The sequence below is a fragment of the Notamacropus eugenii genome, chromosome 1, assembly GCF_028372415.1.
Source record: "Notamacropus eugenii isolate mMacEug1 chromosome 1, mMacEug1.pri_v2, whole genome shotgun sequence".
Classification (NCBI taxonomy): domain Eukaryota; kingdom Metazoa; phylum Chordata; class Mammalia; order Diprotodontia; family Macropodidae; genus Notamacropus; species Notamacropus eugenii.
In genome coordinates this window covers 339,774,575-339,846,663 of record NC_092872.1, presented here as the reverse complement: position 1 = coordinate 339,846,663, position 72,089 = coordinate 339,774,575, and the positions used below count along the sequence as shown (strand labels likewise).

General features: G+C 42.2%; 1 protein-coding gene across 2 annotated transcripts; it reads right to left on the bottom strand.

Annotated features, from left to right (window-relative positions):
* Positions 1-35,407: 35,407 nt before the first annotated feature.
* On the bottom strand, positions 35,408-56,406 carry PITX1 (paired like homeodomain 1). Of its 2 annotated transcripts, XM_072629900.1 has the most exons (4): positions 56,252-56,406; positions 43,884-44,223; positions 40,435-40,643; positions 35,408-36,617 (listed from the first exon to the last, which is right to left on the bottom strand). In XM_072629900.1, exons 2-4 carry the CDS (start codon positions 44,044-44,046, stop codon positions 36,069-36,071), a joined length of 921 nt encoding a protein of 306 aa, XP_072486001.1. In that variant the 5' UTR covers positions 44,047-44,223; positions 56,252-56,406; the 3' UTR covers positions 35,408-36,068. The 2 variants fall into 2 exon arrangements, with proteins under 2 accessions (XP_072486001.1, XP_072486000.1); XM_072629899.1 differs by lacking the exon at positions 56,252-56,406 and having other exon boundaries at positions 43,884-44,590.
* Positions 56,407-72,089: the final 15,683 nt, after the last annotated feature.

The following is a 72,089-nucleotide window of genomic DNA, read 5'->3' as shown; positions in this document are numbered from 1 at the left end:
CTTACTTTCTCTTCTGGTAGAAATTACAGTGTTCCTTGGAGAACGGCGGAGAAAGGTGTATCTATCTATATCTATATCTATATATCTATATCTATCTGTGTCTATATCTATCTATATATCTATATCTATCTATCTTTCATATATATATATATATATATATATATATATATCTTGGTCTCCCTGTGAGCCAAATGGAGACAGGCTTTAACACATATATTTGCAATACAGGGATTTGTTTTCTATTAGTTTGTGAAGGATGGCATTCACTTGATCATGCTTTTCTTTAGGTATTTATTTAGCTATATATTGCATGCTAAATTTATTAGATGCTAAATTTTTGCAATCTGCTGTGATATGTTGCACAGTTAAAACCATTTTCCTACCTAATCTACACTGATGAGTAAATTAAAGCTCCTTAGGGATAATTCATCTGTAATTACTTTAGGCAATGACCTCTTTTACTGCCACAAACTCCATCGTTTCTATAAACAGATCCACAAGTTAGCTTTTTGTTGCTTCTTTGTCAACATGTGGTTGGTTAAGCTCATGTGGGTATTGTAGCTGCTATCATAAGGATACTTTGGCACATGCCCAGGCCATCTAGGATGGCACCATCTCTGTGATCCACATGGAAGAACTCTAGGGAGCTACTTTTAGGAGACTAAAGACCTAGAGCATATGTAGACATTCTGCATTGGCCTAAGATGTGGTTGGGAACTACTGTCTAGAGTCTTAGGTGGTCTGGTCATGAACCAAACCCCCTTTATTATTATTCCACTAAAGCTCTCCTCTGATGCTTCATTGTGGCATGGAAGTGGCTTGAATACTATGCACACAAAGGAAAATCTCTAGAAAGTCCTATCCAACTAAAAAAGCTTTGGGTACAACCCCAGGGGCATTCTGGATGTCCATTTTCTGAGGACCAATTGAGCTAAGTTTAGAGAGGCTCACCAGATTGGCCACACGGCCAAGCTTTTTTGACCACAGCAATTCTCTTACTCCTGGTAAGTCTTAGAGAGGAGAGTGCAGTCTGTGTTGGCAGGGGATGATCTATACCCACAAAATTACAGATTCTTGAAATATTGCAATATTTATGCCATTATTATGGAAACTAACTGAGGGGAAAAAATATCCAGGAAAACTGCTTCCAAGCCATCAGGACTGTAAGCTGAGATTTTATAGAAGCTAGCGATGGTGCTTCTCTGGTGCTCCCAACCCAGTGACCCTATAACTACTTTCTTCTGGACTTTCAGGTTGCTTATTGTCTATAATAACAGAAAATAATTCTTCCATTTCTTAGCTAATAATACTCTTCAAAGTGTAGTGGCCTTTCACTACTCTCTGGGTTTGAGAGTTTTGACTAGCCCCTAACATTTTTCTGAGAATGTATAGGGGCTACAACATTACTTTTAACTGAGATGCAGTTAGACCCAGTGGTCGGAGTACTGGACTTGAAGTCTAGGAACTTGAATTCAAATCTTAATTCTAACACTTCTTCTTTATTTGATCTTGCGTGAGCCACTTAAATTCTCAGAACCTCAGTTTCTTCATCTATAAAATGGGACTAAGGCTACCAGTCACATTGGGCTCAAAGGTTTTGAATTGCCATTCATGACTTTCTGACAATAGTGTTAGTGGCTATAATATATCTAATCAAGGGGCAGAGCAGGACACTGGATAGACGACCAACCTTGGTGTCAGGAAGTTTTGAGTTCAAAACTTCCTTCTCACACATTCTAGCTGTATAACTATGGTCAAGTCACAACCTTTAGGTGCCAAGCCAACTTTCTAGGACTATAAGCAATAGGAAGATTCCTCATCCGAGTTCATGGATGGCAATTCTATGCCTCAAGATCACCTCACAGTCATGAAATCCCAGCTCCATCACAAATCCAGATGGAAAAAAAAAATTTGTACTGCCAAACCAAAAGAATTGTGAGGAAAGTACTTTGTAATCCTTACTTTAATAAACTATCGCTGTCTGTATCATCATTAACTTGATGTTTGAAACACTACAATCTGATTCCAATCTACCTCCTACCGTTGGAAGGCAGTGTGGCACAGTGGAAAGATCACTAATTTGGGAGAAAGAGGATGAGAGTACAAATCGTGCCTTTGATGATTTACTACCTGTGTGACCTTAGGCAAGTCACTTAACCTCCCTTGACTTCAGTTTCCTTATCTGTAAAATGGTGTAGGTGATCTTTGAAATCCCTTGTACCTCTAGATCTATCATCCTATATTCTATGGACACCTTTCTCTTCACTGGGTCACAGGCACTAGGCTCATTTCCATTCTCCACCTTTTGCACATGCCTAGGGTACTCTTCCTCATTCTCTACTCCTACCCAACCCTAGGAGGCCCAGTTTGAATCCAGTGCGTACTGGGAGGTTTTCCCTGGCCAACCCATTCAACAGTTAATCATCTTCCCTGAGCTTCTACCATACTCTTGTCTGTATTTCTCCATCAACAAGTAGTATACAGCTTTGTGATGTTGATTATCTTATCTAGGTAGGGTGTGGAATTTCTGCCACAGTGGAATCAGTGGAGTTCAGAGTTAGAGAATATAGTTCAAATCCTGGACCTTCTATTGATTACTGGTGTGACTGAAGGCAAAACAGTTTCCATCTGTGGAAATCAGTTTCTCCACCCATAAAACAAGAGTGTTGAACTAGGCGGTATCTAAGATTCTTTCAATTGCTGATTTTTGGTGATTCTATAATCTAGGATCCTAGGATTCAATGAGATTATAAGATTCTGAAGAGCTGGAATATGTATTAGACCACCTTGTATGTTTCTCTAGTGTCTAGTTCAATAAATATTTGTGGGTAAGACTGATTATCCCATGCCTTATTCTGAGCCTACTCCAAAACTGCGCACGCCTGGCACACTTGGTGGAAACTCATTAAGTGGTCTTGGAATGAAGGCACTGCCCCACGGGGGTGCTTAGTTGCTGCTGGAACAGTGTCTCTTGTCTCACTTTCTTGGTAGCCTGGGGAATATTGCAGAGAAAAAATGTAGAGCTGGCCCATGCTTACATAAGGGTTCATTGTATTCTTCTGAACTCCATTGGCTCATGATGCCATCAGAATATTTCAGAATCTAATCCCTTGGTTTCAGGAGCCATTTTATCCACTAAGAGATGGTGAGGAAACTCTTGAATATGCTAATTATATAATTAAATTTCCTATGACTTAAGAGGATCATTTTTAAAAATTTTGCAATGCAGCCCAATGGATAGACAGTAGCCTTAAAGTCAAGAGCATCAGAGTTCAAATCCTGCCATTCACACAAACTGGCTATGTGACCTGAAGTGGGAGGGGGGTGGTGGTGCCCAAATCAACCTCTCTGTGCTGTGGGCAACTGTCCAAGGCTTTAATTTCAGAGGAGATGCCCATCTACGTTAGCACAAGGAGGCTTTTTTTTTTCACTCAGGCTCCCTCTCCCCATGAAATCACAGGGGTTTTAGAAACCAAATCAAACCTGGGTCCTAGGGAACCTGAGAGAACAAAGGCATGGACACTTTGGACATGATGGAGGCTGGTTTATGTCCATTATCTGAGATCTAGGCTGGGGACAATTGGTTTACTGTGTTGGGCACCAAATTCCATATTTTTAATACCTTCTTGTTCTTGTTGAGGATACTTCTTCCTATTGAGAAAGTGCGCTTGGGGAGTGCTTGTAGGCCAGAGAAGAGTTCCAGACAGAAACCTCTATAAATGTGTTTCAGCTGGAGCCTAGAAAGTGGAAAAACAACAGTGACAGCAGTAACCCACAGCAACAGCTGACGTTTATATGGCACCATAAAGTTTGCAGAGCACTTTTATAAAAGGGAACATGTAGAAATTGAACTAGGTACTGCTCTTCATAGGATCCTAAATTTGGAACTGGAGGGGAACTCAGAGACCTCTTTGTCTAACTAACCCCTTTATTTTACAGATTGGGAAACTGAGTCACATAGGTAGGATCACAGGTAGGAATTGAACCTTACTCTTCAGAGTTAAACTAGAGATGGAGGGAAGAGACCATATTTTTGCCTTCCTTTAAGTGCTTAATGGGTGCTTATTGATTGATTGACTCACTCTGAAATCAACGTATGATTGTCATCTCCATTTTACAAATGAATAAACTGAGGCTCATGGAAGCTTAGTGACTTGCCCAGGGTGACATAGTTCAGTGTTGGTGGGAGAATTTGAATCCTAGCTCTAAGGGCAGCACTTTTTTCACTAAGTCACCCTGAATTTTCAGCCTGAAACACATTTGACCTTAGTTTCCCTGGGCTCTTCCTGATTCCTCAAATGCTGCCTTTTCCATGAAGCTTTTCTTCTTCTTCCAACTGGGTATAACCTCTCTGTTATCTAATCTCCCATAGTATTGTGTTTATGTCTCACTTATTACATGTCTCATAGGGTGCATTGTATATAGTGATTTGGTCTCTTCAAGCTTTAAATCAATGCTCCTCTAACACCCTATTACTCTAATTGCCTAGTTTTAACCTCAGGGTAAATATAATGGTCCCATATCTTGTTGTCTTAGGAAGTTTATTTTAAATGAAAAGTTATGAGTTTAGTCAAAATTGCTCTGAGCCCCTAGTTAGGAAAATTCCTAACATTTAGAAAAGATTGGGTGCTTTGACTCAATTTCTCTCTCTCTCTCTCTCTCTCTCTCTCTCTCTCTCTCTCTCTCTCTCTCTCTCTCTCCTCCCTCCCTCCTCCCTCCCTCCCTCTCTCTCTCTCTCTCTCTCTCTCTCTCTCTCTCTCTCTCTCTCTCTCTCTCTCTCTCTCTCTCTCTCTCTCTCCTCTCTCCCCCTCCCTCCTTCCCTTCCCCCCTCTCTCTGTCTCTCTCTCTCTGTCTTTAATCCCAGCACCTCTGTTTGTTGAGGTATAGTTCAGGCTGCTGGAAGTGTTCAGGTGATGAAACAAAAGTCTGTATTTTTTATTTTTTGAAGGCATTTTGATAGTATTTTATTTTTCCAATTACATGTAAAAACAAATTTTGACATTCATTTTTAATAAAATTTTGAGTTCCAAATTTTCTCCTTTCAACCCCTAACATGGTAAGCAATTTGATATACATTATACATGTGCAATCATGTGAAACATATTTCCATATTAGTCATTTTGTGAAAGAAGACACAGAACAAAAGGAAAAAATAAAGTGAAAGAAGTTATAATTACAGAAATCATAATTACAGTTGATAGAGAGGCACCAGAAGAGGAAGTTAGGGAAAGAGCAAACCTTTTCTTGTTGAGTAGGTATCATTGTCACTGGTGGCATCTCCTTGAAGCTTCTGTTCTGAGATGCCTATAGGTCTGCTGTCTCTCCTCTGTAGATGCTTTCTCTGTCATTGCTAAGTCCCTGTCTTCTTTTTTTCCTTTTGCTGTTTACCCCAGGAGTAAAGTTTCTTTCTAGTTTATATCTATGATTCCTCTCTGCTTCCAGATCCTCTATCTGGTTCTGAGATAGTTCTTTCCCTTTATACAAGTTCCTTAGGATGTGACCAGTATCTTAGAAAATGGCTTTGATTTATTCAAGGAGGTATACAGGCCCTGTACACACTCGATTTTTAATCTATTAAGTCAAGAAATATCTAACAAAAGTGCTTACTTTTAGGTGGAAGGGTGGGCCCACTTTTTTATTTCTATGCCCCTAAGTATCTATGCCTTATGTTACTTTCTCATACTATATGCTCTGTGAGAGTAAAAAGTAGATTTCATATTTAAAAGGGACTGATATGAATCAAAGCTAGAAGGGAACCAAAGCTAGAATGAAAGAATGAAGGGGATGATAATTTAATCCAGACCCCTTGTTCAAGATATAAGGCCCAGAGACATTGTATGTGTTTCCTGGGGTTAGATAGATAGTAAGCATCAGGGCTGAGACTTGATTCCAGTTCTCCTGACTGCCTTAAGGGGCAGTGTGATATTGTAGAAAGAACATTTGATTGGGAGTTAGAGGATGAGTTCTCATGTCTGCTCTGTTATCTGTGTGGTTTTGGGAAAATCCCTTCCTTTCCCTGGGTCTCATTTTTCCCATCTATAAAAAGAAGAACTTATACTAGATGGAATTGCCATTAAAGTCCCTAGTAGCTCTAAATCAGTGGCCCTATGATTTCAGATGCAGTATCTTTCTGGTCTGGAGATGACAGATATTCCTAGGTTTCAGGCTATCCTGATTCTCCGCATCATTGATGGCATTTTCATGGTGGTGAGGCTGGCCACAGATAGGCTATGTTGTTCCCAGTGGTAATAGGAGACAGGGAGGTTTTATAGAGAGAGACTGGATTGATTCATTCAGTCAGTATCTAATTATGAACTGTGTTCAGCGTCCTGTATCATACATCAGAATCACTGAAACTCAGGATTTGAAGAGCCCAGAAGTTTTTACACGAACTATCATCTAACCACAGTTTCCTATCCTTTGGTCTTCTTGGACGTTCCAAATTCCAATACTCACATCTGTTTTATGAGGAACAGAGTTAGGAAAAGCTGATCGGGTCCTTCAGAATTGCATGAGAACTTTTGGCCACATGACTGCTCCCTAAAAGCTTCTCTGTCTTTAATTTTGGGGAGCCCTGATTCTAACCTTTTCTTTGATCTTATCCTGAATACCCCATAAACCTAAACCCCTTATCATAACTCCTAATTTCTTAATTTCTGACACTCTAAGTCCCTAATTATCTCAAGAGGTGACCATAGCTTCTTGTCCTAAACCTGACGCCAGCTCTTTTCAATTTAACTTCTAACTCTAAGTCCTGGGTCCTGAATCCTCACCCTTAGTTCTGACTCCAATCTTTAATTAACCCTGACTCCAAATTCCCATTCTCAACTTTGAGCTAATTGGATAGCATCAAGTTTTCTTAAGGAAAGCAAAAATTGAACAAGGACTATGGCTTTGAGTCCAACTGTAGATATGCAGAGACAAACAACTGGCGTTTAGAATTAGAAAACCTAGGTTCGTGTTCTGCCTCCAATGCTTACTACCCATGAAACTTTGGGCAAATCATTTAATCTCTTGGTCCTCAGTCTCTTTATTACAAAGAAAGTAAAGTGAGAGGGTTGGATAAATTGGTCTTTGTTGTGACTTCCAACTCAAGATTTATGATCCTATAATTCTGTGAACTCAATCCACAGAAATTTGTGACCATTGAAGTTTATATATTTCTCAAAATGTCTGAAAAAATATAACTAGGGTGGTGTGATTGGGGCTTTTATCTCAAGGTGCTGAAATTTGGAGTGTGCTGACAGTACTTGTCCTTCTTCAACAGGTAGCAACAACTGAGCTTAATTATATAATAATAATTAGTTAACATAGGAAGGTACCATGTCTCCCTTTCTTCTCCAGGTGTTCTACCATATGTGAGCTCCATCCTTGCCTGGCCCTGGCCCACTTACATTACTGCTTGCCCCAGTGGTCAGAATCTTTAGTCATAGTTGGGAATGATGTCTTTGAAATGACCATTCACTGTAGGCTTTAGGAAGAGAGAGCTAGCTTCTAGGTAACTGAAAATGAAACGTGGCACTTGTCTCCTTTCAAAACGGTGATAGACTTAAAACGAAGAATGAGATATATGTTTTTGGACATGGCCTATGTGGGGATTTGTTTCTGCTGAACTGTGCATATTTGTTGTCAGGGTTTTAAAAAATTAAATGGCGGGGCAGGGAGAGGCAGAAATCATAAATGCTTCTATTATTCTATTTTTTTTTAAGAGAGAGAGATAGCCAAGTAGGCTTTATACTACCCATCTTCCTTCCTCTGCTAAAATGGTTGGGTTTCTCCAGAGGAGTGTCTGGGATCCTGGGAGTTCTCAGCCACTTGTTCTCATCAAAATAGATAAAAGTCAGTCTAGTAGAAGGGCTTTTCATACCTGGATCTTCTTCAGTGCTTTTTAACCTTTCTTAGGTGTTAGAGACTTACAGTCATATAAAATTTAATGAATCAGTCTATATTAGGTTTCCCTCCTAATGCATATGGGTTTAATCAACTTCTCTGTTTGCTTTTTTGAACATTTTCATTATATTGCTTTACCATACTTTCTTGGATGGTACAGTGGATAGAGTACCAGCCCTGAAATCAGGAGGACCTGAGCTCAAATGCAACCTCAGATACTTTCTAGCTGTGTGACCCTAGGCAAGTCATCTAACTCTTTTTGCCTCAGTTCCTCATCTGTAAAATGAACTGGAGAAGGCAATGGCAAACCACTCCAGTGTCTTTGCCAAGAAAATCCCAAATGGGGTCATGGAGAGTCAGACACAGAAATCACTCAACAAAAAAACATACTTTCCTATACTTGAACATCACTATGCTAAAGTCCTCTGATTCTACCAGCAAAATGGAGGTCTTTTTTGGTTCACAAACTTTTTATTTTCTAGCATAAAAATGCCTTTGCACCACTATTTCCTGGTTTACAATGCTTTATTGCACTTTTTTGGTCCCATTTTGAATCTAATTGTAAGTAGCTAGGCCTCTGTGGAACTCATCTTCCTGAGTTTAAATTTGGCCTCAGACACTTCCTAGCTGTGTGACCCTGGGCAAGTCACTTAACCCTCTTTACTTTAGTTTCCTCATCTGTAAAATGAGCTGCCATTTCTTTAAATGTCAGATCGCTCTAGTATCTTTGCCAAGAAACTCCCAAATGGAGTCATGAAGAAACGTGCACCTCTAAAACGACTGAGGAACAACAAAAATTTCCAAACATTTGGTTAACAAATTTGGAGATTTGTCCAAGTTATTTCCAACCTCAGAAGGTAAGCCTTCAGTTTGCTTTATTCATCAGCCAAGACCTCTTGGAATCAGGAAGCTTGAAGTCCATCCCTGACATAAAAGTATCCTAGAACTTTAGAATGCACATTGGAAGGACTCTTGCAGACCATCTAGTCCAATTCCCCCTTTTAAAAAACAGAAAATTGAGGCCCAAAGAAAGGAAGTGATTTGTCAAAGTTGCACAGGGAGTTACATCAAAAGATCTTGATGTAAATAGATGATACCTGATCTATGTATTTGATGTTCACAGATAATATCTGACTCTATGGCTCCACCTGAATAACATGTCCACTTCTCCTTGTATTAATTGTTCTCCATTGATTTTGAGATACTATTTGCACTCAATAAGTGTAAATTTCTCAAAGCATACCCAGGAACAGTAGGGAAGAAAAGCCATGATTCCCAAGGTGAAACTGAACCAAGGGGCAGTAGTGATGCTTGTAAATAACTCAAACTGCTTCAAGAAAGACTCATTGAGCATAAAGTAATTAAGGAGTTTGTCAAGACACTTACTGACCTTCTGAAATCAAAATTCAACGGGAAGAACATGTTTAAAGCAACTTATACCTATGAACTATCCACCTTAACATACACTTTTGGAATTATAGCATAAACCACAACTGATTTGGAAATTAAGCTAAGAAAAATGGTACAATATTAGTGAAAATCTGTGCTTATCACCTGAAAGCAACAATGTAGTAGCAGCTGCCCCTCTGAGGATCCAGCATGCCAGCACTAATTTTAGTTGAGTGAAAGAGCCTACAGTCACATTAAAAATCACATCTCAACATATATTGCTGTCTAAATACTCATAATCTTCAAGTGATGTGTAATAAAAAAAAACTTTGAAAAGAGGGAGACCTCGCAGAAAAAAAATCAAAATTATGTCAGAACAATAAGAGGCACATACCATATCTGTTGTTCTGTCTGCTACTGGAGTTGTCCCAAGGATGCTTTCGGTGAGCCGACAGAAAATGAACTTATATCCTAAACTTTTATTCAATTGCAAAAAGCAGTTATTTTATCTACTTGTTATTAATTCACAGAACATTTAATATAAAAGAAAATAGCAAGATATTGACCTCCCTCAGGTCTATTTCTATCTGAAAGCCATAAAAAAGAATGAATGAGTTTTAAAAAATTTATTAAATTCTGACTATATGTAAAGCACTGTGCTAAGTGCCAATACAAATAGGAACACAAAATAGTCATTGTTCTTAGGGAGTTCACATTCTAATAATGGAAAACAACACATACAGGAGGTTTTAGCTGAAAGCCAGATGGAAAGATCCTGTGGTTCTTACGATACAGCAACAAAGCAGTTTGTAATACATCTTATTTAGTGTTTTTCCATTAATCAAAACTGTAGCAATTTCTGATTTTTCACCACTTGACAATAACAATGACTTTGGTGTCAAGAACTTTTTTTGGGGGTCTTCAGTAATTATGTCTATTGAGGAGATAAGAATTATGGAATCTTCAGAGGAGGTTGCCAGATTTCTTCTCTGCAAGGGTTGCTTCCAAGAAGAGTGACTTCGGGGACCGGGATGGAAGTAGAGTTGATGATAGAGAGGGCACTACTATTACTAGGGCTCTGAAGTTCAGGGCCCTGGACTTTGAGGGAGCTAGTGTTTGAGGTGATTTGACCTTCCTGTCTCTTCTCTGTGCCTCTCTGTCTCTGTCGGTCTGTCCGTCCGTTTATCTCTCTCACCCCAGATGTCTTGCTGTTTCAGCTAGCCTTGCTTCTTCTGTGAGTAGCAGTTGGTGTTATTGTGGGTGTTCTCCTTCACAAGTGTTGCTCCCTTGATGATGGCTGTAAAGGCTGACTTGGAACAGGGCAAGTGATATGAGGCTGCTGCTTTTCCTAAGACTCTTGGACTCGCCTGCATATCCAGGACAGCTGGTCATTGGTTGGCACTGGTGATGATGGAGATGGTCATCCCCTTTTTAAAAATTAATTTTTTCAATTAGTAATCACTATTTTTTTCTTGTCCACCACTCACAGGGGGAATAGGGAAAGCCTTGTTAAAAAAGAAGCATAGTCAAGTAAAACAAATTTCACTGTTGTTCATGTCAAAAATGTGTCTTATGCATGTCAACATCCATTGCTTCTCCGTCAAGTTGTGGATATTATGTTCCATCACAGGTGTTCCTCGAGTCATGGTTGATCAGAATTGATCAGATTTCTTAGATCTTGATAAGAGTTCTTAAATCTTTCAAAATTGTTCATTTGTACATCTTGAAACTGTAGCAGACGTTGTTTTTCCGGCTCTGCTCATTAGACTCTACATCAGTTTATACAAGTCCTCCCAAATTTCTCTTTTTTTCTATACAACCTTTCGTTAGTTTCCAATTCTTTGCCATTACAAAAAAGTTGCTATATTTTTATGTATAGATGAATTTTTCCCCTCTCTTTCATCTCTTTAGAATATAAACATTTTAGTAGTGTCACCAGGTTAATGGATCTACATAGCTGAGTGACTTTTAAAAAACAATATTTTATATTCCCCAATTTGTACAAAGACAATTTTAACACAAATTTTCAATATTTTAAAAAGGTTTTGAGTTCTAAATTATATCCTTCCCTCCCTCCTTCCCTTTTCCCATCCTGAGACAGTAAGCAATCTGGTATAGCTTATACATGGGTAATCATCTAAAACATTTCCATATTAGTCATTTGGTGCAAGAAGACTCAAGCAAAAAAGAAGAGAAAGAAAGTGAAAAATAATATGCCTCAGTCTGTATTCAGATAACATCAGTTCTTAAGGATAGCACTTTTCATCATGAGTCCTATGCGATTGTCTTAGACATATTTTGCAGAGAATAGCCAAGTCATTCAAAATTCTTCATTGTGTAATATCGCTGCTACTGTGTATAATGTTCTCTGGCTTCTGTTCACTTCACTTTGCATTAGTAATGCAAATCTTTCCAGTTTAACATTCACTTAAAAAAATTTTGAGTTCTAAATTTTCTCTCTCCCTCCTTCATCTCCCCTCTCCCTCAGATAGTAAGCAGTTTGATAAAAGTTATACATGTAAAATGCCAAACATATTACCATATTAGTCATTTTATGAAAGAAGACAGACCCAAAGGGAAAAAAAATGAAAAATACAGAAAGTGAAAAATAAGATGCTTTGATTTACATTCAGACTCTATTAGTTCTTTCTCTAGAGGTGGATAGCATTTTTCATCATGTGTCCTTTGGAATTGTCTTGGATCATTGTATTGCGGAGAATAGCTAAGTCATTCACAATTCATCATTGTACAGTATTGTTACTGTGTGCAATGTTCTCCTCATTTCACTTTGCATCATATAAATAATTTTGTATAAATTTTTCTGAAATCAGCCTGCTCATCATTTTTATAGACAGTAGTGTTTCATGACAATCACATGCCACAACTTGTTCAGCCATTCCCCAATTGATGTGCATCCCCTTAATTTCCAATTCTTTGCCACCACAAAAAGAGCTATTAGAAATATTTTTGTACAAATATATCCTTTTCTCTTTTTTAAAAAATATCTTTGGGATAAAGACCTAGTAGTGATATTGCTGGATCAAAGGGTATGCATAGAGTTCCTTGGGTATAGTTCCAAATTATTCTCCAGAATGGTTGGATCAGTTCACAACAATTGAGTATTTAGTTCCAAATTGTTGAAAACAGCCGGACCAGATCACAGCTCCACCAATAGCATCAATATACCTGTTTTCCTACAACCTCCCCAACATTTATTTTCCTTTTTTGTTAACTTTGCCAATCTGATGAGTGGGAGATAGAACCTCAGAGTTGCTTAAGTTACATTTCTATAATTATTAATGATTTGGAGCATCTTTTCATATGGTGGCTATATATATATATATATATATGTATATATATATATATATATATTCATATGGCTTCTGTTTTTTTTTCTTTGAGAATGATCCATTATCAATTGGGCATTGATTCTTATTCTTATAAATTTGAATCACTTCCATTTACATCTGAGAATGAGACTTTTGTCAGAAAAATGTGCTGCAAAATTTTTTTCTCAGGTTAACTGTTTCATTTCTAATCTTAGCTGCAATTTTTATATAATAAAAACTCCATTTTATCCTTTGTGATCCTTTCTATCTCTTGCTTGCTTATGAAAATTTTTACTATACATCTAAAAATAATTTCTTCCTTCTTTGTTCCTCCAGATGAATTTTGTTATTTTTTTCTGGTTCTATAAAATAATTCTTTGATGGTTTGATTGGTATGGCATTGAGCAAGTAAATTAATTTAGGAAGTATTGTCATTAATATACTGGTTGTGCCTATCCATAAGAAATTAATATTTTCCCAATGATTTGGATCAGTTCTTATTTTCAAAAAAAGTGTTCTGTAGCCCTAGTTATATAGTTCCTTTGTGAATCTTGGTAGGTAGATAGCAAATATTTTATGCATTTTGTTGTTATTTTAAGCATGGGCCCCTTTTCCAATGAGAATTTCAAGTATGAGGGTACTAGCTTCTTTTGAGGAAGTAATTCTTTGACACCTACATTCAGGAGTTCTTAACTTGGGGGTGAGTGAATTCTTTTTGATAATTGTATTTCAACATTCTTGGTTTCTTTTGTAATTTTATTCTTTTTGGTACATTATTTTGAGAAGAGGTCCATAGGCTTCCCCAATTCAATTCAATTCAATTCAATTCAATAAACATTTATTAGCACCTACTACATGCCAGGCAGTGTGCTGGACCAGAGTGCCAAAAGGGTCTATGACATAAAAATATTTAAAATCCCTGGGAGAGAGAGCCTCAAAGTAATACTTATGGACAAGAACCTCATTAACCTGGTCTGGAACCATTCTTGTGTCATATTCCCTAGCAGAGTGACCTGATTTGGCCAGCTCTGACTTCCTTCCCTCTTCTCAGGGACCAAGACTAGTGGAGCTCCTAACCAAATTCGGGCATTATATGACGGGACAGGCTTCCTGGTCTGTAATTGACTAATCCAGAGAGAGATGCACATGTAATGTGATTTGTTAATAACTTTAGTAACAATTATTATTGTTAGTAGTGGTGTTAGCAGATTGTAGTCTCCTGAGTCATTTGCAAGGAGTCAGAACTTCATCAAAACTGTATGTCTATTTGGACAAGGGGGTGGTCACGGACTGCTTAAGGATTTCTCAGATATATGAGTTAGTCCCTGCCAAAGGCTCCTGCCTCTCCCCCACTCCCCCACCCAGCCTCCCCAAATCCTCCTCCCAAGAGTAGCTATAGTCCCAGATGGGGACATGAGAATAATTTTCTTAGAATGGTCTCCACTAGTGCTCAGATATAGTGTCCTATGAGCAACGTGGAATTAGTTGAAATCACAGACGGAGCTGGGCCTAATCCCAGCCAGCTGCTCTGCTTGGCCTTGTTTCCAATAAGCAGCCCCTTAAAGTCTTCTCCCTAATCCCTCAAACTGAAATTCAATCCGCTATTTGAAAAAAAAAATTTTTTTGAAAATTAAGTTTCAGGCCTGGACAGTGCAAAGGGACTACAAGCTATCTTCCACTCTGGTTCTCCCTAGAGTAAACAGTGCTTTGAATTCAAGGAAAGTGTTTAGAATACAATTCATTTATTACCTCCTACTCCTCCTTCCTCCCTTCAGCAGTTTAGGGCCTTCCAGCCCCTTCTATAGCATGAAGATAGCTCTGAGCTCTCTCTATTCTTAGGAAACCCTAGGACTGCCTCAACCCCAGCCCCAGCCTTTTTTTGTCCCTTTCTGGAGTGGGTCTTTATTATTGGAGGTGGTGCTGGTTGGGATTTGAGGCGGGGCATTCAGTGAACATAAAGACCAAGGCAAACACTTTTCCTATCTATTGTAAACTGGCAGAAATAGAAATGTCAGCTTCCTCATCTAGGTGAAAACCTGGAGGAATTCATAGTCTGAGACTAAGAGCTTCTGGTATGATCTTTTTCTGCCTCTGCTCTGCTCCCTTCCCTTTCCCCCTTCCTCCCCTCCTCCCTCTCACTGTATAGTGAGGCAAGAAAAATGTTCTTCCTTCTCTCTGCTCTTTACCCTCTTGAGGCACACGTGGATTGTCCTGAGTTCACATATGGACTGTCTACCTGTGTAATTGTTCAGTATCAGCTAATAGATCTTCCTTTCTCCTTTCCCAGGTTTCTCTGGAGTACTATCTCTCCTGCATATATAGTCACATACAAATGTATATAAGTACACATATCATATATGTATATAACTATGTGTGTATTATGTGCACATGTATACATGAATGTATAATACACATGTACATATAAATATATATATGTGATTCTATATTCTTCTTGTCACAGAAAAGTATGATCCTATAATTTTATTTTTAGACAACTTGTGATATACACCGGTATATATATATATGTACATAATATAGATACACACTGTAGTAGCTGATAGAATGCTGGTCATGACTTACTAGTAAGTATTCATTAGCTGTCATTACGTGACAATGAACAAGTTATTAGCCTCCGTAAGCCTCATCTGTTAAGTGGAGATAATGAAAATTGGCACATCTACTTTAGAGGGTTTTTGTAAGGTTCAAATAATATGTCCTATGTAAAGTATTTTGCACACCTTAAAAAGCTACACAAATACCAGGTGTTATTTGCAACAGGTACTATAGCTCTCTAGTTTTGGAGGTGGGAGGTTGGTTGTGAAGTGACGATAGGAGAATTCGCACTTTGGAAAATGCCTATTAAATGGTGAAATGGCTCCTTCACATTGTACATGGATATTTTCAGGAATTATAATATCTAGTATTTATGTAGCACTTTAAAATTTTCAAAGTGCTTTTCAAATTTTATCTCATTTGATCCTTGCAACAACGCTGGCAGAGAGGTGCTACTATTATCCCCATTTTGCAGATAAAAGGAACTTAGTGCCTTGATCAGAGTCACAGGACTGTTAAGTGTCTGAGGTCAGATTTGAGCTCAGGACTTCCTTATTCCAACTCTAAAGTGCTATCACATTGTGCCATCTAGCTGCCTAGGAAGATTGTATGGGCTTGTAACTGGGAAAACAGTATGGCATAATAGAAAAAATACAAGATTTGGAGTCATAAGACATGGGTTCAAATCCTGCCTCAGCCTCTTACTCTGAGTGAGATGTTGGGCAAATTAATTCACCTTTCTGGATTTCAGTTTCCTAGTTTCCAATAAGGAGGTTGGGCTAGATCTTTCAGGTCTGGTTTTAAATCTATGACCCTGTGACTTGGATTTGTAGTCAGGATATCTTCATCTAGTTCTCTCTGACTAGGTATGTGGTTTTGTGTCCTCTTCATACTTCTGTTTCTGTCTGTAAAATGAGAATTACAACATGTAATCCATCCAACCATAAATGCAATAAGGTGTGATCTCTAAAGAATCTAAGTAGAGGCTAAACATTCATTTGACTGGTCAAGGGGATTCAGATTTGTTAAAGGGGAGAGGACTAGATTCTTTCTGGGGTCCCTTTAAACTCTAAACTTATACGAACAATATAAATATGGGTTAGTAAATCATCAAAAAATTCTTCTAAACTCCCCTGCTGATGCTTCCATATGGTATGGAGGTAAATCTGCAGACTACAAAACTGTGCCTATGAAACCCAGATCTGGCAAGTCCTACCAAACTTTCCAGTTCTGGTTATCAATCCAGTGATATGGTGTAGATATGATGCCAGAGGATCAATCGTGCTGCGAGGTTGTCCCAGGGCATTGATACTACTGTTGTGGCAACTCCTAGACCACTGGAGGTAGAAAGCATTGTGCTGATGAAGTTAGTAGACTTGGACTCAATCAAGCCTCTGACATATTACCTGTGTGACCTTGGGAAACTAAATTAATCTTCTGTGGGCCTCAGTTTCCTGAATGGTAACAGAAAGTAGACAACCTTTGAGGGCCATTCAAACTCTTATTCTATGAAAATGACTTTGAAGTGCTTCACAATTTTTCAATATTCTTTAATTTATGAATAAGAGCTCTTAATTCACTCTTTAAAATTAGCCAGGTCTCAAGCTTGAAAGAGGATGTGTTTGAGAGATAACTAAAAGTAGATTAAAAAAGAGAGTAGAATTTCGCTCTTGAATTAAATACATACAACAAAAAACCTGTAAAAGAAATCAGTCACATGTATTATATTATAAATTGCCAAGATTATTTTTCAAGTTTCTATCTCTTAGCAAAAGGGTATTAGCTGATTTTTTTTTGCTTAGAAAATCCACAAAATGAAAGTTCTATATTATTCATAGATTCTTTGAGGTTCCTATAGTACTTATCCCATGGAAAAGATATACTGTGGAGTAACTACCCTGAAGAGAATCCTTGACTTAGACAAGCCATCTGTAGAGGAGTCTGCAGGTGTTGCTAATGGTTAGCTGTGACTCTGGATGTCATCTTTCTCAGTTGATATATTGTTTAGGTATTTAAGTATCTTTGTATTGTTTGTTATAGTGTGAATTACTTAAAAATAGCACCAGTGATGTTTGTCTAAGGTTTAGACGGTAAGCTTAAGATGTCCATGTTTGATATTGAGAAAGAGTGAAAACTTATAGATAAAAGGTTTCTCCAGGTTACCTAGAAACTGGGGTGGGTAGGTATCTCAGAGCTAACTAATTAATCAATGAGAGAAACTGTGCTTTCTATTAATTTACGAGGAATTGTCAGACTATATTCCTTGATTGCATTAGCACCTGGGTAGAAAGTTAACAAGGAAATGAGGCAGTAGCAGTCAGATATAGGTAAGGGTTGGTGAGGTTATGGATTAGCATAGTGTAACCAAACAGCCCACCTATTCCTATATAAGCCACTTGTACCATCATCAGTCCTAATTGCCGTTACTTTGTTAGTTAGGATGAGCTTCATGTGTGTATGTTCGTCGTTCCTTGCTGAAGAAGACCATGACATCAGAGAAATGGTGACATGACTTGCACTTGACTTTGTTTTGAGTGAGGGAGGGCTGTGCAGGTCACCAGCCTCACTTCTCCTCCAGAGCCATCTGAATCCAGTGACCAGATATTCATCAGGATGACTGGAGATGACCCAGGATGAGGCAAGTGGGGTTAAGTGACTTGCCCAAGGTCACACAGCTAGTGAATGTCAAGTGTCTGAGCTGAGATTTGAACTCAGGTCCTCCTGACTCCTGCTGTATCCACTGCACCACCTAGCAGAATGAACTTTATAGAGACAAGGAAAAGCTCCTTCCAGGTGAGTGGGTGGGGTAAAGAAGGTTGTGGTTAGATCCTAAAGAGATAAGTTTATTGGATACATAGAAGTTTTTTTTTTTAATCACCTCCTACAATTTAGTCTTATGGTGAATTCCACAATAGCAAATGATAGAGCTAAAAAAGACCTCACTGGTCACTCAGACCAACTGCTTTTAAAAAAGAAACTGAGGTCAGAGAAAGTGAAATGGCCTGCCTAAAGACATAATACAAGTTAGTGGCAAGACGTTCAGATTAGAATCCAGATTTCCTGACCAGTGTTCTTTCAGATATGTGATGGAAAAGATGCCTTGAAAGGTTTTACAGATCCACTGGGAGACTAAACCGACACATATATAAATACTTATGGAATTACAAAATCTACAATACCCTTGTAGTTGTGTAGTATAAATTATGACTGCACATTAGGAAATTAGAAAAGGTGATTAGTGTGGGCTGGCATCATCTGGAAAGGCTTCACAGAAGGGGTGAAAGCAATCTAAGCCCTGAAGGATGAAAGTAAAGAGACCAGTCTGGATTTATGGGAAATAATTCACTGTAACCAAATTTCTTGTCTACAAAATCTAAAGGGTTTATGATTTGTTTAAAATACTTAAAGTCATATAAGGATCACCTGAAATAACTGTAGATACTTAACCAAAGACAAGACTTAAGGGGATATGGTAGTTATATTCAAATCAATGTGGTATACTGAAAATAGCACTAGGGAGTTATAATACTTCTGGCCAAGACAACTACCTGAACAGATGCCTCAGCTCCTACATATCAGCAAAACTCTAGAATTTGCATCAGACTTTATAATGATCAAGAAATCTAATAAAAAATCATGATAAATGGTTTCTTCTACCTGAGAACTACACAAGAGGTCAGCCAGAAACCCAAAGCAATAGGAAAGAGTATCTAAGTACTAGCAAATGGTAGCATCCCAGGACCACCCAGACATTGTCAGAAACACATGTAGCTTGCAAGGATCCATGACTGGAGGCAGCAAGAGTAAAGGGTTCCCCTCAGAAATCTCCAGGATGGTCAAAAAGTTGTTGGATGAGGAACTTGGAAGTATTGGGGAATAGTAATGGGTAGCAGCATTCAACAGATGTAACACATCAATCCTTAGATTAGGATGATCCAGTCCTTGATCCTCTGAGGTCTCTTTCCTGAGATACCAGAGAGGATTTTGAATATCTAGCACTCTGTTCCTAAAAGATTCAGGGGAACCCAAACTGGGGAGGGAGAGAATAGTGAAGGAAGATATATGAACCGGACTGAGAAGAGCTGACCATCTCTCCCCAGAGTGAAGCAAGGAATGAGGGCTGGACCTGGCACAAAGCCTTAATTCAGGTACTATGTGTGTTTGTCCTTTGTTGCCAAAGAAGACCATGCCATCAGAGAAATAATGACATGACTTGCACTTGACTTTGAGTGAAGAAGGGCTGTGCAGGTCACCAGCCTCACTTCTCCTCCAGAGCCATCTGAATCCAGTGGCCAGATATTCATCAGGATGACTGGAGATGACCCAGGATGAGGCAATTGGGGTTAAGTGACTTGCCCAAGGTCACACAGCTAGTGAGTGTCAAGTGTCTGAGGTGAAATTTGAACTCAGGTCCTCCTGACTCCTGCACTGGTGCTCCATCTACTGCACCACCTAGCTGCCCCAATTCAGATACTAAATCTAGAGAGATGAGTAAATAAACACAACACTGACCAATATAAAAAGTTATTGCAAATCTAAAGATTCTCCAAAAGATATAGAGAGTAATTCTATATAATAACTGCAAGCAGATACTCAAAGGAAAAAAATGGACTTTCTATAACAGTTACATGAATACCTAGAAGAAATAAACAAGAACTTTCAAGTGAAATAAATGCTCTTCAGGAAAGAATCATAAGAATAAATAGCTTAGAGGAGAAAGTCATAGACCTTAGCCAAGAAATGGAGTCCTTGAAAACCAAAGGAGAGCAAATAGAAATCAATGACTCCACGAGACAGAAAAAAAATATTAGAACAAAATGAAAAGATGGAAAAATAGAAAAAATCTAAGGTAAAGACAAATGACTTAGAAAATAGGCTAAAGAGGATTTAAGAATAACTGGACTTCTTGAATATTGTGATAAAAAAAAAACCTAGACGCTATTTTAAAAAATAAATTATAGGTAAAAACTGCTTAGATCTATTAGAATTAGAAGAAGAGTAAAGACTGCAAAAGATCCACTTATCACCTCCTGAAAGAAACCCTGCATTAAAAAAGTCCCAGTTACATCATAGGCAAAATATACCTCTCATAAATCAAAGAAAAAAAAATTCTTCAAGCACCCAGAAAGAAGGAGTTCAGGTACTAAGGGATCATTGTCAGGATCACACAAAACTTGACAGCCTCTACAATAAATAAGAGGAGATATTTTAAAAAAAATCTAAAGATTTTCCCCTGAAGGATTATACTCAGTTTTGTGAGGTAGATGATTCTTGGTTGTAATCCTAGCTCCTTTACCCTCCAGAGCATCACATTCCAAGTCCTCCATTTCTTTAATATGGAAACTGTTAAGTCTTGAGTGATCCTGACTGTGGTTCTATAATATTTGAATTATTTCTTCCTGGCTGCTTACAATATTTTCTACTTAATCTGGGAGCTCTGGAATTTGGCTATAATATTCCTGGGAGTTTTCATTTTGGGGTCTCTTTAAAGAGTGATTGGGGGATTTTACAAATTTCTATTTTGTCCTCTAGATCTAAGATATCAAGACAATTTTCCTTGATAATTTATTGAAATATGATGTCTAGACTCTTTCTTTGATCATAGCTTTCAGATAGTTCAATAATTTTTAAATTATCTCTCCTTGATCTATTTTCCAGGTCAGTTGTTTTTCTGGTGAAGTATTTCCCTTAATCTCCCACCCCATTTTTCATTCTTTTCATTTTGTTTTATTGTTTCTTGATGTCTTGTGGAGTCATTAGCTTGCACTTGCCTAATTCTAATTTTTAAGGATTTTCTTCAGTGCACTTTTGTACCTCTTTTTCCATTCAGCCAATTTTGTTTTTTAAGGAACTGTTTTCTTCAGTGAATTTGTGTACATCTTTTTTTCATTTGTCTAATTCTGCCTTTTAATGAATTCTTCTCTTTAGTGGATTTTTGTGCTTCTTTCACCATTTGGGCTATTCTGTATTTTAAGGTGTTATTTTCTTTAGTATTTTATGTACCTCATTTATCAAGTTATTGACAATTTTTTTTCATGACTTTCTTGCATCACTCTAATTTATTCTCCCATTTTTATCTACCTCTATGATTTTTAAAATCTTTTTTGAGCTCATTGAGAGATTCTTTTTGGGCCTGAGACAAATTCCCATTTTTCTTTGAGACTTTGATTTTGTTGTCTTCTTCTGAGTTTGTGTTTTGATCATCCCAGTCATCATAATAACTTTTTATGACCATATTTCTTTTGTTTGCTCATCTCACAGCTTATTTCTTGACTTTTAACTTTATATTACAGTTGGACTTTGTTCCTGGGGTGGAGGAGGTGTTGTCTTAAGCTTCAGGTTTTTTATGCTGCTATTTTTAGAGCTTGTTTTGTGGGTCTATACATTTTCTATTCTTCCAAGATGGCATGATTTAATCAGGTGTATTATCATGCTCTCCTCATCTATACCCTGCTCTACAAGTGATCATTAGGACTCTTTTCCACCTTGGAACTGAGCGGGGCTCCTGTATCCCTGTGGCTGTAAGTTCTTGTGTGTTAGTGTTCCCTCTCTTTGTCCTGGGACAGAGACCTAGAACCACATATGTGTAATGCAACAGAGTCTTGCTCCTCGTACCAGCAAAAGGTTCTCTGTAATCTCCTTCTGACCAGTTGTCCAAACCCGCTACTGTTTATGAATAAATAGAGAGCTCCAGAAGCAGCTGCTGCTGATTCAGTTGCTCCAAAGGCTTGCTAATGACTTGCTTTACTCTCACCCCAGTGAGAAGGATCTTTTCTGCTAATCTGGTAAGTTGTCTTGGACTGGAAAATTGTTTCACCCCATCCTTTTGTTGGTTCTGTCATTCCAGAATTCATTTGGAGGTGTTAGATTAAATTTGTTTGGAGGGGAACTTGGGAGAATTCTGGCTAATACCTGCCTTTTATCTGCCATTGTGGCTCTGCTCCCTCCCCTGTTGGTCAGTTTTGCTCAACTGGTTTTTTGTTTGTTTCAAGGTAAAATTCGATAAGAGAAGAATTAATATCAGGAAACAGCTGTGATTTTGTGAAAACAAAAAGCTCTGAAACAGAACTGAAAGAAGAAAGGTGGAATGAAGAGGAGGAAATAAAGAAAAGAAAATAGGAAGGAAGGAAAAAAGAAAGAAGAAAAAAGAAGAAAGGAAGAAAACAAGAAAGAAAAAAGTAATGATAAATGAAGGAAGGGAAGAAAGATCACGAAGAAATGAAAAGGGAGAACTCAGACATCCATGTCCTAGCCTGACAGCCCTAGGAAATAGCCCTTCTGTGGTTGTGTAGCCTCTGAGGGCTTGCTTAGTAATTTTTGTGAAGTCACTGTGACATTAAGGCCCTATTTCAATTAAATGGGTTAATAAGTTCTGTCCTATGGTTAAAAATACTAATAAGAAAATATGATATGATAATAACAATAATGGAGCTCTTAGCTACAATTATCGTTAAGTGCCCATGATGTATTAGGTCTGGGTAGCATACATAACAGAAATATTTCCTGAACTCACAAAACTCATTTCCCACTCATAAAACCTGGTTCTTCAAAGATTTTCAACCCCCTACATTCATTTGAAGGACAAATTGCCAACATTTTAAAAATTGGTCCATTTTGAGTAAAAGATCCTCCCAACTACTAGCTCTTTTCCTTTTATGTATTTCAAGTTTAAAAAATGAGGCAAGAAACATGAGAGAGGGAGGAAAGAAAAGAAGAGAGAAAAGGAGGGAAAGGATGAAATAATACATATGTAAAAGAAAATAAAATAAATCTTCTGTTTGCATCAGTAAAAATGTATTTCTGGACTGGCAGCCTTACAAATCAGAAAAGACAGGCTAATTAAGCATGGCCAATCTTTCCAAAAAGACTTTGTTCATTTGGACCCCCAAATAAGAATTCATGATAAATCTGTCATGGCCAAGGCTAAAGTTTACTTTTGCATTATATCTGAAAAAAGTTTATTATTAGTGTAAATAAAATTGTATGGGGTTGTAGATTGTTTAACTGACTTAAGAAAACTACTTTCAAACACTTAACAACCATTTACAAAGAATTATAGGACTTAAGAGTTAGAAAGAGTCATAGAGATCACTTAATTCTACCCCTAATTTTAGAGAAGGAAACTGAGGTCCAGGAATGTGACTGAACTATGGTGACAGAGTCAGTTGGAAAGCCAATATTAGAGCACATCTTTCTCTCAGTCCAGGATGCTTTTCACCATGCCAAATGTCTTACACTCAAATAATTCATGCGCTAATTAATAATTATTTCTGTCTATTTGTTACAATAGGTCTTGAAAGGCTTCTGTCTGGCCATAGTTGTTTAAGTTAATATTCTTGAAGAAAGTGTGTGTGTGTGTGTGTGTGTGTGTGTGTGTGTGTATCTCTGTGTCTGTGCATGTGTGTGTTTGCAAAATTTGCAAAGGATTGGCTGCTAATTCTTCATAGCTCTCCACCCAAGTAGTCCATATAGCTACTTTGATAGAATTTCCCTGCATTTTGGGGGACATGAAATTAACAGATATCCCTTAAGTTTCAAAGTCCACCTGTAATAAACCACCGTAAACGTATTTTCACTAGCTTAAGTATTAAAACATCAGCCAACCAGCTGAGGCTTTGAAAAAATGAATCTTGTTGATTAGTAGCTGCTAACTGTTTGTTGAATGAATCTGTAATGTCAGTGAAGATATCAGAAAAATTGTACTTCTCTGATAAAAGCTTAGGAATATATTGACTTCTCCCATTCTTCTATTATAGGCCTAGTGATTATCTTTAACTCAGTGCCAGAAAGTTCATTTCTTAAGGAAAGAATACTTATACTCTTCTAATAGCAAGCATACATACGTAATCATGAGCTGAATAAACTAGGTAGCATCTTTGCAAGCAAGATTGAGCCACCATTTTTGTTACTATGTTGTCAGTGAACCAAACACCCAGTCTCTATATGGTGAGGTTAAGGGTAGGTAGGAAGGAAGGTAGAAAGGGGAAGGGAAGAAGGGATAATATAGGATAATATAGTAGAGAGAGAGAGAGAAAGCAAAAAAAAAAAAAAAAAAAAAGGTGATGGTCCAAAAAAGAGGTCACTAGTATTTATCTCATCCCTAAATTACCATTTCTTGGTAAATAAAAATCTTCATCATGAGTCAAATTTATAAAAATTGGAGTCATTCCCTAGTTGGTAAATGATCAAAAGATATGAACGGGCAGTGTTCAGAAGAAGAAATCAAAGGTATATAAAATGCTATAAATCACTATTGTTTAGGGAAAGGCAAATTAAAACCACTATGAGGGACCACCACACATTTTTCAGAAATGACCAATGCTGGGGAGGATGAGGGAAAATAGGTATATTAATGAACTGTTGGTGGAGTAGTGAACTGGTCCAACCATTCTGGAGAACACTTCAGATATAGACTCAAAGGTCTAGGCTCATCAATTGGCTGAACAAGTTGTGGTATATAATTGTTATGGAATATGATTATGCTATAAGAAATGACAAGACGAATGGTTTCAGAAAAACCTGGAAAGACCTACATGAATTAGTGCAGAGTGAAGTGAGCAGAACCAGTAGATCATTCCATGCAGTAATAGCAACTTTGTAATGATGATCAACTGTGAAAGACTTAGCTACTTTGATCAATACAATGATTCAAGACAGTTCTGAAGGACTTATGATGAAAAATATTATCCATTTCCAGAGAGAGAACTGATGAACTGAGTACAAATTGAAGTATAATTTTTATTTTCTTTATTTTTCTTGCTCTTTTTTGCACCATGACTAATATGGCAATATATTTTGTATGATTCCACATGTATAATTGATATAATATTGCATGCCTTCTCAATGGGTGGGAGGGGCCTGCAAGAAGGGAGAGAATTTGGAACTCAAAATCAAAAAACAAATGAATGCTAAAGATAAATAAGTATTAAATGAAACATTTGGACTCCATGATCTCCAAGGTTCTATCCAGTTCTACTTTCCATGTGCCTATGAAATTCTGACTGCTTATTTTAACGAATCACCTCTAAATCCTACCTATGTTGCAAGACCCAGCTTATGTCCTACCTTCATCAGAAGTCCTTGTCTGACTATAGTTATTCCTTCCACATCATGGGGGTTAAGGGCCTGGCACCCTTGTAATGTGGAAAATCCATGTAAAATTTTTTGGTCCTCCCTTTGTACCGCAGAAAAAGCTGAATGTTCTTTCTTTTTCCTTTATGGGGTGTCTACAGTACCTTGTTGTAAAATTTGGGTTAAATGTTTGGTCATAGGCTATATTATATGATATTATACATATATTTTATGCATTTCTCATTTTCTAAACTTTTTCTGCGTCATCTGCTTGCCTTTGCATGTCATCTGTAGTTTCCACTAACTCCTTCAAAATTCCTATGCCAAGCCACAATGTATCGAAACTGCAATGGGGAAAATCACAATATGGAAGGAATAGCTGTACTTTATCTCAGAGGGATCTCTTACTTCTTTGCACCCCATTTGCCTTTACTATTTGTATTTGTTCTTTGTTTCATGGACATTAGTCTTATTTCCTCTATGATCCTGTAAATTCCTAATGGGCAGGGATGGAGACTTTTCCTCCTCTTGTCTTCCCCAAAGCACCAAGTTCAGGGTTGAGTCCATAATATTCACTCAGTTTAGACTTGTAGAGTGAATGGCATTTCTTTTGAGAACTATTAAACTGCTTAGAATCATAGAATGTCAGTTGGGATGAGACCTGAGAAATTTACAAATGCCAGAGATTCTCGTAAAAATTTTTAAAAATATTATCAAGCAATTATTTTTTTTCATTACCACCACCCGGGGGGGGAAAGCAGAATTCTTCTCACAAACAAACATGGTCAAACAAATTCTGACACAGGTCACTTTAAAAATGTATATCTCATTTTGCAGAGTCCCTTATTTCTTTGTCAGGAGGTGGTTCATCATCAATCATTTGTAATCATAGTTGATTCTCGCATAGATCAGAGCTCTCAAGTCTTTCAGTTTTATTTTTTTTAAACAGTATTGATGGTATAGTATAAATTGTTTTACTGGTTCTGCTTACTTCACTTTGAATTGGCTCATACAGATATTCTCAGGTTTCTCTGAAAGTGCCTCTTCATTTCTTACAGTACAATAATCTTATTTTAATATAAATTTATAAATGTATAAAATACAAGTATTAATGTAATATACTATAATTGTTCATCTATTCACCAGCTGATGGACACCTCCTTAATTTCTAGTTTTTTATCATTATGAAAAGAGCTGCTAGAAATATTTTTTACATATAGAAACTTTTCTTTTTTCTTTGATCACTTTGGGTCAAAAGCATAGTAATGGCATTACAGAGTCAAAGGACAGTTTAGTATCTTTTGGGGCATAATTCTAAATTGCTTTCTACAATGGCTAGAAAAAATTATAATCTCATCCATGATAGGTATATCAATGTGCTCATTTTCCCATACTCCCTCCAACATTCGTCATTTTTCTTTGTTGTTAATTTTTCCTATCTGATAAGTGTGAGGTGGTACTTCAGAGTTGCTTTAATTTGAATTTCTCTTTTTATTAATAATTTGAAGCATTTTTCATATATTTTCCATGTTTGTATTATATTTATTATGTATTTATGTGTATCTATGTTTTATTATATATTAAATATATTATTTTTTACATTTCATATATTTTATGTAAACAATAAATAAATAAAATATGTTAATATAGATATGTTAAATATATAAATGTAAATAATATATTTTATTATATATTATGTATTTATTATATATATTTATATTTTCATACTTTTTTCCAAGATAGCTTGAAATTTTTCCCTTAAGATTGGATTGTTCATATTCTTTGACCATTTATCAATTGAGGAATGGGCCAAGGATTCTTAGTTGATATCCATGATCTTAATTTTTTTTTATAATTATATTTTACATATCAAGTTATTTGGCTTCTCAGAGAGGGGGAGGAGGAGAGAATTTGGAACTCAAAATTTGAAAAAAGAATGTTAAAATTGTTTTTATATGTAATTGGGAGAAAAATAGAATATTTAAAATGATAATTATATTTCACTGTAATGAATTTCCTTTGTAATTCTTTATATTTTATTATATGCTTTTAAAAACATTATTCTGAAAACAGCTTTACCGCAGTCCTAAGAAGGCTCTGTGACCAAAAAAAGGCTAGGAACCTCTAATGTAGTCCAACTTTTTTCCCTCTTGTCTTATAGAAGAAACTGATATCCTAGAAAGGAGGAACGATTTGCCCTAAGCCATACAGCAACCCAGGTCTCATTCCATTGAAACAAGTCTTTCTAAGTTACCATATTTGATTGTGTTTTAGACTGAGAACTATTGCGTTTCCTCCCTGTTGCTATCCTAGCTCTTGGTGGCCTTTTCTCTTCTTTGGTTTTAAGCTATTACTGCTTTATGCCATGTTTCTATCATTATGGTTACGTATTTTTCCTCCTCTCTAATTTATCTGACTCTTCCTTTTTCTGTTATCAGTTAAGCTCCAGTCCTATCCATTCAGTTCTGCCCTTTCAAGTAAGGACTCATCTTTTCTGGACTTCCACTTAACCCAGTGTATATCACAGAGTCCTTATGATCTCAGTTTTTTCAAAGCTGACAGATTGCACTGCCATCATTTCTGGGTCTTTTTCCCATCCATTGCCCCATCTGTTTCCCTCTTCACCTTGATCTCCTATGACAGGTTTTGATAAGTGTGTTTGCCGGCTTTGATTTCAAATCAGTGGAGAAGAACTAGTACCAGTTATAGGTGGCATGACAAATTATTTCATATTGTGTATGGAGATATCATGAAAATAATGCTGGATTTAGAGTAAGGAAACCTGGGCTTAAATCCTAACTCTGCAACTTATTATATTGAGAATATGCCTCTCTGACTTTTATTTTTATCACTGTAAATTGGGGATAGCAATCCTTCAATTTCAAAACCCAAACATTTACTCCTCAGTTAATCATTCTCTGTTTTACTTTCTCACCCTCCATACCACTTTTATCTCTTTATTTTTTTTTAAAAATTTAAACTTAAATACTAAAACTTAAATACACATAAGAAAAGGAAAAGAAACATAAAAAATATTGAAACAAATACAAAATAAGAAAAGAAAGAAAAAAGCATTGCCATGTGCACAGCAGAATGTAAGAAAGGATTCAAAATATACAGCAATAAATTTCCATTTCAAGAAAGCATATATAATAAATACTATGCATTGAGGTGAAAGCTATCCATCTTTTCTTTACTTCCCTGTAGTGGCAGCAAGGTGGTGCAGTGGATAGAGCACCAGTGCAGGAGTCAAGAGGACCTGAGTTCAAATCTCACCTCAGACATTTGGCACTCACTGTGTGAACTTGGCCAAGTCATTTAACCCAATTTCCCCATCCTGGATCATCTCTAGGTATCCTAATGAATATCTGGTCACTGGATTCAGATGGCTCTGGAAGAGGAGTGAGGCTGGTGACCTCCACAGCCCTCCCTCACTCAAAACAAAGTCAAGTGCAAGTCATGTCATTATCTCTGATGGCACCGTCTTCTTTGGCAATGAAGGACGAAACACACTTCCCTGTAAGTTTTCTTTTGTTCTCTGCTGTGCACTTTTTATTTGGTTCTTTTTTTCCTCCTTCCCCCTACCCCTGAAGGATACAATTAAAAATGAATATATGTATACACCCATACACATACACATATATACGTATACATATATATACATACATAGACATAAATATATGCATATAAATATATACATACATATGCCCCTTACATACATATGCTACAATGCATATACTTAGATATCTATAATCCTACTCATATATAGACATATACATTCTTATGCTTCTATGTAAGGCTGTGTTATATTTATTTGTCCTGTTTCATAAGTCCAAGTCTTTCCATATATTTCCAAGTCCACCAACTCATCATTTCCTACACCACAGCAATATTCCAACCTTGTACTCTAGTTATTTTAAATAACCTAAAACAACATTGATAAATGACTGACACTAGTGTAGTTACTCCATTTTTCTCTTTTGATTAAATCCATTAGCCTGAACTTAGTCCAAGATCATGATTACTGCCCCTGCTCCTTTTTCCCTAACAAATACTCCTCCTTATCTTTATTATATATTTGTGCATATCTCTTATTTCCTATCCCTCCTAACTCCTCTACTTTACTTCTACCTGATACCTTGCCCTCCTGTTACTTAACCTACCCACCTCTCCAAGAATCCCTCCCTTATCCTCCCATTCCCATTAATCTAAACATTCTTCTACATCCCCTTTTAACCTATTCCTTCCCCTTCCCCTCTAAAGATCCCTCCCTATAACCTTAGCATTTCATTTCTTTCTGAATTTAGAAGATTTTTATACTTATATTTTATATGTGTGTGTGTATTGTCCTCTCATCATTTAACTGAAACTGTCCTCTCCAAGGTTGCCAATAATCACTTAATTGCTAAATCTAATGACCTTTTCTCAGTCCTCATCCTTATTAACCTCTCTGTGTAGCTTTTAACACTTGTGATGACCATCTTCTCTTAGTTTCTTCTTTCTAGGTTTTCATAACACTACATCCTCCTGGTTCTTCTTCTACCTAACTGATTAATTCTTCTCAATTTCTTTTGCTGGATCTTCTTCTGGCTCATGTTCCCTAACTGCAGATGTCTTCCAAGGCTATCATTGGCTCTATTCTCTTCTCTCTATATACTGTCTCACTTGCTGATCTCATAAGCTCCCATGACTTTCTTTACCATATTTATGTATATGGTTCTCCGATCTATTTATCTAACCCTAATCTTTCTCCTGAATTCCACTCTTGCATCACCAACATCCTATCTGACATATTAAACCTGAGGTCTCATAGAGATCTCAAACATAATAGATTCAAAGTAGAACTCATTACTTTTCTCCATTCCCTCAACAGTTTCCTTCTTCCAAACTTCCCTATTCCTGTAGATAACACCAATATTCTCCCATTCATCTAGGTTCCCAAACTAGATGTCTTCTTTGACATTCTATTTGCATTCATCCTACATAACCAATCTGTTTTCAAGACATTTCTATCTGCACAACATTTATTGAATATGCTTTCTCTTCTCTGACATTGCTACCATGCTACTACAGACCCTCAGTATTTCATGCCTGGACTATTGTAATAACCTTCTGCAATAGCCTGCCTGAAGTCTCTCTTCACTCCATTTAACTCTCAAAGTGATCTTCCTAAAGCAGAGGTCTGACCATGCCATCTCCCTAATTGTCAGACTTCAGTGTATTCTTATTATCTCCAGGACAAAATATGAAATCCTCTGTTAGGCTTTTAAAGCCCTTCACAACCTGGACCCTTCCTCCCTTTCCAGATTTCTTATTTTATTCTTCATCCTTTTAGGTGACACTCCATTTCCAGACTCTGCTTTTTCTTGCAACCTTCCAATCCTAGAATGCTCTCTCCTTCTCTCCATCTCCTGGATCAGCTGAAATCCCACCTCCTGCAGGAAGCTTTTCTTAGTCCCTGCCCTTCTTCCCCAGTGTAAGTGCCTTCCCTTTGAGATTACCTTCCACATTCACTGCACATATCTTGTGTACACATAGTGGTTTGCATGTTGTCTCCTCCTTTGGAATATGAGCTCTTCAAAGACCATGCTTTTGCCTTTCTTTGTACTTCCAGCCCACACAGCACAATGCGTGATGTTCCATAGTCATTGAATAAATACTTCTTGATGATGATGATCTTTTAGCCCCCAACCTGTAACTCCTCCAAACTCCCTTCTTTCTGTTGAGGGCACCACTATCCTTCTAGTCACTTAGGTTCACAACCTTGGAGTCACCCTTGTTCCCTCTCTCCCTTACAAGTCACACTGATTTTCAATTTTCAACGTTCAGCACATTCATTTCCTTTCCTTCACTCATATGTCTAAGGCAACTAGGTGACACAAGATAGAGCTCTGGGCCTGGACTTAGGAAGACCTGAATTTAAATTGGCCTCAGACACTTAGTAATTGTGTAATCTTAGGCAAGTAAGTTAATTTGTTTGCCTCAGTTTCCTCAACTGTAAAATGGGAATAATAGTAGTACCTTCTTTCCAGATTTGATGTGATGAAATGATATTTGTGAAGCACCTGGAAAAAAGCAGGTGTTATGCAAATACTAGCTGTTATTATTATTAGTACTACTACTACTATTATTGTTACTATCACCCCCTTCTACTATAACTACTTCTAATACTACTACCACTAATACCACCACCAGTAGGGCCACTGCCATTCCTACCACCCCTACCACCACTATTACTGCTACAGTAGTTTAAATCTTCCTCACCTGTCACCTGGATTATTGAAATAGGTTCCTAACTGATCCCTTTGCTTCCATTCTTTCTCCTCTCTAATCTATCCTCCACACACCTAAAGCTAATTTTATCATTCTAAGGCATATTTATGACCCTTGATCAAAAGCTTTGAGTGACTCATTATTGAATACGCTTTGGATCCCACTTACTTTTCCATACTTATTCCATATTACTGCCCTTCATGTTCACTAAACTGGACTAACAGTAGGTGTTCTGTGAACCCAGCATTCAATCTCCTATCTCCGAACATTTATGTAGACAAACTATCCTCTATGTTTGGCATATATTTTGTCTCTACTCCACTTCTTTGAATCTTTAGCTTTCTTTAAGCCTGCTCAAGCATAACCTATTCTATGAAGTCTTCTCTGGTAACCACAGTTTTTAGGGTTGCCTCTCCTCAAAATATTTTTTTTCTTAGCTATATATCTCTTCCAGTAGAATGTAAACTTCTTGGGGGAACAGGAGCTTTCTTTTCTACTTTTGTATATCCAGCACCTACTAACGTCTTAAATATAAGTAATCTCTTAATACATGATTTTTAAACTGAATTTAGTTGAATCTCTTTCCAAGTGAAAGGGAGGATACAACAACTGAGGATAGGACACAGATCTCCAACGTTCCTATGACTTGCAGTTTCTATTCATTTAACCTTCACTTTGCATAGAATGAAAGTTAAGATCTAGGGACTATCTGGTATGAAGTGGCCAGCCATCCTTAGCTGGAGCATGCCTTCCAGATATAGACTCCTCTATACTTTGGAGCTGAGAGTAAACTGAGGGGAACCTGCATATCTTTCAGTCCAGTGCAGAGGTGATCTCCTGCAAAACCCTTTTCTCCTGAAAAAAAAAAAATGAAACAACACCCTTGTTCAATGTCTACTTTTCTTCCTGGTTTTCTATAGCTGCATGATTTTCTCTTATTTTCCCTGTCCTGGCAGATAGCTTCTCTTTGACTCAGCATCCCCTTACTCATCCCCACCCCTTCGCTGCAGTTTGTCACTCTGACCATTAGAAGTGATTTAAGGAATAGAAATTGTGCGTGCTAATTACAGGCTAGCCTTATTTAGTCATTTCCAAAAAAAAAAAAAAAATTGGAGGTTGAAGATAGAGAATTGGTAGCAGACAAGAACTTGGAGCTGAAGGGAAATTAGATGTGAACCATGTGTGATAACCGCTTATCCCACACACAGCCTCAAATTGCCAATACTGGGCATGATTCTTATAGTAAACTGAACCAGGAGAAGAGAAAAAAAAAAAGCTCTTTTCTTTTCAGCCTGATCTAAGCTAGAAGCTTCAGGCTGGGAGGTGAAGTGAATATACCCTGAACCCGTCAGGAAAGACTGCTTGGCTGTGACGCGAAAGGAGATTTCTTTGGCTTTTTACTTACATTGGGGGCAAAGTCGCTCTCAGCTTCTGCACCCCTAAGTCTTTAAGCTCACCAATGTTCCCCTCCCCCTTCCCCCTATGATTCTTGCCCCCATTGCTGCCAGAGCCAAGCACTGGGCGCCTCAACTGCAGGCTGTGATTCGCAAAGTTGGGACTGGAGGAATGGAGAAAACTCCGTGAGTCCGTTGTCCTGGGGCAACTATTATTAGTGCTTTTCTGGCTGCGGCTGTTTTTAAAGGCCAGGCGCCACCTAACTTAATCTCGGTATTTAAAATACTCTAGCTGCTTCAGAGCTAAGAGCATGCAAAATGCTCCGCAGTGAGCGTATCTCTCGTCATCTCCTCTAGTTTTCGTCGACAGACTTGGAAGAAGGAAACACTGGGCTCAGAGTTGCTTGGTCCCTGGCTCTGGCTTCATTTAGCCTATACATCAGAGCTTCGGACCCCTGCCTTTCGTGCTGCGTCGCAGTCGGTGGCTGGGGCATAGGCGGTTGAGAGAAATAGGAGGAAGAAAAAGAAGGGGAGGGAGGATAGCAAAGAAAAACCAAAGTTGCTGCAGCTGGATGCCTACATCAGGTTAGGGGCGCCTTTGGGGGGAGAGAGAGAAAACAGGAGAGATCGTAGAGACGTGGGTAGGGAGACCGGGATTATTGGGGCATGGAGAACTCAAAGACTGCCAGATCCATGCAACCGTGTCAATTCCACCCTTCTACACCGGCAGACTTTGGGTCAATTGCCCTCGGCCCTCTCTCTAGTGACCCGGAACCCCGGACCAGGACTAACCTCGATGTGGGCGGAGCGCACTGATGGGCTCAATCTCGGAGCTAGGGGACAGTACCCCGCAGAGCTCTCGCACAACTCGAAACCTCCACAGCCGCGCTCTGGGGGCGGCCGCCCGCCTCTGGCTTCCAGGACCTTCCTGGGCAGGGCGGAATGAAGAAATTAGTGCTCACCAGATGTTAAACCACGCTAAGGCTACTTTTAATGGTGGTACATTTATAGATCGATATAGAGATATTTACATTTACCTATAAAACTCGACATAAAGGGGGCGGGGTTGGGAGGGCAATGTAAGCGCTCAGGAGGACAGACACAGAAGCGAGGGGGTGTGCAAAGTTTTCACAGAGCGCACACGCTACAAACTGTGATTTACAGCCTTGATGGGGGTGTGGCGCAAATAGAAGTTGCCTTTTATTTTCTACGAAATAGGCTTGACAGCTGCGCGCTCGAAGTTACCGAGCTTCACAAAGGTTTGGCTTGATGACTCGCCACGGTTCCGGAGGCCAGGCAAAGGTCGGAAGATGGAGGGTGAGGGGATGGGAGGCTGTCGAAATCTTGTTATTCCGGAGGACTTAGATCGGAGAGTCCTCAGTCTTTCCTTGGGCCTGACCAGGATATAGTCTCAGTAGAGCTCCGGCAATTAAAAAAGTCCGTGATGTCTTTGGTGGCCGCCAACAAGGCCTTACTTTCGTTGCTTTCGATCTGGGTTTGGGGAGCGCGTATGAAAACTGAGACGAGGCGGGCTAGTAGGCATCTCCAGCCACTCTATGCTTCGCGGAAAACTAACAGCAAAACCCAGCCATGAGATTACAAGATTAGATCGCCAAGGCCTGAGATTCATAAAATGTCGGGACTGGAGTGGGAGCGAAGAGCAATCATTACAACTGCTTCTTCATCCCCCTTCTCTCTAGTGTAGCCCAGGGTCTCCAGCGACTTTAGAGCAGTACAGGCGCAGACTTAGTACCCAGGGTCACATGCCCCGGGAAAATCTGAGTAAGCTGCATGTAACTAGAGGAGAGGGGATATAAGCAGTCGTTTTCATGACTTCCAATTTTGGTAACTCTCACCCTCCCCCAGGGGAAAAAACTCATATATTTTTATATATACGTATACACACATTTATATGTATATGTGTGTATACATACATATATCACATCGCCAGTCTCAACAGCCACAGAATTCTCCAAAGCGAGGGCTGAGGTCTCTCTTAAGAGTAGCAAGCCCACGGTGCCTAGCATTCAGGCAATGAAGCTAAGCACAGTGACAAATAATTGGGCTTGTTTGTATTGTATCCACCTCAATCAAAATCACGGTCCAGGGTGACCCTCCAGGGGTTTGGGTTTCTCTTGGCAGGGCACAAGGAGAGCGAAAAGAGGCAAAGTGTCTAGTGAGTACGCAATGACGTCTGAACTAGGCTGGTCTGGGCGCAGTATTCGTAGTCTCCTTTTGGGGGCCGCACACAAAACAAGTCAGATCGTTGCTTCGAGGTTTACAGGCTAAAGATGGGGGCTGTCAGGACTCAGGCTTTGTCCCCTGGAGAGAGCTGCAGCTCTGGGGCTCCCTTCATGGGCTGGGCACCGAGAAACTGGCTGTGAGGGCGAGGGGTGCATATCTAGAGATGCTGCTGGAGAGCTCCAGGGGCTGGATGGAGAGGGTCTTTTGACAAGCCCCTGCCTGCCTCATTCCTTTTAATTCAAGAAAAAAAAAAGTCAAGAATCGTGCATTTTAAAAACAGTTTATTCTCCGCGCCGCGGACAATGCTCCAGCGCCCAGTAACGGCAGATATAAATAGAACTTTTGTTAAGAAGTTGACCCTCCTCTTCTCATTATTCTTAGCAAAAGTCTCAGCCCCAATAGGTTAAACCTTCTTCCTTAGGCCCCCCAGCTCTGCACTTCCCTCTCCCCCCACCCCTGCAGTGGCAAACTCCCCTACCTCCTGCGCCCTCCCACCCTTCGCCCCATCCTGCCCTCTATTGTGCTGGCACGGACCCTTCCTCCCTTGGCCACCACTTCTCCCTCCCTCCGGTCCCCTCTCCCCTTGTTATCATCTCCGCCGGATCTCCGGAAAGTGGCCTTTTCACTACGCCTGTGCAAGTTCAAGTAATTACATACAACCCGCATAATCCAGAGGGAAATTGCAACTCATCCATTTATTCGTGGTTTTTTTTTTCCCCGACGTCTTTTTTTTTTTTAAGGGAGAGTGGAGGAGGAGGAGAAAACAAAGCAAAAACAAACAAACAAACAAACAACAACAACGAAACAGAGAGTGGGGAAGGAAGAGGGGAGAGTAAAAGATACGTGTGGTCCGTGGTAGTCCGATTGGGAGCCTCCTCCCCGGCTTGGCCCTGGCCGGGCCCGGCCCGGCCCCCTCCCCACGCGGTCAGCTATTGTACTGGCAGGCATTGAGACCGGAGCCTGGGCTCTGCAAGCTGCTGTAGCCAAACGTGGAGTGCTGTTTGGACTTGAGTCGGAGACTAGCCAGGCTGGAGTTACACGTGTCCCGGTAGACGCTGTAGGGCGAGCCTGGCGGGCCGTAGGGGCAGGCGCTGGACGACATGGCCGAGTTGAGTGAGGAGCCAGTGAGGTTGTTTAGGTTGTTGATGTTGTTGAGGCCAGAGTTGGGCATGCCTGGTACCGCCGAGTGGCCCATGCCAGAAGGCATGCTCATGGACGAGATGGTGCTGGGAGCCGAGAACATAGACTGCGAGGACAGCGGGCTCATAGAGTTGAAGAAGGTGAAGCCCTTGGTGGATAGCGGCGCGGGCGTGAGGCTCTTTGCGGCCCAGTTGTTGTAGGTGTAGCCGGCGTACACATCCTCGTAGGGCTGCACCAGCCCGCTGAACTGCGGCACGTAGCCGTTCTTGCACAGGTCCATCTGCTGGTTGCGTTCTCGCTTCCTCCACTTGGCTCGGCGGTTCTTGAACCAGACCTGGGAGAAGGGGAAGGAGAGGGGGAGGGCAAAGCCACGTCAGTGTTTAGGCTCGAGGGGCAAGGATATATCTGGAGAGAGTCTCTGCCTTTCCTCACCCGAATCATCTTCGCTTTTTACCAGTTGTCCCCCACCAATCCACACAATGTTGAACCCTCTCTTTTCTCTCTCAGACTCTACAATATTGGACATTTTTACTGTCGCCCTCCCGGCCCGTCCTCCCCCAGGTTCCTCGATTTTTTCCCTCAGTACCAAACTGTTATCTCCTCCACTTTCAGACATTTCTTCTCTCCCAGAAGGGCATTCTTTACTCTTCGTTTTCTTTCTGCCTATGACTTTTATCCTCTCTGAATTCTTCCAATATCACACCCTCTTTATTTTCCCCCTTGTACCAGATCTTTATCCTTCTCTAATATCACTCTCATTTTTCTCCCTCCCGAAATATCCTATTTCTTCTTCAATATCCGATTCTACCTGCCCCTTCACCCCACCCAAACTTCTCTCCTCACTTAAAAAAATTACCTTTTCTGCTTTATCCTTCCCTACTCTACTAACCCATCCTCTCCCGAGTTTGGCCAAAGAGATTTCAAGGTCCTCTTCTTCTCGGCTTTCTAGTTTTTTTTTTTTTTTTTTTTTTTGCCCATTGTCCATCCATTTTCCCAGATAAACAATTGATCAGATCTAGGAGTTTTTGGCCTAATGTTGGGGGTCCCCAAACCCCTCTGGCCCTACTGCCCTTCCCAATGTTAATACAATGTAATAAAGATCCCCTGCTACAGATCATAAAAATGGAATTGGATTAGTGTGTTTGGGCAAAAACTATCACCTCTAGGACTGGGGATTCACAACTAATGAAATTGGGCCTAATTTGCCTTCCTAAAGTGGTTGAGGGAAAGATACAAACAAACAAACAAGCAAACAAAGAAGTTAGGGAGAGTCGGGAGGGGACCTCTAATTCTGTCCTGTCCTGTTTGTGTTTGGGGAGTTTCCTTCCCCCAGCCTCCCAGGCTCAGACCCACCCAACCTGAGCCAGCGCAGTCTGAGTACCCCTCCTTCCCTAATGCTGGACTGAACGGGACTTTGGACCGAGAGAGTCGCGCTGAGAGAGGAGCTAGTCCCGGCTGTCTACAGCCTTTGCGTGGGATTAATCCAAATATTTGCCTTCACAGAAAATAAACGATCCCCTTTCTGCCCCTGGAGGAGGGCTGACTGGGCGGTAAAGCCGCCTTTTTATTGGGGAAGGAGGGGAAATAAGGTGGGGGAAGGGAGGCTTGAAGATCTGGGGGTGGGATAGGGTGGGGGTAAGGATTTTCTGAGAAACCAGTGGAAAGGAGGAGATTGGAGAGGAGAGGCAAGACCGGAACACTGGACTTCTGTCCTAAAGCTTAGAATCCCGCTGGCAGTGGAGATGGAAGACAGAATAGGTTTCTAGATCCTGTTTTGCCTAATAAGATGTCAACCTAGCCCAGAAGTAGGCCCCAGAAACTGCTTACCCACCTCCCGCTGAGCAAAGAGTCCCTTGGGCCTAAGCTGTCCCTAGAGGAGGGGATCTGGAGAGAAACTTCCTGCGTTTTGGGAGAAGGGAATGGAGGTGGAGAGGGAAACTAGGGAGAGTTTAATGAGGTTTCTAGTGAGGGTGAGAAAGGAGACTCACAGCGTTGTAAGGGCGGGAGCCCAAGCTCACTACTCTTTTTCTCCATCCCTTGGCTCCCCTGAACCTTGGGAACAGTCCTGTTCAATGCTATGGCAGCCTCCATCTTTTCTCTGTGTGGCCCCTTAAATGTCCGTAGATTCGGGGACTTGGGCGGCCCTGAAATTGCCGTTGCAGTAACACTTAGGGGACTACAGAAATACTCCCTCCTGAAGGCTGTGCGTTGCACTGCGACTTTCCGTCCCATCTCCCGCACCCATCCACTGAAGGTCCTTCTGAACAAAGTAGCCCCGACACCCACTCCTCGTTCAAAAGGGCCAGGACAATTGTAGTTGGCTCTCAGTCCCAGCCAGGATCTTAGGAGCACTACCGACCCTCAGCCCGAGGGGGCCTGAGTCCACAAGAGCTGTTGACTCGAGGCCTATTATCTTCACCTCCCAGCCACAGCCTTATCTGTTAATAGTTTGCCCTATCTGATGAGTGCAAACAGCCTGGAGGCCTCTGAGTTTCCCCAGGCCAACTTGCGACCCAGGCCCAACTATTTAGTCCTTTCCTTGGTGCCAGTAGGTCTTCCCCTGTCCCTTCTCCGCCCAGTGGTTTCTGATCCTACCGCCAAGGCCTGGCAGTCTTGACTCTGGGGACCTTCTGGTTTAGGGCGCTGGCTTGCCGGATTGTTTTTTTGGCCTTACTTTCTCCTGGCCTCTCAGTCCCTAACCCAGATGATTCTTCCTCCCTCTTCAGAGGAGTCAGAAGGTGACTTGGGAATGCCCTTCGGTTCTTTAATTTGGTTTGGGTTCCGTGCCATGAGAGAAAACCTTCCAAAAAAGGAACAAAGGGCCCTTGTTAAAGTTCGACTTTGCGTCTGAGCGGTGCCGCGTCCCAATGCGTCTCTGGGGCATTCTCTACCGAACAGCGCTCAAAGGATGAGGGGAAAAAGAGGCTTGCACATCCAGTACAGCTTTCTAAACTAAGTGCCAGAGACAATAGAAGATTCAATATTGCCTGTTCATAATTTAATAGATGCATTTAACGCAGGCATTCGTTTGTCCACTAGCACAGAAATACAGCTAGATGCTGGACCCGGGTTAGTCCCCTCTTCTTTTCTTCTTCAGAGACTCTAAAGGAGACCTTATTCTGAACTCCCTGCTGTGTGTAGTTGGGTGTGTGCGGGTCTTTTACTTCTCGTGTACATTTCATTCTGATTAGCACTGGGAGGTCACCACAAGGCTGGCGAAAATGTGAGATTTTCCAGGAGTTAAAAAGGGAGGTTTTGGAAAATACCCTGATGGGGTAACTCTGAGGTGGCTGTGAGTGGATTTGCATGAGGAATATGTGGAGTGGAGTGGGGGCAGCATGGAAACTTTCGAATAGAGGTGTGTGGGACCCATTCCTGTAGACCCAGGTGTATGGGAACCCTATGGCAGCGGGTTTTGGCCCTAAGGATTTCAGGAGGCCCCGAAGCATTTGCCGATAAATTTCTAGGGTTGCAGAGTTCCTGTCTAGCCTTGGTCTCTGAACCCCAGTGGTATGCTCCTGGCCTCTGGAGTTCCCTCATGCCAATGCTTGGTTCTAGGTGCTCCGATCTGATCGCCTCTCTCCACCCTCACTCTTCTCTCTGCTTCTTGGTGATTTGGGAGAGATTGGAGTTTTCTGGGGCTATTTCTAACTAGACTCTGCCTCAGGGATTTGGGAGGATAAAAGAGGACATGGGTGGGCTCACAGGGAGGGAAAGATGTTTGGTTTTGTCCGTTTTCGAGAAGGTCGTGTGTAGGAAGGATGAAAGTGGGACGGAAAACAGTCAAATTCCAATCCCCTTTTGGACTTTGGCTCTGCTCCTGCTTCCTTCTAGTCTTCAATACTTAGCCCTTAGAGGCAAATACCCTCTCACGGTTGGGCTGAAAACTCCAAGGCTAATCACTAATTCCCAAGGGCTTTTCCTACAGGGCCCAATTCTTCTCCCACTCTACTGCTCCTGCGTCCTGCTGGTGTTTCTAGGATAGGGGTTTCCCTGGCCCTTGGATACTAGTTTCTGAGGCCTGGCGATGGCCTGGGTTTGGGGATGGAGGGGCCTGCCAACAGGTGCAAACCTTTCCTGTATATTGTCTCCTTCTCTAGAACCCACCCGCACCCCTGTCCATTTCTCCCCCTCCTCCCCTTCCTGCTCACCCGGACTCTGGGTTCGGTGAGATTGGTCCACACGGCAATCTCCTCCCTCATGCTCATGTCAGGGTAGCGGTTCCGTTGGAAAGTCGCCTCCAGCTCCTGCAGTTGCTGGCTAGTGAAGTGCGTTCTTTGTCTGCGCTGTTTTTTCTTCTTGGCTGGGTCTTCACCACCTCCGTCCTCACTGCCCTTGGTTTCTCCGCTCCGCTCTTTCTCTGCAAGGGCGCACCGCCCAGACAGGAATCACACAACAGTCTGGCCAGCTTGAGACCCTAACCCTGCTGCCCAGCAGCCCACAGGACCCCTAGGCAGGATTCTCCCTCCCGCGGTAATGGGCCTGTTACAGCAGAGCTTAAACCTCACGGCTGCCGCTCGGTGATTGAAAGAGGCCGAGTTTTGCTTTTGTTTTCTGCTAGGAAAATAGCAATTTTTGTTTTAATTCCGATTATTTTTGTTAATTTTGGTTACGTAACTATTACTGTTGATGAAACAGAATTACAAGTTTCGTGTTAGGCTCCTGCAATTATTGGTTCGATAACGTCGCTTTGCTACCGTTACTGGTTATTATTGCTTTAATTCTGATTACGACTAGTTGGTGTATTTTGTATTATTTTTCCTTATTACAGTATCATTACTACTGTTACCATTACTCAAATAACTCTAGGTGCACTCAGCAGTACTCAGTCCTTTCTAGGCAAGCGTGTAATTGTTGTCCCAAGCTCCCCAGCACCTGCCCTCCCTCCTCCCCAATTTAGGTTTAGTTACCCATCACCCTGGGGGACAAAGAATTCAGAGGCCCCCAGAGAAGGGATAGTAATGGGTATTTTGAGGGAAATCTAAATTCTACTTGGACTGAAGTCTCCCAGGCCTCACTTTTCAGGCAAGGGAATGAAAACGCAGACATGGATACAAACAGACCCTTGGACTCGAAAAACTTACAGCCCTGGAAAGTGAGAGAAAAATATTTGAGTTTAGGCCTATCTAGATACTCAACTAGAAACAAGCAGAGAATAACACAGAGTTAAAGAGAAACACCCCAACACAGAGAAACACAAGGATTTGTATACACAAAGACACACATGGGCATTTGTAGACACAAATGGAGAAACTTACAGAAACATTCATAGATACAAGTACATAATGGAGAGATACAGACAAGCAATTGGAGAAACGCAAAAATCTCCGAGAAATACAGAGGCATGAATTCAGAGAAGCATACAAACTCAGGGAAAAATAATCAAACACAGAGAAACATAAAAACATTTATATTAACACTCATAGGCAAGAAGAGATACAAAGATATAAGCAGAGAAATACACAGACATTTATAGACACGTACAGAGAAACAAATGGAGTAAAAAGAGACAGTTAAAGACAGAAAAACCACACTGGTGTTTCTAGAAATATAAACAAAATCTTAGAAATCACAGATATGTTTAGATGCAACACAGGGAGAAACGCAAAAGACAGTCAAATAAAAGAAGGAAAACAGGCTTTTATAGACACACAGAAAAACACAGAAATGCAGAAAAACAGGCACCATATGCAGGTTGACATTTATAGATACACAAGAGAAAAACATACAACACAAAAATACACACATTTATGGTCACATTGAGAAATATACACAAATGCAAATACTTGGGCATTTATGGACAGAAACACAAATTAATAAAAGCATAGGCTTTTTTTAAAACAGAAAACTAAACAAAGGCATTTATAATTACAAAAATACACAAACGGAGGAAAACACCCCGTCCCCGCCGACATAGACATAGAAACACACACATATGTAATATATAACGATAACCGAGGTACATTTAGGGCTAGGGGAAAGGGGGGCGAACACGGCTAACGCCTGTTACAGACTGGTCAGGAGTCCTGCTACCCTCTACTCTTTCTAAATATTATTTAATAAATATTGTTGATTTGTATGAGACAGGGTTTGTCAAGGACAAGTCGAAAATAATTCTCCAGTTCTTCCCTAGCTATTCAGATTTTATCTTTGATTCAGCACGGAACTCAGAACAGTGAAGAGTGAATTAAATTGAATTTTAACTTTCACTAATACAAAGTGAAACATCATCTAGTCTTGAGCTAGTCTTGTTCCTCTTCCCCTCAACCTTCCCAAACATATCTGTAGCTTTAAAAAAAATTCGCCCAAATGAAAAATTAAATAAATTAATTGAAAACCAATTTTCCTTTTTCTTTCTCCTCCCTCTGGGTAAATGGAGGATTTCCCTGTCTGGAAAATACAGCATGTGGGGCTGGCTCCCAGGGGCCTCCAGCGGGCTAACGTTTAGCCCCAGAGAGCGATCTATCAATATCTACCTAACTGTCTAATTCCCATTTCTGGAACAGTTTTTGGAAGCGAAAAGGAGTACCTATAGCTCTCAGAATTAAGTTCTCAAAAGGGGCCACTCCGCATCCCCAAAGTCTGGCGCAAACACCTAGTGCGAACTTGGAAAATCTCCGGACCTTTTTTTCTTTCTCTCTCTCTCTCTCTCCCGTGCTCAGGTTACACCATGTAAGCTCTGCTTGTTTCTCTGCCTGAGGAGGGCAAGAGGGAGGGCGCTTGGCCCAAAGCCCCGGGTAGCTTTGGGCCTTGGAGATCCCGCCTAATATTGGCCTCCCTGGTCCCTGGATCCCGGAACCGCTCCTAGGAAGGCACAAGGCAGAACTTTAATCTCCTCTTACTCTGTTTTGCTAATTTTCCCGCTCTTCCTCTGCTTTTTGTCCTTTTTAAAACTTTTCATTCTCGTGTTCTCTCTCTCTCTCTCTCTCTCTCTCTCTCTCTCGTCAGTTTTTTTCTTTCTCCCTTCTTCCTTTTCACACCGAATCCTTTAAATTCAGTAGCTTCCCGTTTGTCTGAAAAGCCAGCTTTGCAAAACCAATCGTGTCCTATTATTTACTCCTGGAGAATATAGACGCCGTGTAACCCTCTCTCTTTTTTTTTCCTTCTATTTATCAGTGCGAGGTAACGTAATTCAAAAATACTCAAAAAACTATTTAAAAGAGTACGATGTTTCTGTGCTGAGTTTGTAAGAAAAATTATCCTCTTCCGGGAAAGAAAGAAGCGAGAGAAGAGCCTGGGTCGCCTCTGCAGCCAGTGGAGGAATAGTCTAATTGCCCTCGGGAACACTCGGGGGCCAGCCAGCCTGGGCAGGAGACTATTCATTGGCGCTGTCAAGGCTGGACAAGTTCCCCATGCACTAGTAGCTCTGGTGACAGGCATGCTTTCCGCACTGAGTGGTGTACCCCAGGACGGCTGCCCTTTATCTCTGGGCCTCGTTGGCCGAGGTTTATCTCGTACCCCGTGTCTTTTCCCAAGACTCAGTCCCCACCACTTTTTGGATTCTGACTTTAGTAAGAAAGGGCACAATAGGGGGAGAAGGAGAAGGAAGTGCAAGAAGGTGGGGGTGGGGTGTGGGTCGGGGAGGCGGGGAGAGTATTACCTGGGACCTCTGTGTCGGAGGATTCACTCGCCGAGTTCTCCAGGGGTTCCCGGGAGTCAGAAGCACGAGCCAGGTGGAAGCTGGAGCTCATGTCGTGGGGAGGAGGCGGCCGGAGTCCTTCTGGTAACCGCTCCAGGCCCATACCCCCTTTAAAGGAATCCATGGCGGCAGTGGCGGGGGCCTGGAGGCCTCGGGCGCAGCTCCCAGTCCCCAGAAGCCAGTTGGGCACGGGGGCTACTAGTTCTTTAGACTGCTCCGACTGGGTCCCGGCACTAGTTTTGGGCAAGAGGACCCTCGGGGGCAGCCCGTACTCTGCCTCTGTCCAAAAGCTCCCTCCGATCTGCGGGGAGAAAGATAATACAGCGCCTAAGCGGGCAGCCCACTGGGCGCCCCTGGGCTGCGGCGCGGGCAGCCGCGCGCTTTCCGCCCCATGGGCAGCGCTTGGCGGGCCCAGGGGCCGCCCCTCTTCCCACAGCAAGGCTCTGCCGAGCCGTAGCAAACGAAGCGGTGCGCCGCAGCCGAGACGCAAGTGACCTGCAGCCCAACAAATGCCAGCAGTTAAAACTCAGCTCCTCCCCTTGCAAGGTCAAAACCTCCGCGTCTCGCGGGGAGATCACTCTTTCCAAAGCTCGTAGCCTCCCAGAGCCCTAAACGCAGCACGCCTGCTGCAGCTCCCCATATATGTAACTCGTTTCTAAGGCACCGGGTGCTGCGGACAGAGGCGGTCTTAAAGCAACAACGCGCTCCACCAGGTTCCAGCAGTCCCTGCGCTGGGGGTTGGGGGTTGGGGGTGGGAGAGGGAGGAGGGTGGGAGAAGATGGGGAGAAGGAGGAGAGAAAGGAGGGAGGGCGGGCGGAATCTAGTTTTCAAGTTGCCTCCGCCTCTGCTCCCCCTTTGCCTCTCTCCCCTTGTACCTCCCTCCCTCCCTACTCTCTCCTGTCTCTCCCTCCCCACTCTCTCCTGTCTCTCCCTCCCCAACCCGCTTTGATTCTCATTTTTATCTCTTCATTTTCTCAGTCTGAGTATATCTCAGTATATCTCGACTTCTGTCTCTGGACTCACTCTCCATCTCTGTTCACCTCATTTCCCCCCTCGTTTTCTCCTGTTCTCTCTCCTCCCTGCTCAAACTCAGTCTTCCTAACCTTTCTCTGTCTTTTTCTTCGCACCCTAAGTGACATGTTGATTGCAGCCTTGGCTTCACAAACACAGCCGCAGTTTTGCGCATCCTATTCGTGTTAGATGGCACCGACGCCCTTGATGATTTATTTTTCACAAAATTAACTCCCTGGACTTTTAGTCTTCTGCCAAGCCCCAAATAAGAATAACTTCTAGAATAAGTATATACAATACCTAATGTCGTTTGCTACAGGAAAGGGGGAAAGTGAGTTACTGTTGCCTAAGAGCCTCATTATCTCCTTCTTTCTATTCAGCGCCCCCTCCCCTAGCTTTTATTTAGAGAAAGGATGCGGGGGAGTAACCCTATCTCGGAGCTAAAGGAAACCAGCGATTCTCGTTCCTAATTAGCCGTGATCTTATACACCCAAACCTTTTCTATGGCTTCCACACCACAGGCAATTTTACGGGACTGAAAAAGAAGAAGCATTTTTCTAGATGAAATGGTCTCTTTAGTACCAGGTTTCTCTTGGTGAGCAGCGGAAGGGTGGAAGAGTTGGGAAAGTCGGGGCCCAAAGGATCTCTTGCCCTAGAGCCCAGCCCTCTTCTACGAAAGACTGAGACAAGTTCAGAGTTATCACAGACCACTGAGACGAGGAGAGACACTGACATAGTACGTACATAGTTATGTGTTCAGGTATGTATCTTTGCACATATATGGACCCAGACCCTTTTGTGCTTCTGTGAATGATACAACGCAGCTGAGACCGACCTTATATAACATACATTATGTTGTTTAGGCAATATGTACCTTGCTATATACCATGTATTTTGCATTTCCAAACACTTCCTACACCACGTATGGATAAATCTACATATATGTCTCACAGTGCCCCATAGCTCCCTTGTGCTCTTCACTATACACACGGTTAGGTACATCTCAGTCAGAACCCTCTCTTTTGCCGAGGTATACTTACATTCAGCTTCCTGGGATAGTTTGAGGGACAGTGTTGCCAACACATAGAGAGATTAACCTTAGGTCATTCGGTGTGTGTCTGCTCCTAGTCTCCTGAGCCTGGACTGAAATTTACCATTGGGGAGGCAAGACTCTTCGAGTTCCCAGGGCTCCTTGTGGCCTGGGCTGAGTGGGGAAGGGTCTCCGCGTCTCTGAGGCCTTGAGTAGGAACCCATATTTTTTCTTTAGGATGAACTTTTCTAACTCCTCTCCTGGTCCCTGATCCACCAAGGTCCAGGCTAAAAATTGCCTGGGAGATTTCACTGGACAATTTTTAACTTGCTCTTCTGAGACCTGAGCAAACAGGGCCAGCCCTGGGGTCCCCCAGGGCAGGGGCTAAGGGGCAGAAGCAGGGAGATTGTGACCCCTTACTTCCTCCTTTCCTTTTGCTTAGGCAGGCCTGGAGAAACCATGATTTGTATAGTGCTTTGTCCTGCTATGGTCCCTTCCCCCCATTCCAAAAAGATCCAACCTTCAGATTTGAGCCCAGGGCAGACAAATACCAAAACCACCTCAGCAAGTCATCTTTTGTCCCCAAAGCAGAGGAACGGACTTAATCAACACTTTTCCTCCATTAGTTAGTTTATCTTTCAAACGTAGTACCCAATCTGGTAATTCATCTAGAGGGTGAACCCATTGGTTCTCCCCTTTTAGGGAGTTCCTCTTGCAATCCGTTATCCAGGGTTTATGGAACCAGTCTCCTTAACCTGTTAACAGCTACTCAGTCTACTGTGTTTCATCTTTGGCTTTCTTAGACACTTGGAGATTAGCCCTTAGTCTCAGGTCCCAGCTGGACCTTGGTACTTGGTTAGAAGATCCCTTGAAGTTCTAATCTGTCTCTCAACTCCCCAAAACAAAGTTTCCACCTTTTCTCCTCAGGTCCCTGGAGTTTGAGAGCCTCTCCATCCCTAGGACCTAAGTTTCAAATGTTTCAGAGAGGCAAGGAGCCAAGGGTCGGAGGTGTCCCCAGAACAGGAATATAGTAACTACCAAGACTTTCATTGCCAGGAAATGGAACAAAAAAAGAAGTGGTAGTGATGACAGAAGGAAGATAATACTGTCTCCACATCCTAGATCCAAAGGGATCTAGGTTGGCAGAGAGGGAATGGTGGAGATATGGCTATATGTGAGGAGAGCAGGATAGTCTAGTTATCTAAGAAGGAAGGATCCCCTCAGCCATCCCGTGGACAAACTCTCTCCTCTGGTTGGAGGTTTGTCAAACCTGGCCTCTCTCCTTTACTTCACCTTCTTTCTTCCTAAACTTGAGAAAATCAAAGATTTGGAAGCTCCACGACCTCAGGATGGGGCCAGCAATGGGAAATGGGGGAAGGCAGGCAAGGAGGAGGATGAAACTCCCCTTCACTAGAGGGAGAAAGTCGCCTGCATTTAGAAGCAGAATTGGAATTGTAAGGACCAGGGCTCGCGGTCTCTTTTCCCTCTCTTCCACTCAGACTCAGCTTAACTGATCCATTGTGACGCTGTATTTTGCTTTTAAATCAAGAAAAGATGTGAGAGAGAACTTTTGAGCTAGGTTATGGAAAGTCTAAGAAAACATATTTCAATTTTTTCTCGGGGTTCGAATTCTTCTTTCCCGTCTTCCCCGCTTTTCCCTTCCCTACCTATCCCTTCTCTTTGTATCTGTCCCCTCCCGCTTGTCTACATTGCTGCCTCTTAGACTTTTAATTTATTCCTGTGTAGTTTTTGCCCAGGTCTTTAGAAAAATTTTTTTAAAGAAGGAATGAGCCAGAATAGGTTTTTTTTTTCCTCCTTTCTCCTTGGATCTTCCCGAACCTTGGGTTCAGGGGAGTTCTGACTGCTATTAGACATGCTAAATTTCCAGAAGGGAGACTGTGAACATTTCATTGCAAAAAAAGGCTTATTAGCCCCCCATACTCCCCAATAATCCTGCATATAAAAATAACTAATTCTGAAGTTACCAAGCCCGAGGGCATCCATTGCTGACTTGTTGGCCGTGAGGCAATCCAGAGCTCTTCAAGAGAACATACAAGAAGGTGCACCCCGCTCACATACAACCTTAAATACCTTGTTTTCCGTCTTTACCTCTGAAATGGACAAATCTCCTTAAACCTGGGCAGATCTTCTGAAACTTGGTCAGACCTTAGACTTTCATTGTTTGCTAATGCCACACACGTACATGTCAGCCTCTTCACCCGAACTAAGAAATATTTGGACACGAGTGGAACAGCATTCCCATAAGTCTTTTCTGGCACACATACGTACAGGTTAGCTATGATAATTGAGCAGTTTTCGTCTTTCTTCGTAGCTGGGAAAGCAGCCTTATGAGTCTGGGGGTGGGCAACTGAGACTATTCTGGTATATGGGAGAGAGGGCTTGGTTTGGGCTCAGCTGCCTTTGTCTCTTTGGCATGTGCCTGTGAGAATTGTACTTGGGGCCAGAAGATTTCAGTTTTAAACATTAGTGATAAATGGTTTGTACACCCCCGCCCCCCCAATTCCAGGGAATTCACCTATCTCCAATTTTATTTTCTCTGACCTTTAGAGGCCTTTTCCTCCACCTCTCAGACTAGGTCCACAGGACAAGTGGGGAAGGCATTTTCATTCTGCTCCTGAAGAAATTCTGGAATGTGTCAATCCTGGAACCCACATATCCTTTCGTTTCCCTGGCCTGGGGACTGTAGTACTGCTCTTCCTAATCCGAACTCTCTCTCTCCCCCACCCCTGTCCCCCTTCCTTCTAGTCTTCAGGTTGCATGAGCCAGGGTCAGGCCACCCTCCTTTCTGTGAGGAGAAAAGCAGAGGCCTCAGAACAGAAAGTGGGTGGCAGTCTAGTTCTGAGCCCCTCTCTCCCATTCCTAGAACTCTGGGAACTTGGAAATTTCTCTTCCCTCCTCACACTCTTTGCAGGATCTATCAGACATTTGGATACTAGATTTAGAGCAAGCAGGGACTTTAAAGAGTTTTAGCTCAACGTTCTTCTCATTTTACAGATGAGAAAACTGAGGCTATGAGAGTGAAAGCTATCAACTCAGAGACAAAAATAGCAAGTAACAGAATAGGGATTCCAGTCTAAGTCTTCTGACTTCCCACCCTTTCACCAAAATACCTTCTCTTTTCTTTTAAAATTAGTCTTTTTTTAAACACACCTCCTCTTCTCTTTCCCTGTGGACTTTCCAAATGCCCCACTTGATTTGTTGTGGGGAAGAGATGACACCTACCTTAAATACAAACTCGAGGCTTTGTTTTTCTCCGAAGGAGGCTCAGAAAGAGGCTAAGCTGTATACTTTTCAAAAGAGATGGGCAGATTTCACCCCCGCTCCCAGTGAAGGAATTGTAGTCTGCTTCTATTCCTGCTGCCTCCTACAGTTATCAGTAGCAACTTCTAGGTATTCTTGCGAAGCCCCTCGGTCTGGGTAAGCTCTGTGTTCTCCAAATTCGGTTTTCCAAGAAACAATTCTAATGGTAAAGTATTCTCAATGTACTCAGAGTGCCAGTCCCCCATTTTTACCTTGTGGATCCATAATAGAAAAAGAGAGAGAGAGAGAGAGAGAGAGAGAGAGAGAGAGAGAGAGAGAGAGAGAGAGAGGGGAGAGAGAGAGAGAGAAAGAGAGAGAGAGAATAGGAAAGACCTACAAGCATAATCTATAATATTTCATATAGAGAATATATTACATATGTCTATGTATGTGTATACACACGCACTTTCTCTCCCTCTTTCCCAGAATATATCCGAATCTCTGATCCATCCCCTTCCTAAACACTCCTGTGAGACAAATCTTTAAAAGCTACCAAAAGAAATCCAAGACTGAAGAGCTTAGCAGGAAATTGGAAGTTAAAGGTTCAAGGCCACCTTGAGTTTGGGTAAAGAGGAACGTTACCCAATGGGTGGAAAATTCCCCCATAGGAGAAAGTCAGGAGAGGGATGCAAGGTAACCTAAGATTGGTTGTTGGTGTAGTGGTCTCAGGTCTGTAAGCAACTTTGGGTATTTGTCCTGATAATAAAATATACCAGCGAGTGCTGTAAACTAGGGCTGGTTTTTTTTTTTTTTTCCATCAAAGCACTTACTTGTGAAGGCAAGGCAAGGCAGACTTGAAGCTACACCAATGGTCTGTGAAAACTTTAAAAATGTTAGGCGAGGGTCCTGAGGTAGAGCAAGTTGGAGTGACTTGTGGGAGCTGACTGGCAATCTTCTGATGGTCTGCTCTTGATACCTAAACCTGTGGGTTCTCGACAAGCCTCAGAATAAACTGTGAACACTTTGGCCTGCTTGTCCACCCTGCCACCCCATCGCCTAACCCAACTTGGGCTGAGACCCAGGTTCCTGGGAAAGAGGATCCTGGTCAAGGATTCTGGCCCTTCCATTCCAGCAGCCTGAACTAGACAGAGAGGCTGCAACAGCTTCTGATTTGTCATCTATCAGTCACTGATCTATCCCTACCTGCTGCCCCTTCATAACCCCTTCCTCTGAAATGCTTCCATTTCTCTAGAGAAGAGACCTACTGCCTCAGATTGTGTCAATCCTTTCTTTCAAAGGACCAAGGCCAGGGAGAAGAAGTGAAGGGACTTGAGAATTAAAGCCCTAAGAGAAGATACTTCTCCTTTGCAGGCCTCTCCTGTCAATATTAGGTGAGATGGTTAAAGGCTTATCTTTGTACTGGAAGTCAGTGCCAGTACCTAGACTGTCCAGAGTTTCCTACGTTATTTGGACCATTAGCTCCAGGTATTCATTTTGGAGCACAAAATCCCCTCTTTGAATATCCCACAATGGGACCTCTTTGACCGCCAGAGACAACCTCATCAAAGCTGATTCTTCTCTGAGTGCTTCATAGGGAATTTTGCAGCACCCTTACAGGTTAGGCTCACATTTATTTCATTTTGTGTTTTATAAAATGTTACACTAATGCACAGGCATATGAAGAAATGGACATACAGATATATACAGTGATGTGTATACATTTTCATAGGAACACAGAATCGGCATGCAGACATTCTTGTTTGATGGTGTATGTTAATATGTTCACCCATGTTATGCATGCACATAAAACATGTAGACACATCAACAGCAGTTTTGTTAACCTTTGTGGCACTGATATAGGCATAAATACACACAGGTGAGATACTTGCATACAGAATCAACATGTGGCACACTCAGATACATAGATACAACTCATAAGGGCAGCTAAGGATCATGATACCAGGACACTCAGGCATGGTCACCTATGACATCACAAGGTCTCCTGTGATATCTTCCTCACTTCTCCTGTACTACTCTGATTCCAAGGAAAACAACAAAGGAATGAGAGAGGTTTCAAGAAGAGCCAGGGTTCTGACTCTGGATACAGCAGATGATGTGGGCCAGGTCTCCAGGTCCTGGTAAAGTAGGAGGACCCTAAGGGTCATTTAATACCAGATGAGGAAACTGAAACCTCTGATGACCTTTCTCTCTACTGCCTGGGTAGGGGCAGGTGCTGGGCATAGGATCGGGTTGATCCCTGAGGTTGCTTTGGCTGGTGTGCTCTATTTGAGACAGATCACAGCTCTGGCCCAGACCGAGTTGGGGAATGGTCTGAACTGGGGCCAATGGTTCGAATCGGAGATCGTCCAAGTGGGTTAATTCAGAAAGGCTGAAGAGTTAAAGTTGAGATTTGGCTCTTCCTGAGCAAAGACAAAGGGGAATGAACAGAGTAGCCTTATTCGAGTGCTCAGACCGATATCCATCTTAAAATGCTCAAGGACCTGGATCGCAGCTGTCTGATTTGGGTCGGGGATCGAGACTCGGATTTCCCGCTACTATTTCCTGGGCTCCAAATTAAACCCACCCTTGAATTGGGAAAAAGCGAAGGTTGGCTAGTGTACACTTTCTCATTGTCTCCCCCCTTCTTGTCCAAGCATCTCTACGCTACTTTTTTTCTCCTTAATTCCCTCCTTCTCCTCACCCCCCCAAAAAAAGGAGGAAAAGGAATTTGTTTTGAAAGTGGGGTCTGTCAAATCGCCTCTAGGCCAGCTATTCAAGTGACATTCTTGCTCTAAGCCTCTTAGTGAAGTGGATAAGTTGAAACTAGAAAACCCAGTTTAGTTAAATAAATGGGAAGGGACCACCTAGCCTTCTCCAGACACTGCACCAGGAGACCCCGACATCTTGTTTCCCTCCATGTCCTCCTCCTTCCCCCCCCCCCCAAGCAAAAAGACAATTTTCCTCTGTCTATTCCTCCAAAAGATGAATTCCGATTCTGGGCCTCCAAGGAGCTCCTTCACTGCTCTGGTAGAGAGACTAATATCTGGGGGAGGCATGCCGGAGGAGTGTGTGTGTGTGTGTGTGTGTGTGTGTGTGTGTGTGTGTGTGTGTGTGTGTGTGTAAGGAGAATGGGGGACTTTGGAAAAAACAGTTTTAAGGAAACTTATTTTATTTTAACAGACACAAATGAAACCCCAAGGCTTCAGTGAATCATGGCAGAGCTAGGAGTGTCTCTCTCTCTCTTTTCCCCTCCCCCTACCTCAACCCAGCGCTTAAGCCCCTTCCCCCGGGGCCTTCCGACCAGACACAAGACTGGGGAAGGGGAAAGGGGAACCAAGGAGGGGGATGTGGACTATGCCGTCCCCAGCCAGCAAGGAGCCCGGGCTCTGTCTCGCCCTCCCCTCGACACCCCCCTCCTCCCTAAGCCTCTGGGGGAGGATGCTGTGAGTGCTAGAGACCCTGCTCACTGGTGTTAAGAAGAAAAGTCTTCACTCTATCGGTGCAAGTATTTAGCGAACTCTGAAACAATCTAATCCTCAGGTTTTGTGCCCTAGAGCAAACGTAAGATGAGTGTGGAGAAAAAAACGATAAACCTTACCCACCTAGACACACTCTGCATATACCCTACTCCAACCTTTCTAGCTGAGAAGGACTCTGCATTCACACTTCCGAGTGCACAGCTCTACTGCCTAGAGATCACTTTCCTCTCAATATTTGTGTGTGTGTGTGTGTGTGTGTGTGTGTGTGTGTGTGTGTGTGTGTGTGTGTGTGTGTGTAAGCTGTCGGTCAGGCCAGAGCACAACTGGGAGATCCATAGTTTCCAAATATACTTTCCTTGAGAGGATAGCCCTAGGAGCAGATTGGGGGGACCTCCAAATTTTTGTAAACAGGATTTGAAATCCAAAGAGGGAACTTTCTTACTTTGAAATCCCCTGTTTGTGGCTCAGTTGCGGTTTTTTTTTTTAAATCCCCGGACAGCGATCACTCTGTTCCACGCTCACAGTCAGGGGCAGAATCCTCAAGGTTGCTGCCATCTTGGGGAGCATCCCTGCAGAGGTTCAGTTCAGCCTAGGGGAGGCAGGCCTGATTCTCACTTCCCAGTCGGGTCAGGGCTCAGGTAAGGGCAATGTATAGGCTGCTTTTTAGGTGAGTGGAATTGCAGGACACAAACCTCCTGGCGGACAATTTTCACAGTCTGCCTTGGGGACCAGAACCTTGAAAACTGATGGCCATTTTCTGGGAGAACAGGAACGAGTACCAAAGCCAGGGAAAGCTGTGGAAAGTTTCAAACTACCAACAGTGGCCGTTTTTCCAACTACTCAAGGGGGTTGGTGGTGTTGGAGGAAAGGTGGGAGAAAATCAAGAGCTAGGCAAGAGTCAGATGCCTTGGGGGGCAAAATCCCGAGTCAGTCACGGCACAAAGGGTATACATTCGGCTACTGTATTGTAACCAATCACTGGACTGAGACATAAGAACATGGGGACAGACAGAGTGCTTTTAACAACATGAAATGTAAGCTATTTGTCTGACTGGAAGTTTCCAAGACGGACGTTGGGATAGAAAAATTCTCGAATGACTGCTTGAGATTGGGTAGGAAAGGCATAACAGGTCGGAAGGCGGTGCCCTTCGGCACTGGATACCCAGGCCTAAGGCTCAGACCCAAGAAAAGTGTGTTTTTTTTGAGGGGGAGGGGAGCAGGAGGCCGCTGCCAAGAGGAAGCCTTCCCTAAATGGGAAAGCTGGGAGAGGTGGGAAACCCGGGCCAGCCAAAGTCGAAGCCTGAAGCTTCTCGAATCTGGATGCCAGTAGCTTACAGTCCCGAGTTCAGACTTGACCGGGAGAGCCATTGAGAAGTTGGCGATTCTCTCTTCTGTACAGCCAGCTCTTTATTTGGCGGCGACCAGTCCTTGTTCTCCCCGAAGAGAGTGCAAAAAGAAAGGAACAGAGCTTTTCCCTCCATCCCCTCTCCACCCTCCTTTCCCTGTCTCTCCACTTTAGAGAGTAGGAAACCAAGGCCCAGTGAACAAGAACCAAAGGTCTGGAGCAAAGCAGACAGGGTGAAGGTTAAACCTTGGACCCCAGCCCCTCCAATTTAGACCCATAACCTCACAGCTCAGCCTAGGGAAACTGGTATTTGGTTTTAAGGATCTAAGGACATTTTTTTCTATTTAAAAAATAAAAAGCAGATTGTATTTTCCCCACTGAACCAGATATGAAAGTTTGTGCACTCCCTTATTCTTCCCCAATTCTCCCCAGACTTTGAGTATTAGGAGCATAGTTTTGGGAAAAAAGATAGAGCCCTTCCCTCCTCCAACTTAGGTCCCCGCCTCGGGCGTCAATGCAAGGCCATAGGCTTGGCCACTGTCCCTCTGAAAGGAAAGGGGGCATAGACACATAGCCACAGGCCCATACAATTTCGCCTTTTCTTCTTATAGAGCACCCTGCCTCTTTTCTCTTTAGGCAACGAAGTGCCCTTGAGAGTACGCTCTCTTTTCCCCGACCCCCGCCAAAGGACACCTGCAGGTTAAGCCTCAGCACTAGGTGGGTGAGCGGCTGAATTGCAGAGGCTAAGGCAGGGCAAAACGTTCGCTTTTCCCGGGATCCCTTTAAGGCGCTGGATCAAGTGGCTACTGCAGCCTGTAAAAGCCCAGCAAACGCTGTCCATAAAAGTATAACATTTACTAGATACGTTAAAATTGGCTACTTGTCACAGCGACCAATTTTTCTTCCTCTCCACTCTCCCTCCCCTCTCTCCCCAGCCCCCCTACAGCTGGCTTCCTTTCCTGGATCCCCCACTCCCCATCCTATCAGCTAGCACTTTGGGTAAGGGTGAACGTGTCTGGGGTCGGCCAAGCCCTCTTCCTCCTCTTCCTACCTACAGTTCCCACTCGTCCGCGTGCCCCCCGCCCCCAACTCTCCCCACCCAGGCACCGCCGGTCTCGGGCCCCGGACGGCTTTTTTCTTTGGGATGAAATCGCCGCGTGTAAAGTGAGGTCAGCCCACTGGAATTAAATTTCCCAGCGCATTTGTCAGTTTTGACGAAGCGCAGAACTCCTAAAGAATTTACACGAGGTATAAATTTGTCAAGGACTTAGGCTACGAAGCGAAGGCCGGCGGCACCCGGGGCATTCGGAACCTCGGGCAGAGGCAAGGAGGCTCTGCGACTGGGGAGGTGGGTCAGCAGAGTGCGGAACCCTGGACCATCCTGAGCGTCAGCGGCCCCCACAGTCCCAGGAAAAACACACAATCACATATAGATCCAGTTCTAAGCAACTCTCGATGTGCACACACACCGTGTAAGCCTTGCTCCCGCACCGAACTCGTCTGCTCAGCAGCGCGCTAGACTTTGACAGGCCCCCCCAAACGCACCCGGAACGCCAAGTATCAGTCAACCTTAAAAACTGCCTGGTTGGAGAGATCGTCCTTCCTATAACTCAGAGCCGCCCAAGTCAGACTCACAACGCACATCTGGAAAACAACTGGCCAAAGGCAAGACTTCCAGCACTGGACCCGGAAGAGGGAGAGTGTGTCTATTAGTCTGCCCAGCTTTTACCTCACATTTCCCGCCGCTCCCGGTTCCCTTCCACTTCTCTGCTCTGCTATGCCAACTGCTTCCGCGCCCCCTCTCCATTTCTGCTCCTTTCTCCGGAGGGCGGTCCTTCAAACAGTTAAAGCTCCTTTCTCGGCTGGCAGACAGGTCTGATCAGCCCTGGTATCAGGCCGGCCAGGGCCCGAAACACGGACTTAGGTGCCAGGAGGCCCCGGTTGGCAAAAACGGGGACTGAGGAAGGAGCAATATTAGCAGGAAGCGGCGTGGTTCTGGCTCGGGCAATTAGGGTTACCCAGAGTGGAGCGCTCTCAGGCTCTCAGTAGCCTAACGGGGAACAGCCGGGGCCACCGCCGGTGGGGAGTTCCCCTAGCCTCATCCCAAGCAACATCTCCCTCTGCTCCCTACCATTTGTCCCCCCCCAGGTCCCGTCCCTTCAACCTCCCTTTTCTGGTTCCCCAAAGCTGTGCTCTTACCCACCTTGGTGCTGGTCACTGTGGACTCAGGGGTTGGCGGCCGCAAACTCAAAGCTTAGAGCCCACAGCTCCAGGGTAGCCTCGACCCAGGCTCGCTCCTCCTGTTGCTTGGAGCCCACGAGGAGGGCGGGGGACGGGGCGGGGCAGGGACACAGGGCGGAGACGCTCGAAGCTGCGGTCCCGAGGGCGGAGAGAGGGGGTTCAAGAGCTGGGGGGTCTGGGGCACAGAGGGAACCCTAAACTTGAGAGTCACGGCGGGCAGACGGAGCCTGGGGTATGAATGAGGGGAACAATGATTTAGCAGTCACTCCAAGAGGACTAAGCTGCTGTGGGGACTCGTGTATACTTGCGTGCGTGCGTGTGTGTGTGTGTGTGTGTGTGTGTATGTGTGTGTGCGTGTGTGTGTGCTGGGGCCCAGGATCAGATTGTCAGCCTAGCTCTAAGCTCCAAACCCTACAGGTTGTGTATATGTCTGAGGGGTGGTATTCCAGGGGGCACATAGACCCTCGGGGGTTGAAGTTTCGGATGCAGAGGGCAGATGCTCGTGGAGTCTTCCTTGGTGGCTCCTGGTGTCGGTCCGGGACCCGCTGCTCAGTCAGAGAGAGGAAGCGACAAGCACAGGCTGCCAGTCAAACCTGCTTGGGATAGGCGCGCCCTGCGGGGCGGCTCTGACCGGCTTTGGGCTCTGATTGTGCTTGTTAGTTTTGGACCCGGGCACTGACACTATTGAGGGGAAAGAGGGGATGAAGATGGTGTAGAACATTGGAAGTCAAAAGACCTGAGTTCGAGTGCTACTTTTGCTATTGACTCCTTTGTGTGTTCCTCGTAATGGTCATTTGCTTCACACTGCAAGCCATATCTGTAAAATGAAACAGGTTGGATTGCATTTAGTTCTTTCTAGGGTAACTTTAACATGCAAACAATTCATGCGGTGGTTCTGTGAATCCTTGACCCTCCTACTAGAATGAGAAGCAGGGACCTTGTTCCTTACTCCCTTCCAGCCCCAAATCCCAGCACAGATCAGTAGTAATAATAACTTACACTAATTTAGTGCTTTAAGGTTTTCACACAACTTGACGGATATCTTATTTGTTTCTCATAAGAGCTATGTGAGGTGAGTAACGTATTCTTCTTCTTCACATTTTACAGATGAGAAAACTGAGACCCATCGAAGTTAAATGAGTCACCCTGATCAGCTTCTGAATGACAAGGGTGGGAGTGGAATCTTGGTCTTCTGACTCAGAATGGAGAGCTCTTTTCACCATACCAGTATTTGACTGACAAATCCAAAATATTGTAAGGGCTTGCTGGGAAAGGGGAGATACAGAAAGACAGACTGTACCTTTCTTGGGTCCTGGGTCTGTAGCCTTCATTTCCTTAGCTTGTTTCCCTCATGGACATCTGTCCTCCTCTACTTCTTCCACCTCCTCCACCAAGAAAAACTCAGGGACTGAAGCTAGCTCCTATCTCAAAGCATACCCCAAAGATCAAGTATAATTAAGAACTGTATACTCCGTAGATTATTTACATCACACATACACTCTACACAAGCACCCAATGAACTACACACTGCTACATCTATACCATCGTTCAGATACATGCCCAGATCACATACACACAATTACAATTATTTCTCTCATGGACTTGCACACCCCACACCACCCTTCACACAAATGCCCCCCCCTCCACCCCTCAGATTACACATACTACCCACAAATAAACATACTCCATATACAGGACTCATACTTAAATCACCCGGGCAACAATGACACTTTTGTCATAGACTCTCTGACTCTCAAACAACTCCACACCATAGACATATTTAAATACAGCTACATAACACATTATAAAACATATATGCTCACAAAACACACATACATACCATATATAAAAGTAAAAAAAAAAGCAGTGGTATAGTGCTTAGAATGCTGAACTTGGAGTCAGGAAGATGTGGGTTTGAATTCTGCCTTTGAAATTTGCGAGCTGGGTGACAATTGGTGACAGTTACCTCTTGGTTTCTTTATCTGCAAGATGATGACAATGATAATTATCTCTAAAGGTTGTTAGGCTCAAAGGAGCATTACACAATTTCACAATTTTCCTTCTCCTCTCCACCCAACTGTGGAAATCGAGTTGTGTTGAATTCAGTCGAGTGTGAATGAATTCAGTTAGTTCCTGTATTCACTTACTCAATAAACAAACGACCTCCTTAGCATCCCCTTCTTCTCTCCCTCTGTCGCTGGGCTCTGTGCCTTCCTGCCTTTTCATTGGTGAGCCCTACAGGAGCTTTAAGGCTTCCAGGACTAAAAGATATTTCCCCTTACATCCCCCTAGATGATGCCCCTTTCTCTCTAAACTCAGAGAAAACTTAGCCTGGAGCGGAAGGCACCGAACCTGGGCAGTCAGGAGAAAACCCAAGGCCTCCAACTCCCGGATCGCATTCCGGAGCGCTTCCCCACTACCTGCACGGTGATTCCCACCTGACATTGGGAGGCAGGGGGGACTGTAGGACCCGTGGGCCTAGGACACCTGGAAGGGTAAAGGACTGTCAAAGCTGGAGCGGGGGCTCCGGGACTGGCCCGGCTGGGCCGAGTGCTTTCCTTTGAGCCCGCGGCGGGGATCTCAGCACGGCAGCTGCAATACAAGGTGCGGAGAAATTACAGAGCGCGTGAAGGCTGGGCCCGAAATCAATGTTTCATGAGGTGTTATTATCTCGGCGCCTGCAGACAGCTGGTTGGGGGCGGGGTGGAGGCAAGGGAAGCACCAGTCGTCGCTGTCACCTCCTTAGCTCCCCGACTTTTCAGCTCCCAGTGCCAAGGTTATCTCCACACAGGGAAAGAAGGGGGAGACTAACATCTCGCCCCTCCCCTCTCCCCCCTCCTCCCCAGGGTTTGGCCCAGCTCTTTCCAATCCCGGCAGGTGCAGTGTCCGAGCTTCCGGATCCCCCTCCTCTCCACTCCTAGACTGAGCTTCGTCCTGGTTCTGGGATTTGGCGAGAGGGAGCAGGAAACATGGCCTTCCACCTTCCCCCTCCCCCCTTCCCCCTTTCCCATCCCCCCCCAGCCACAAAGCCCGGCCATAGAGTCCCTTCAAACCACTCCTAGCATTCAGACAAGAGGCAGTAACTACTGACACTTTCTTCCCTCCTTGCCTCCAAAGGCCAGACGTGACCTTCCTGTCTTCCAGCTCAGCTTGCGTCCCTTTCCAACCCCGCAGAGGTGCAAGTTTCCCAACATCACCTCTGTCCTGGGACAGTTTCCTCTTCTTCATTACTTGTACTAATTTCCTAAAGTCCTCGATTCCCACAAACAACAAACTGGGGGGGTCTCCTTTTGTGGAAACTACAACTTCCGAGGGCCTGCCTCCTGCCTCCTCTACACACACTGGCCTGCGGAGTAAGAGTTAGTAAGAGTTACCTTCCTCATCCCCCCAATCCCGCTCCACCCCAGGGGCCAGTTTTGCGCAGAAAATCCCCAGAGATCTGGTGGACCCTTAGCGATGGACTACTAGGACTTCTAACTGGGAGGAGCAAATAACACGACCCAAATCAAAGACAGTGGCAGGGGAAATTATTTCCCATCAGTCTCCGCTAGCCCGGCGCAACCACAAAAAAAAAAAATACACCCCACCTACCTATCTCTGGTGAAATAATACCTATAATTCTCTTATTGTGCACCACCTGTCCCTCCTCACCCTCGCTCAGTTTTCTATTTAATATGTGCAAATAGAATTCCCTCCTGTTTTGACTGTTTTACATCAAACTGAGGTGGGGGCGGGGGTGGACCCCATTTGGAAGAACATTGAGGCTCCTGAAGCCCTAGAGCAGGAGATGGTTTTAATCTATTAAGGTTAACTCTTCACAAAATGCTGAGCAGATGGTATTTGTGGTAAGGTATCATTAGGCAAAAATGCGAACTGAGGAGTCGCTTAATAATCAGCCTGTGAAGGCGATTTAGTGTTCGAACGCAAGTGAGCAGTTTGCATTCCCTCCTCACTCCTCCCCGCTCCTCCCCCCTCCTGCTGCTGGTAGTGGCAGCAACGTGAGGGCTTTAATCCTAGCTATCTTGAGCAGGAAATCTAAATAGCTTCAAAGGCAGAGAGCACCGGCTTTTCCATAGCTGATTTCCCAGGGAAGGAAAAGCAAGTTGGAAAATTCAGGCAGTAACTTGTGATAGGTAGGATAATTTTTCAGAGATATGAATGTTCCTGTAACACCCCTAGGCTCTTTCTTTTGGGGTTCTTCTCCACCCCAGAATATTTAATTAAGATGGATATAAGAGTATTGCTCCCTGGTAAGAACTGAGGACTCTGAAGATTTCACAGAAACAAGGGAAGAATTAAATAAACTGATCCAGACTGAAGTAAGCAAAACCAGAAAAACAATATAAAAGGGCTAGAATGTAAATGGAAAGAACACTCCCTCCCAACTGAATACTATGTAATTATTATAAACAAACTTGTCCCTAGAAAAGAGTTGAAGAAAATGTATTTCCAGCTTTTTTGGAAAAGATGTGGTTGACTGACTACTGGGCGTGACTACTACTACTATTACTACTACTACTACTACTACTACTACTACTACTACTACTACTACTACTGCTGCTGCTGCTGCTGCTGCTGCTGCTGCTGCTGCTGCTGCTGCTGCTGCTGCTGCTGCTACTACTACTACTACTATTACTGGTGTGCACTGTCAGGCATATTGGTGAACTGAAGTGGTTTTCATTAACAGCTTTTAAAAAAAATCTCTTAAAAATCGTTGCTACATTACTGGCTTATTGGCTGGGGGAGGGGGAGAGATATATTAGGAAATGAATGTGATTTAAGGCAAAAAAAAAAATAGTCACAGATGGCATCTCCCTCTGATAAAGGTTATGAGGTCACTTTTCCAGGTTAATAAACATTAATTAAGTGCCTACTGTGTGCCAGATACTGCTAAATGTTGGGGATACAAAGAAAGGTAAAAGAGTCCCAGCTGTCAAGGAGCTCACAAGGTAATGGAGACAACATGCAAACATAGTTGTACAAGCAAGATATTTACAGGATAAAGTATCTACAGCAATCTCAGATGAAAGGTGTTAAGATTAAGGAGAATTGGAAAAGGCTTCTTATTGAAGGTGGGACTTTGACTGAGATCTGAAGGAAGCCAGGGAAGTTAGGAGACAGAGATGAGAAGGAACAGTGTTCCAAAATGGAGGTCAGCCAGGGAATAAGGTATAAGAAGACTGAAAAAGGTAAGAAGGGGCCAGTTTATGAAGGGCTTTAAAAACCAAATAGGGGACTTTGTATTTTATCTTGGAGCATATAGGTATTGGAATTCAATAAATTCAGTTTATTGAGAGTGTGTGCACAAGGGAAGAGATATAGGAAAATAGGTAGCAGAGAAGGACAGATCAAGTGAGGATTTTTTTTTTTTGAGGATGATGGAAGATGTAGACATGTTTTTAGGCCATAAGGAAGCAGCCAGTAGGTAGGGAGCCACTGAAAACTAGTGAGAGTGTAAGGATGATAGAGGAAGAAATCTGCCACAGAAAATGGGATGGAATGTAATCACTTGTGCAGGTAGAGGAATTTGCCTTGGCAAGGAGAAAGGTCATCTAAGTGAGACAGGGATGAAGGAGGAGATAGTGAAAGGTGTGTCTGAATGATATGATATGAAAAAAAGAGAAGAGGAAACCAGTTCACTTTTTTTCCCAGTTAAATATGAGGCAAGGTTCTCAGCTTTGAGGATAAGGAGGAGAGAAGTCATAGCAAGTTTAAAGAGGGCTGAAAAAATAGTTCGGAAAATCACTGTGGTGAGTGGCACAGTGAATTAATTAGTTGTATGAAAAGATTGCCTTGCTGCAGTGAGTGACCCATTGAGAATATGTAACAAACTTTTAGTGGACCCAGTCAACACCATTTTGTGAATTTCTCCAGTGTCAGTCAGTAACACCTGAATAGAAAGCAGAAGGTGCCAACATTATCTTTAACCATTCTATTTTTGGCCATTTAGTTTGTGTCCAATTTTTTTTCTGTTCACAAATAATCCTTATGTGAGCAACTTTGAAGGAATGGCTTTTTTTTTTTAAAGTTTGAGATTTTGAATTTCTTGAATTTTTTTCTAAAATAATAATCACTTTTTTCTCAATTCTTGAATTGAAAAAAAAAAGAAAAGTCTTATAACAAATATGCATAGTCAAACAAAGCTAATTACTTCATTGGCTGTGTTAAAAACACATTTCGATTGAGTCTATCCTGAGTCCTTCACTTCTTTTTCTGGACATGGGAGGGACCCACATTTCATTACGAATCTTCTGGAATCCTGGTTGATCATTGCATTGATCAGAATTCTTAAATCTTTCAAAGCTAGGTTTAAAAATTTTTTTATTTACAATGTGCAGTTTTGGTACAAATTGTTCTCCTGGTTCTGTTTACTTCATTCTGTATCAATTCACACAAGTATTTCATCATATTCTTATATTTTTCGTCCAGCCTTTCTCCAATTGGTGGGCACACCCTTAGTTTTCAGTTTTTTGCCACCATAAAAAGAGCTATTAGAAACTATTTCTGTACACATTGTATCATTCCTCTTTTTTTTTATGTCTTTGAGATATTAGCCTAGTAGTGCCATTGCTGGGTCAAAGGGTATGTGCATAGTTTAATAACTTTTGTGTATAGTTCCAAATTGCTTTCTAGAATGATTGGTTGAGTTCACAAATCCATTAAAAATCCATTAATCTACCAGTTTTCCCATGGCCCCGCCAACATTTGTCATTTCCCTTTTTGGTCAATTTTACTAATCTGATGGATATGTGGTGAAATTTCAGAGTTACTTTAATTTGCATTTGTCTAATTATTAGTGATTTGGAGTATTCCCTGCTCATATACTTTGACCATTTATCAATTCAGGATCGTCTCTTCTTCTTATAAATTTGAATCAGTTATTTATATATGTTGGAAATAAGACCCCTGTCAAAGAAGTTTGGTGCCATTTCTCTGCCCCCCCCCCCCAGTTATTTTTCTCCAATTTTAGCTTCCTTGGTTTTGTTTGTGCAAACTCTTTTAAATCTTGTTCTGTTATATTTTTGCCTCCCTTTTCCTCCTTTCTACTTTCACTTTACTCCCTCCTCCATTCTTTTCCTTCTTTTCCATTTCCCCCTTTCTCTTCCTTTCTTCTCTCCTTTCCTTTCTCTTCCCTTCCCCTCCCTAAATCCTGGCTCCTTTGTCCAGAGACTTCTGTCTGCCTCTCTATGATTACCTGAGATGGAAAAAATGACTGGCTATGATTTTACTAGGATTTCCTGATCAGGATTAGGTTTGTGGGTTTTTATAGGTTTTTGGTGGATTATTTGATGGTGGTGGTGGTGGTGGAGGAGGAGGAGGTTGAGCTGGGCTATACTGCTTCCTCCTACTCCAACATCTTGCCTGTTCTCTGTTAATTTTTCATTTGTGTTTTCCCAGTGCCTGCTACATAATAGACACTTAGTAGATGTTCATTAGAATTAAATATCCACCACTTTTATCCAGTTCAATTGCTATTAGTATGTTTCTTTCATGGATGAAGTCTTTCTGCTAAGATAATTTTGTTACAGTGCAATGTTTCTCTCTGCCCCTCCAACCCCCCCCCCCCCCCCCACTTGTTTATCAACTCTTCCTGTCTGAATCAGCCTGGGGAGTGAGGCCTTTGGGTGGGGAAGGTGGTTGGTGTAATTTCCCCATTTAGGGTGTGGAAAGAGGTTGTATGACAGACTCTTTGGAGGAAACAAAGGTGGGGAAGGTGACCTAGCACAAGTGAATGAAACTTGAATAGGACTTGGGGAAAAGATGGTATTGTATTGAATAGGAATTTCCTTTCCTTTCAGAATTGTTTGTATTCACAGAGCAAGATCTTTGAACTATCTCTCTATATTGTCTCCTGTTTCTATCTATCTCTGTCTCTGTTCGGTCTCTCTGTTTCTCTCTCTGTCTCTTTATCTCTCTCTGTCTCTGTCTCTCTGTCTCTCTGTCTCTCTGTCTCTCTGTCTCTCTGTCTCTCTGTCTCTGTCTCTCTCTCTCTCTCTCTCTCTCTCTCTCTCTCTCTCTCTCTCTCTCTCTCTCACAGACACACACACACACACGCACACTCACACCCTTCTCTAATTTTGAAAAGGAATACGAAGACCATAAATCAACTTTCACTTGCTCATCAGTACCCATGACTTTCTGACGTCATCATGTTAACATGGTGCTTGAGGATTTACAAAGCACCTTCCTCACAACAAGTCTGTTACCAAGATTTTAGAAGTGACTTAGGCAATCATTTTCCTTTCTGATAAAGTTGTGCCCATCTCTCAAGAGGGGAAAGTATCTCTCCTATTCTCGAAGTCTTCAGGGTTGGAGATTTCGCCATCAGATAATCCTTTGTCTTATCTAACTTGAGGCTCTTCTGCTGCTGTTGAGGCCCATCTCCATTTGCTTGGAGCAGAGATGAAGATTCTCATCCCCTCAGGAAACTTTTATTTAAATCATTTGCTGTTAGGTCACCAAGTTGGAAATTTTTTCATTATAGAAAAACATCTTATGTAAGCCCTTACCTTCTGATATATGTATCCACAGGTTTTTGGCCATGCCTCAGTTGTCCAAGTATCCACAGGAACCTGGACACTCTTTGGTCAATCCATGAGTGAATGCAATTTACTGAGCATTTAGTATGTGCAAGCCATTGTGCTTTAAGCACTGGGTATAAAGAAAGCAAGAGAGACTATATCTGCATTCAGGGAACTTATGTTCTGATAGAGGAAGACATCAGAAGTAGAGGATGTTTTGTCCTCTAGGGGAGGCAGATAGACATAGATCATGATCTATACTTACACTCATTAGCCCAATTATTTCTTGGGGAAGGTGCAAGCCGATCAAGCATTTGCTCTGTTGTAAAGAAAATGGAGACACTCTGGTACAATCCAGAGAACATTGGACCAAGAGGGCAGTCTGGTGACTTTTAGTCCAGGCTCTGCCACCAATTTTCTTCATGCCCTGGGGTGTCACTTCTCAATGAGCCTCAGTTTACACATCTGTCAGATTTAGTCACTTTGACTATATTTCTGAAATCCCTTCTAGCTTTGAATCCTATGCCCTTCCTGTAATAGGGGAAGAGGAACTAAACACATGAAAGTATTTCTCTGCTGGGTTAATTTAAGTGATTTCATAGAAAGCTGGGGAAAAGAAATCTCTTTCTAGCTATAGGTGACTGAGAGGTTGGTACAGTGGGATGACTAAATATTTTTGGAGGAACCAGAAAGACTGATGATGATTCAAGGAAGGGCTGACCCAGAATAAAATTCAAATCTGAAAGGGATGAGCTTGGTCTCTTTTCCTTCCTGGTGACAATTGAGAAAAGTACTGTTCAAGCTGTCAGATGGGAAAGCAATAGTAAGCTGCTTTCTTCCATCTGGCCACTATATATCTATATCTATATCTATATATATCTGTGAGTGCATAATATCTCTGTTTCTTTTGTCTGTCTTCTTTCTCATTTCTAAGTGTGTGAGGATCCAGAGATGGAATTGTCTGAGTGGAAACATTGTCATTTTGGGAGATCCATAAGAGTCTTCAAAGGTACCAACGGCAGCTGGAATCAGCGCCAGAGTCCACTGAAAGGAATAGAAGTAGAAATGGACACCAGAGTGGTAGTGGCTAATTATAGAAGAAGCATCTGCAACCCTTAAGAGCTGCTGTGGCTTCTAGAAAGTACTGACCTTCACAATCCAAGGATTCCATTAAAAGGAAAAAAAGACTTCTTAGACTAGGCATTGGAAAGTACTCTTTTACCATACATGTTTCCTAGAACAAATATGCAGAGTTAAGCAAAACTAATTATTGCACTGGTGGTGTTAAAAAAATATGTTTCAATCTGAGTCTATCCTGAGTCCATCACTTCTCTCTCTGGACATGGGAGGAACCCATGTTTCATTATGACTCCTAGGGAATCTTGGTTGAGCATTGCATTGATCAGAATTCTTAAATCTTTCAGAGCCAGATTTTGAAAAATTTTATTTACAATGTGCTATAGCTTCTCAGGAGCTTCTCAGTAAATCTAATTTCTAAAACCTAATGGAATATAGTTGGTTGATCACAGAGAACACACCTGTTCGGTTTCAGGTCCAAGATACTAGTAACCTCAACCTCTCAGGGTTATTCCTAGAATCCTGAGGGAAACAGTGGTCATTGCCCTCTGGGAACTCAATCTACTAGTGAGAATGTGAATTAGGTTGTGGCACTGGAGGGCACTACAGTAACTGTGTGACTGGATAAATCATCACCTCTCTGAGCTTCAATGCCCTCACCTCTACAATGAAGAAACCTACATGGTTTCTAAGGTCTCTTCTAGCTCTGGTATTCTGTGAATCTGTAAGCTCTCTTTGACTATTGCGGCTTTCACTTCTTGAAGACTCTTCTGCACTTCTTAAGCACTTACCATCAAAAGGACTCACTTCAGTATGTAGTCATATGCTTTTTCACATTTTTCTCCAGTTGCTGCATGTATGTGACTCACTTCTACCCAGGTAGATTGTCAGGAGTGGAGGAAGGGAACCAGGATCATAAAATCATAGGGCAAGAGCTGGAAAGGAATTAAGAGTTCACCTAGTTTCTCCCATTTTATAGCTGAGGAAACAGAACAAGAAAGGCTAAGTGTTTTCTCCATGCTCAAAAAGGGAGTGAGTATTCAAGGTGCAATTTCAACCTGAGGCCAGAGCTGGTGCTCTGTCTGCTTTGTCTTGAATCTTACACTCTTTTGTTGCCTTTGTAGTGACTAACATGGGGGCTAGAAATACAGGCACTCAGTAAATGCTGAATGGTTGAGTGAAAGAATGAATGAATATGACTTCTTTACGCATTAATCCTTAATGAAGGTATTAACTGCAACTATTATTTTGGGAAGTCTTGTTCTCTATGCCAGTACTAACAGGAGTGCTTCCAGGAAACTCGAGCAAACCTTCTACCAATCATAAGGTGCAAATTGCAGCAATTCCCTCTACCAAACACAAAGTGTCTCCAGGTAATTACAAACCCAAGGTTTTAGTCCTTCATCTGTCACTAGTTCAATCCTTGGGCAAGTCTGCCATGTGGTAGGGTGGAAAGAGGACCAGCTCTGGCTTCAGAGGATCTGAGTTTGGTCCCGCCTCAAGTGCTTACTACCTGCCTGACAGGAAAATCATTTAAGTCCCCAGTTTCTTCATCTGTAAAATGAGGGGGATTGGACTAGATGGCCCATTCTACCTTGTAGATCTATGATTCTTCCCTTATCAGGTTCTGTGTCCTTAGTCAGATGGACTAAAATGTTCACTGAGTTCCTCCCAGCTTTGACATTTTCTGTTTCTATCAGTGTGGGTCTGTTGGGGATGCTCTTTGTGTGTTACATGCAGTGGGAAGGAGTATTTTTAAGGCATGCTCAACAGCTTCTGTGCATGAGCCCCAGACCTTTGGATCATGCACACCTATAGGACACATACAAACACTTTTTAGAGCTGGCTGCTATATACAAGTTAATTCTTTGCAGCTTTTAAAATAATTGCGCTTGTGTGTGCCATACAGGGGAAGCTTCATTTTCTATTACTTCTGAGTTGGAAATTTTGAGTTGTGTTTCATTACAATTGAGAAACCCTAATGAAAGTAGAGAGCAGCCCATGAAATATTCATGGAGTCCTTCCCCTTTTTCTGAAGCTCTTTTGAATAATTTTTATGTGAGCACATGGTTGGCTATTTATTTGCTGTGTTAAGTCACATCCTATTGAATGACTTTTAAGATACCTACTGGGCACCTTTCTGCCAAAGGAGGGCCACTGGGGGATTTTAGTCTTAGTGAAAAGTTACTTAAGTTTAGACATAGATTCCATGATGTATAAAGCTTGATTCCATGGTATTTGTGCTGACATCTACTAAACTACCTTCTAGCCTCAGAGTTCAGACCATGGATTAATCTGAATAGCCTACATGTGTGTCTTTGGGGGTGGGGTGGGTAATGTTGTGAAAAGAGGTGATGACCTAAGAAGAGTGTTTAAACCAGCCTCAGAACACAAAGTGGTATTTATTCATTGTTCATTCTAGTTTTTTTCTTTTTTTCCCTTTTGGCAGAAGGGGCAAGTGGCCTTGTGCTTTCTTTGAGGGGGGCTCTGCTGGGCTCAGAGGGTCCAGAGTAAGTGGCTGGGAGTAGAGGTTCCCTGTGTCCTCTGTTAATACAGTTTCTGTCTTCATCTTTTAAAGCAGGAGTTTTTAACTTGAGTTCTGTGACTTTGTTTTAAATTGTTTTTTATATTTTAATAAATATAGTTCAATAGAATTAGTTTCCTGTGTAATCTCGTGTGCTTTATTTTATGCATTTAAATACATCATTCTGAGAAAGAGTTCATTGTATTTACTGTACTGACTAAGGGGTCCATGTTACCAAAAATGTTAAGATCTCCTACTCTAGAAGCTTTTTGCCAGCATGGAAGGCTTATGTGTTTAGTGTTCTTTCTACCAGTCCCTCCTCTCCAGAAATCCTAAGTAGAAAGGATAATGTGTAGGGTGTGTGTTAGTGCAGGGAGTAGAAGGAACTTGAAGCTTTTGATGGAGGGAATTTTTCCTGCCTTAATGGTGTGGTCCTGGTCCAATCACTTAACTTTTCTCAGCCTCAGCTTCCTTATCTGTAAAGGAGATATTATTAGTGCCTTTCATACAGGGTTATTGTGAGAGCTTAAAGCTCTATGTCTTATGAGGATATGTATTCCACTGGGCATCTGCTTCTCTGTCTGCTGTGGACTCCACCGAACAAGATGATCCTCCCAGGTTAAGGGAATCACCTCTAATCTCATCACCATGCTGCTAACTCAAGCCTTGACTGATATTACCTTCCTCAATCTCCTCTCCCCACTGATTGGAGGCTTAGAGGTGGAGTACCAAATTCTTTCCAATGCTTTCCTTTGTAGAGGGCAGAGACTGAACTTTTCAGATCATTCCACACTACATCTGCTGCTCTATCTGTCTTCAACTCCACAGAACAAGATGCCCCTGAGCCAGGTACACCCTAGTCTCCCCTGCTTCCTTTCCCCTCTCCCTTTCCTGCCTCTTTTTGTGTGTTGTCTTCTCTCATTAGATTGTAAACTCTTGAGGGCAGTGAGTCTTATCCCCAGTGCTTAGCACTGTGTCTGGCATGTAGTAGGTGCTTAAAGATTGGATTAAATACCTTAAAGGTGGTACCCCTCCCTTCCTGGACTTTCTCTACCATGTCCCAGAAACTTCTTTATCCTGGAAGTTTATTCTGTCCCTGGATTTCTCACACTGGAAGTATCCTCTGCTCCTGCAGCATCTTCTGATTAGCTGGTTCCTCTCAGAACCTCCAGTTTAAGAAGATTGCCCAGGCCAACCATTCTTCCTTTCCAGCATGGATTCTTGATTTTTCATCCTTTCTTTTCCGTATCACAGGGCAGATAATTCTTCCTTCTTATCTTCTTTTCCCATTTCCTGATTTTTCAGCTTCTTTTTATGTATTCTCTTCATCCTATTAGAATATAAGCTCCTTGAGGGCAGGAACTACAATTTTTTTCCAGTTTGTATTTGTATTTCCAGCACTGAGCACAGTGCCTGGTACACAGTAAGTGTTTAACAAATGAGTGTTGCCTCAACTCTGTAACTGTGAGCTATTATTACGATTATTTCTACTTAAGGTCAGACCGTGATGGTGAGATGATGTAAACAAAGTGCTTTTAAAAATTGAAGCGCTTGGTAAATATTAGCTACGATGATGATGATGGTGATAATGATAATGTCCATGGACCCAATTCCCTTGCAAGACTTTTCTTGGGTTAATTAGTATTTGGGGGGGGTTTCTTGGTATGACAGACCTATAGATTCTTCAGAATATCCTTGGTACTTCTGGGTGCAAAAGATGAATGCAAAACTAGATTGACTGGGTAGGCAGAATGCTCCTGAGGGGAGGCCACATTTTGGTCCATCATGCTGTCTGCTCACTTTTTCCCTGAACCTTATGGGGAATTAATAACAATTCCTCCCATAATATAGTAGGTTGGTAGAATTGAACTTTAGCCTTGTCTCTGTCACTCATGGACTGTACAATCTTCGCAAATCACTTCCTACCTCTAGGCTGCATTTTCCTTATCTGTAAAATAAAGGGATTTCAGCATGGATGTGTTATTTTATGATTGATTTTTGTTTTGTACTTTCAGTGTCTTTTTCATATATGCTATCTCATTTGATCCTCAAAGTGTCACCTATGAAGATGATCAGGTAAGAGTTATTAACTCCATTTTACAGATTAGGAAACTGAGGCAAAAAGAAGAAGACAAGTGATTTACCTCGGGGCAAACAGTGAGTCAGGAGTGGCTCGTGAGCAAGGTGGGGCCTGAAGCAAATCATATTGTGGGTTCCATCCTTCATCTGCCCTAACATGTTTATTCAGGTGGATTTAAATGCAATATAAATCTTTAAGGGGACAGAAGAAACAAAAAAGACAGAAGAAAAAAAAAAGACAGCATTCGTTCAACAAACAAACATTCCTTGTTTGCTGTGGGAGATCCTAGAAGGGAAACAGAGAAAAACAAGAGAGAATCCTTGCCTTCCCAGAGTTCTAGTAGGGTGGCTAAGACAAAGAGAGGGCTTTCATCCCACGCAGAAAGTGAAAGTATCTCAAGAGAGATGTTACCATAGTGTTCTGGAGGAGGGAATCGTTGGTTTTGATTTGGGGAAATCAGAAATAGCCACATGGAGGAGGTAGCATTTGAGTTGAGTTTTGAAGAATGAGTGACTTTGGCAGGCAGAGACTGTCAAAACATAGGATATGATTGAGAGGCAGAACCTAGTCTATCTGACTAGAGCATCCTATGTAGGGTGCGTGTGTATGTGTGTTTGTGTATGTGTGATAAGGTCAGAAAAGGAGAATAGTGCCATATTGTGGAGGGATTTGACCATAATGAATAAAAAATAAAACAATAATCATGCAATAAAGTTATGCATCATACAGAAGTCAGTGGAGAGGTTCATGGTGGGTGAGGGCAGACTGCAAGAATAAACCAACCAGGAACTACAAAGAAGTAAAGAACTTCTTCAAGGAATTGCATCACTGGAGATACAGAGATCTGGTCACATGGCAAGAGTGAAGGATGACATCCAGAAGGTTCCACGGCTAACCTTGCAATATCTGGAGAACTTGTGGAAGAGCTCCCAGCTGCACTGTTGGTTGGAGGTTCCCATGGCAGAGAACTTTTGAGAAAAGAGAGATTTATAAGAATCAGTCTTGATGGGTAGACTACTTGGATTTCTGCCTGGTTCATTGGAGGGAACTCCCAATAAGAGAGCACAGATCCATCTGAGTATTTAAATATAAATAGCAAGGCTTGTCATTTTTACAATATTTTCTTTTTCATGTCCAAACACTATCACTGACAAGATTTTCCTTCACTTGATTTAATTAAGTACTATTCAACACATACTGTGTGCAGGACAGTGCTTCCTCTTGGAGAGATATAAAGGTTAGAGAAGACAGATTACTGCCCTCATGAAACCTCTAGTTGAGGTGAAAAATAGGAAACATACACAGAGAACTAGATTTCAAAATAATACATGATAAATACATCAAAGATATGAAAAACCAGTGTTGTGGGAGTTCCAAGGCTCTGTGTGTATGTGTGTGAATGTGTGAGTGTAAAGAGGGAATCAGGAAGAGATTCATGAATGAGACAATGTTGAAGCTAAGTTACAATGGATTGGTAGAATTTAATTCTGGGAGGGAGTGAGAGGATGAATGTGGGAGAAACAATTCCTTTTCTAGCCCCTTTTGTCCCTCTTTCCCCCTGGGGGACCCATTGTTCTGTCCTCTATCCCTTATTGCT

Excerpts from the sequence above, each read along its gene's own strand:
- PITX1 (XM_072629900.1), bottom strand. The coding sequence starts at position 44,046 with ATGGATTCCTTTAAAGGGGGTATGGGCCTGGAGCGGTTACCAGAAGGA. Across the intron at positions 40,644-43,883 it reads CTCCGACACAGAGGTCCCAG|AGAAAGAGCGGAGCGGAGAA; the intron begins GTAATACTCTCC and ends GCGCCCTTGCAG. Across the intron at positions 36,618-40,434 it reads TCACCGAACCCAGAGTCCGG|GTCTGGTTCAAGAACCGCCG; the intron begins GTGAGCAGGAAG and ends CCCTTCTCCCAG.